This window comes from Bufo bufo, chromosome 1, assembly GCF_905171765.1.
Source record: "Bufo bufo chromosome 1, aBufBuf1.1, whole genome shotgun sequence".
Classification (NCBI taxonomy): Eukaryota; Metazoa; Chordata; class Amphibia; order Anura; family Bufonidae; genus Bufo; species Bufo bufo.
Window position 1 is genome coordinate 25,400,976 of NC_053389.1, and position 72,089 is coordinate 25,473,064.

Genomic DNA, 72,089 nt, shown 5'->3' on the forward strand with positions numbered 1-72,089 from the left:
AAATAGCTGTGACATTCCCTGCAGTTTTTTCTTAGCCGCCGGTGACAGCAGTGATATTACCTGCGCTACATCTCCTGTATAACATTTGCGCATCCTACAACTATCTGTGACATTCAGTTTAATTTATGTGTAACAAAGGGTGTATTGGAGTGCCGGTTCCTTGTAATTTTTGGCAGCCCTTTTACTTAGTGCATAGGCTTTATAAGTGTAGGAGTCCCACTACCTGAACAATTGTACCACAATGTGAATGAGGCCCTCCTTTATGTGATATACAGGTTGTATCGGAGTGCCTCTTGCTTGTAATGTTTGGCAGCACTTGCACTTTATATACAAGTAAATATACAGGAAAGAATGTTTCCTAACAATGTTTCCTCTAAAATCGGTTTTATCTTCGGTTTTGTGCGTATTATTGTCAGTCTGTAAAAGTGGCGTACTACTCGGACAACATGGTTCCAAACAACGACCTGGGAGTTCAAGATGCATCCAGACATCCTCCCCATGCTGTTCCCGAACCATTTCGGTGGTGTTTTCATCAATTTCTGACTTTTTCCTATGAACCAGACACCCTCCCCTCTTCAGAGTAGAGGGTGCCTGGTTTAATGCTCGGGTTCTCCCATTGACTTCCATTAGATAGATAACGCTATTGTCAATATTTATAAATGTTGAATATCTGTGATAGATGTGGTGATCAAATAAGACAAAAAAAAATTGCTATTGTCAATATTTATAATATTATTTTATTAAACATGATCGTATACCCGAACATCCCGATGTGTTCTACTCGAGCACCCGAGCACTTTGGTGCTCAATCAACACTAGTCATAGGTTCTTGACCTTAGTTTCAGGAAACATGATAATCAACATAACCAAGCATAGCGGACACAAACACAAACCTTACAACTATCTATTTGTGTGAATGTTACACTTCATTTGTAGTAACAGTAGATTATGGTATGTGCAGCCAGCCAGTCGCAGGGGCAACACGTGAGGTGCACGGTGGACTAATGAGGGGCCAAATCATATAACACACAGTTCATCAGTTTACTCACGGTTAGCAGATTAGCACGCTCTGTGGTAGGAAGCATCAGCCAAGATGGTGGTTGAGGTGCCCTTGATGTTAGGGGTGCTTAGGGTGCTTGTTGCGGCTGAGTCCCTTGATGGTTTTTGTTGTGACGCCAGTACCGTTAATGGTGGTACAACCATAGGTAGTAATAATGAGGTAGACAGTGGTAAGATGCAACTCACAACTTTTACTTTGGATGTCTTTTAGTTGCAGTAGTACAAATATGCAGTCTCTAGATGGTACAGAGTTAATTCTGCAAATCCACTGTTTTAGGCTTGTCAGGCTTCTTGGTTTTTGGAGCAGTGGGTTAGGTGTACCTGGTTCCCTTAGATGCTTTGGATCCTATTCCTTGTCTTTCCCTACAAGCTAAATCTTTTAGACAGGAAAACTCAACTGTCTCTTAGAAGGTTGGTGTGGCTGCCTGAAGCTATAAAACCTCCACCATGCAAAGGTGTCTGTGGCCCTCAAGTATGGCTCTTATCACCGATGAATTCCTAGGAATGCTTGTTTCTTTTCCAGGGAGGCAAACTCTTCTCCTACTGGTCAGGGATGCAAGTCTATAGTCCGGCCACAGAAGGAGAACACTCTTCTGCGCCTCACATCTGAGTATCACCTACTAGCGAAGTTGGCTCCACTCACTAATCTGTGTTGCGAAGTCTTCACTCTATCTTTCCTCCCACTAATCTGTCTCACTAGGCCGGACCTGGGTATATATAGGACCTGAACTTTATCCCCATCTAGTGTCGGGATGTATAAATTGCACCTAATAGGCCTGTTAACAGGGATTTTGCAGATACATAAATGCAAAGTTATACCATACTGTACAATTCAATTGCTAGGGTCAAAAAGTACTTTCAAGCAGTGCCCACACACACGTAGTGGGACGCTGTATATGCAGTTCACCACAAGGCATTTCATTGTGTTATTGCAGGTCCTTCTGCTGAACATTATTGTAATGACAGTTTTCCTGACTGCTTATGACATTTACTATTACACTAGCCATAGACCTAAAGGTCTGACCACAATCTTACAAAACAAGCAGGGAAAAGTTAGTTAGGGGAAAAAAAACAAAAAAAAAACTTTATCTAAATTTATTGTTTTCTAGCTTTGAGACCCTAGACCCCCCCCCTGCCACTTGCCCCCCCCCCCCAGCCCCGCACACACACTTACCCATGGCCCTCCGGATGTTCTCGGTGGAGGAGCCATACGCCCAGCTTGCCTCCGACTCCGAGAGCCCCAGTGAGGATGAGGATGACCCCACGTTCCTATTGTCATCCGCATCCTCCTCATCATCATCTGACTATGAGCCCCCAAAGCGGCGGAGACGCCGCCCGGCGGAGCCAGGGGCCCCACATACTAGGGACCCTGTGGCCCACCCTAGTACGAGCCGCCCTGGGGCTCGTACCGGTTTCCCAGCCCACCAAATAAGCCTACCGGAGCCCCCTGCCGGTGAACTTAGCTGGTGTCCCCCAGTGGATTTTGAGCCCGAGATTCCGTATTTTGTTGGCAATCCAGGAATCCAGATTCCCACAGTGGGGTTCACTGAAATGTATTTTTTTATTTTATTTTTTTCAGTGACCCATTTGTGAATCTGATGGTGGAGCAGACAAACCTGTACGCCCAACAGTTCGTTGCTCAGCACCCGGGCTCCTTTTTGGCTAGACCCGGTGGCTGGACGCCGGTCAGTACAGCCGAGATGAGGACATTTTGGGGCCTCGTGCTGCACATGGGTCTAGTGCAAAAACCCAGTGTCAGGCAATAGTAGAGTGGGGACGTCCTCTACCAGACCCCACTCTACAGTATGCCCATGACACGTACCCGGTTTGAGGCCATCTGGAAATGTCTGCATTATTCAGATAATGCAGCATGTCCCCCCCAAGGTGATCCTGCCTATGACCGTCTTTATAAGATACGGCCGGTCATCGATCACTTCGGGGCCAAATTTGCGCAGGCCTACGTACCTGGAAGGGAGGTCGCGGTTGATGAGTCTCTCGTTTCGTTCAAGGGGAGACTCAGTTTCCGCCAATACATTCCCACTAAGTGGGCGAGGTATGGCGTGAAGCTGTACAAAATTTGTGAGAGTACCTCAGGGTACACTTACAAATTTCATGTGTACGAGGGGCGAGATTCCCGTATTCAACAACCAGAATGTCCCCCCACTCTGGGTGTTAGCGTGAAACTCGTGTGGGACCTTATGTACCCACTGCTAGATAAGGGTTACCACTTGTACGTGGATAACTTTTATACTAGCATTCCCTTGTTCAGGTCACTTGCTGCCAGATCCACGTTCGCTTGTGGGACTGTGTGGATCTGCGTGGACTCCCTGCCCACCCCCTCCAGGTACCTATCCCCAGGGGTGAGACCCGTGCCCTTACCAGTGGAAACCTGTTGCTGGTCAGGTATAAGGACAAGAGGGATGTCCTTGTACTGTCCACAATCCACGGTAATGGCATCACCCCTGTCCCTGTGCAAGGTACTGCGGCAAAGGTCCTCAAGCCCGATTGTATCGTCGACTACAATCGGTATATGGGAGGAGTTGATCTCTCTGATCAAGCCCTCAAGCCATATAATGCCATGCGCAAAACCCGGGCATGGTACAAAAAAATTGCAGTCTACTTGGTACAGGTTGCTTTGTACAACTCTTTTGTACTATTCCGAAGCGCTGGCAGCACATGGACATTCCTCCAATTCTATGAGGCAGTCCTCAAGGACCTGATTTTTTCAGACCGGGAAAGAGCAGGCCGGAGTACCTCGGGAATTGGAGACGCCCGGATCGTCCCTGGCCAACATTTTCCAGGTGTGGTCCCCCATACTGGAAAGAAGGGACGAACCCAAAAAAGATGCAGAATGTGTCACAAGAGGGGGATACGGAAGGACACCACCACTCAGTGCGACACGTGCCCCGATCATCCGGGCCTCTGCGTTATCGATTGCTTCAGGGAGTATCACACTTCCATGGAGTACTACATTTTTATAATCCCCAACAGTCCCCTAGAGAACATAAAAAAACTATGGCGCTCAAACTTTGGAGACACAGAAACAATTTTTTTCCCCAAAAATATTAGTTTTAGTGCAGGCATCCTCAAACTGCGGCCCTCCAGAAGTTGTAAAACTATAGCTCCCAGCATGCCCAGACAACCTACAGCCATCAGCAGGGCATGGTGGGAATTGTAGTTTTACAACATCTGGAGGGCCGCAGTTTGAGGATGACTGCTTAGTGTTTCCAAAGTCTGAGAGCCATACATATTGGGCATCGCCGCGTCCGTAAAAATCTTCTCTATAAAAATAACATTTAACCCAACCCCCCCGGATAAACAGCGTTAAAAAAAAATAAAAAAGTGTAAAAAAAAGCCATTTTTTGTCACCTAACATTACAAAAAGTGTACTAGCGAGCGATCAAAATGTCATATGCACCCCCAATTAGTGCCAATAAAACCGCCATCTCATCCCGCAAAAAATTAGCCCCTACATTTGATAGTCGCCCAAAAAAAAAAAAAAAAAAAAACTGTAGCTCCCAGGCTATGGAGATACTAAAATAATTCTTTGGGGTTCCTAAAATGATAATATAGTATAAAATCTAAATAAATTTTAAAATGTAGACATATCAGGTATCGCCGCGTCCATAAGAATCTTACCTATAAAAATAACATTTGACCAAACCCTTTGGATGAACAGCGTTAAAAATATAGAATAAAAATGTTGCCAAAACACCAATTTTTTGGCAAAATTTCCATTTGAATCCTTTTTTTCCGGTAATAAAGCAAGGGTTAACAGCCAAAGAAAACTAAATATTTATTGCCCTGATTCTGTAGTTTGCAGAAACACCCCATATGTGGTCATAAATGGCTATATAGCCACACGGCAGGGCATAGAACGAAGGGAACGCCATATGGTTTCTGGAAGGCAGATTTTGATGGACTGGTTTATTTACACCATGTTCCTTTAGAAGCCCCCCCTGATGTAGCCTAGACTAGAAACTTCAAAAAAGTGACCCCATCTAAGAAACTACACCCTTCAAGGTATTCAAAAGTTACTTTACAAACTTTGTTAACCCTTTAGGTGTTCCACAAAACTAAATAGCAAATGTAGAAACTATTTTAGAATTTAAATTTTTTGTTACCTTGCCTCAAAAAAGTGTAATATAGAGCAACCAAAAATCATATTTACCCTAAAATAGTCCCAAAACAACAACCACCTTATCCCGTAGTTTCCTAGATGGGGTCACTTTTATGGAGTTTATACTCTAGGGGTGCATCAGGGGGCTTGAAAGGGTACATGGTGTAAATAAACCAGTCCAGCAAAATCTGCCTTCCAAAAACCATATGGCGTTCCCGTTCTATATCCTGCCATTTAGCCAAATAGTAGTTTATGACCACATATGGGGTGTTTTTGCAAACTACAGAATCGGGGTAACCCATATTGAGTTTTGTTTGGCAGTTAACCCTTACTTTATTACTGGAAAAAATGGATTAAAATGGAAAATTTTCCAAAAAATTGAAATTCCTAAATTGTTTCTCCATCTGCCATTAACTCTTGTGGAACACCTAAAGGGTTAACAAAGTTTGTAAACCCAGTTTTGAATACCTTGAGGGGTGTACTTTCTTAGATGGAGTCACTTTTTAGACATTTCTATTCTAGGGGTGCAACGGGGGGCTTGAAATTGGACATGGTATAAACAAAACCAGTCCTGTAAAATCTGCCTTGCAAAAACCATATGGCGTTCCCCTCCTTCTATGTCCTCCCGTTTGGCCAAACAGTAGTTTACGACTACATATGGGGTGTTTCTGCAAACTACAGAATCAGGGCAACCCATATTGAGTTTTGTTTGGCAGTTAACCCTTGCTTTGTTCCTGTAAAAAATGGATTATATTGAAAAATTTTCCCAAAAAAATCGAAATTCTTAAATTTTATGTCCATTTGCCATGAAGTCTTGTGGAAGACCTAAAGGGTTAACAAAGTTTGTAAAATCAGTTTTGAATACCTTGAGGGGTGTAGTTTCTAAAATGGGGTCATTTTTGGCTGGTTTCTATTACGTAAGCCTCACAAAGTGACTTCAGACCTGAACTGGTCCATAAAAAGTGGGATTTGGAAAATTTCTGAAAAATTTCAAAATTTACTTCTAAACTTCTAAGCTATGTAACATCCCCAAAAAATAAAATATAATTTCCAAAATGAAACAAACATGAAGTAGACATATGGAGAATGTAAAGTCATCACAATTTTTGGGGGTATTACTACGTATTACAGAAGTAGAAAAACTGAAACTTTGAAATTTGCAAATCTTTCACAATTTTTGGTAAATTTGGTATTTATTTATGTAAAAATTATTACCTTTTTTTGACCCAAATTTAGCAGTGTCATGAAGTAGAATATGTGAGGAGAGAGGTCCCATAACAGAGAATCTGGCCTTATGTCAGCACATAATCAGTCTTCATGTGATAGCAGAGAATCAGGCTTCACGTCACCCACCACTGGAACAGGCCACTGTCACACATTTAGGCCCCGGCACCCAGACAGAGGAGAGGTTCATTCAACTTTGGGTTGCCCCGCAATATAATGGTAAAATTAAAATAAAAATAGGATTGAATGAGGAAGTGCCCTGGAGTAGAATAATATATTGTTAAGGGGAGGTAGTTAATATCTAATCTGCACAAGGGATGGACAGGTCCTGTGGGATCCATGCTTGGTTCATTTTTATGAACGTCAGCTTGTCCACATTGGCTGTAGACAGGCGGCTGCGTTTGTCTGTAATGACGCCCCCTGCCGTGCTGAATACACGTTCAGACAAAACGCTGGCCGCCGGGTAGGCCAGCACCTCCAAGGCATAAAAGGCTAGCTCTGGCCACGTGGACAATTTGGAGACCCAGAAGTTGAATGGGGCCGAACCATCAGTCAGTACGTGGAGGGGTGTGCACAGGTACTGTTCCACCATGTTAGTGAAATGTTGCCTCCTGCTAACACGTTCCGTATCAGGTGGTGGTGCAGTTAGCTGTGGCGTGGTGACAAAACTTTTCCACATCTCTGCCATGCTAACCCTGCCCTCAGAGGAGCTGGCCGTGACACAGCTGCGTTGGCGACCTCTTGCTCCTCCTCTGCCTTCGCCTTGGGCTTCCACTGGTTCCCCTGTGACATTTGGGAATGCTCTCAGTAGTGCGTCTACCAACGTGCGCTTGTACTCGCGCATCTTCCTATCACGCTCCAGTGTAGGAAGTAAGGTGGGCACATTGTCTTTGTACCGGGGATCCAGCAGGGTGGCAACCCAGTAGTCCGCACACGTTAAAATGTGGGCAACTCTGCTGTCGTTGCGCAGGCACTGCAGCATGTAGTCGCTCATGTGTGCCAGGCTGCCCAGAGGTAAGGACAAGCTGTCCTCTGTGGGAGGCGTATCGTCATCGTCCTGTGTTTCCCCCCAGCCACGCACCAGTGATGGGCCCGAGCTGCTTTGGGTGCCACCCCGCTGTGAACATGCTTCATCCTCATCCTCCTCATCCTCGTCCTCCTCGTCCTCCAGTAGTGGGCCCTGTCTGGCCACATTTGTACCTGGCCTCTGCTGTTGCAAAAAACCTCCCTCTGAGTCACTTCGAAGAGACTGGCCTGAAAGTGCTAAAAATGACCCCTCTTCCTCCTCTTCCTCCTGGGCCACCTCCTCTTCCATCATCGCCCTAAGTGTTTTCTCAAGGAGACATAGAAGTGGTATTGTAACGCTGATAACGGCGTCATCAGACTCATCACCACTGGCCATGTTGGTGGAGTACTCGAAACAGCGCAACAGGGCACACAGGTCTCGCATGGAGGCCCAGTCATTGGTGGTGAAGTGGTGCTGTTCCGCAGTGCGACTGACCCGTGCGTGCAGCAGCTGAAACTCCACTATGGCCTGCTGCTGCTCGCACAGTCTGTCCAGCATGTGCAAGGTGGAGTTCCACCTGGTGGGCACATCGCATAGGAGGCGGTGAGCGGGAAGGCCGAAGTTACGCTGTAGCGCAGACAGGCGTGCAGCAGCAGGGTGTGAACGCCGGAAGCGCGAACAGACGGCCCGCACTTTATGCAGCAGCTCTGACATGTCGGGGTAGTTGCGAATGAACTTCTGCACCACCAAATTCAGCACATGCGCCAGGCAAGGGATGTGCGTCAAACCGGCTAGTCCCAGAGCTGCAACGAGATTTCGCCCATTATCACACACCACCAGGCCGGGCTTGAGGCTCACTGGCAGCAACCACTCGTCGGTCTGTTGTTCTATACCCCGCCACAACTCTTGTGCGGTGTGGGGCCTGTCCCCCAAACATATGAGTTTCAGAACGGCCTGCTGACGTTTACCCCGGGCTGTGCTGAAGTTGGTGGTGAAGGTGTGTGGCTGACTGGATGAGCAGGTGGAAGAAGAGGAGGAGGAAGCTGAGTAGGAGGAGGAGGAGACAGGAGGCAAAGAATGTTGCCCTGCGATCCTTGGCGGCGGAAGGACGTGCGCCAAACAGCTCTCCGCCTGGGGCCCAGCCGCCACTACATTTACCCAGTGTGCAGTTAGGGAGATATAGCGTCCCTGGCCGTGCTTACTGGTCCACGTATCTGTGGTTAGGTGGACCTTGCCACAGATGGCGTTGCGCAGTGCACACTTGATTTTATCGGACACATGGTTGTGCAGGGAAGGCACGGCTCTCTTGGAGAAGTAGTGGCGGCTGGGAACAACATACTGTGGGACAGCAAGCGACATGAGCTGTTTGAAGCTGTCTGTGTCCACCAGCCTAAATGACAGCATTTCATAGGCCAGTAGTTTAGAAATGCTGGCATTCAGGGCCAGGGATCGAGGGTGGCTAGGTGGGTATTTACGCTTTCTCTCAAATGTTTGTGAGATGGAGAGCTGAACGCTGCCGTGTGACATGGTTGAGATGCTTGGTGACGCAGGTGGTGGTGTTGGTGGTACATCCCATGTTTGCTGGGCGGCAGGTGCCAACGTTCCTCCAGAGGCAGAGGAAGAGGCCGAGGCGGCGGCAGCAGCAGAAGAGGCCGAGGCGGCAGCAGCAGGAGAGGAAGCAGGGGGAGCCTGAGTGACTTCTTTGTTTTTAAGGTGTTTACTCCACTGCAGTTCATGCTTTGCATGCAGGTGCCTGGTCATGCAGGTTGTGCTAAGGTTCAGAACGTTAATGCCTCGCTTCAGGCTCTGATGACACAGCGTGCAAACCACTCGGGTCTTGTCGTCAGCACATTGTTTAAAGAAGTGCCATGCCAGGGAACTCCTTGAAGCTGCCTTTGGGGTGCTCGGTCCCAGATGGCGGCGGTCAGTAGCAGGCGGAGTCTCTTGGCGGCGGGTGTTCTGATTTTGCCCACTGCTCCCTCTTTTGCTACGCTGTTGGCTCGGTCTCACCACTGCCTCTTCCTCCGAACTGTGAAAGTCAGTGGCACGACCTTCATTCCATGTGGGGTCTAGGACCTCATCGTCCCCTGCATCGTCTTCTACCCAGTCTTGATCCCTGACCTCCTGTTCAGTCTGCACACTGCAGAAAGACGCAGCAGTTGGCACCTGTGTTTCGTCATCATCAGAGACGTGCTGAGGTGGTATTCCCATGTCCTCATCATCAGGAAAAATAAGTGGTTGTGCGTTAGTGCATTCTATCTCTTCCACCCCTGGGGAAGGGCTAGGTGGATGCCCTTGGGAAACCCTGGCAGCAGAGTCTTCAAACAACATAAGAGACTGCTGCATAACTTGAGGCTCAGACAGTTTCCCTGATATGCATGGGGGTGATGTGACAGACTGATGGGCTTGGTTTTCATGCGCCATCTGTGCGCTTTCTGCAGAAGACTGGGTGGGAGATAATGTGAACGTGCTGGATGCACTGTCGGCCACCCAATTGACTAATGCCTGTACCTGCTCAGGCCTTACCATCCTTAGAACGGCATTGGGCCCCACCAAATATCGCTGTAAATTCTGCTGGCTACTGGGACCTGAGGTAGTTGGTTCACTAGGACGTGTGGCTGTGGCAGAACGGCCACGTCCTCTCCCAGCACCAGAGGGTCCACTAACACCACCCCGACCATGTCCACGTCCGCGTCCATTATTAGATGTTTTCCTCATTGTTCCCGTTCACCACAATTTTGAAAATGGCAAATTTGGGAATAGTTTTTCAACCCAGAACAAAAACTGTGCTTTTACCGTCACTACAAATAACTTGACCAGCTAAAACAGTACAGATTTGGTTGAATAGAAATGTGAGGCCTATTTTTTTTTGGGCTGTGTGACAGGTATACGTTTAATCACAGAATTAGACTTGTATCTGCACGGTAGCGTGTGTGTTAAGTTTTTCTGAATGACACTATCAGCACCTTGAATCTAAGATATCCTTTTTGGCATAGATTTCAAGTAGGCCTGATATAGCATAAACTACTTATTTTGAGAATGGCAAATTTGGGAATAGTTTTTCAACCCAGAACAAAAACTGTGCTTTTACCGTCACTACAAATAACTTGACCAGCTAAAACAGTACAGATTTGGTTGAATAGAAATGTGAGGCCTATTTTTTTTTGGGCTGTGTGACAGGTATACGTTTAATCACAGAATTAGACTTGTATCTGCACGGTAGCGTGTGTGTTAAGTTTTTCTGAATGACACTATCAGCACCTTAATTCTAAGATATCCTTTTTGGCATAGATTTCAAGTAGGCCTGATATAGCATAAACTACTTATTTTGAGAATGGCAAATTTGGGAATAGTTTTTCAACCCAGAACAAAAACTGTGCTTTTATGTTCACTACAAATAACTTGACCAGCTAAAACAGTACAGATTTGGTTGAATATAAATGTCAGGTCTATTTTTTAGGCGCTGGGTGACAGGCTCAACTTGCCCCTGATGTAGTATATGGCCAAAAAATAACCACACTATTGATGGTTAAATGCACTTGGGTGACACAGGCTCAGCCTGCCCCTGATGTAGTATATGGCCAAAAATTAACCACACTGTTGATGGTTAAATTCTCTTGGGTGACACAGGCTCAGCCTGCACCTGATGTAGTATATGGCCAAAAAATAACCACACTGTTGATGGTTAAATGCACTTGGGTGACACAGGCTCAGCCTGCACTTGATGTAGTATATGGCCAAAAAATAACCAGACTGTTGATGGTTAAATGCACTTCGGTGACACAGGCTCAGCCTGCAGCTGATGTAGGATATAGCAAAAAATAACCACACTATTGATGGTTAAATGCACTTGGTGATAGCTTGTGCTGGCGCACCACAAGCCACAAAATGGCCGCCGATCACCCCAGAAAAAAGTGATCTAAAAACGCTCTGGGCAGCCTAAAAAAAGTGAGCAAGTCGATATTAGCACTTCAATGATCCACAGCTGGAGATCGATCACAGAATGAAGTCTTTTGGAGGAGTTAATCTGCCTAATCTCGCCCTAACGTCGCAGCAGCAACCTCTCCCTATGCTTGAATCAGCAGAGTGACGTGCAGCGCTACGTGACCCAAGCTCATATAGAGGCTGGGTCACATGCTGCACTGGCCAATCATAGCCATGCCAATAGTAGGCAAGGCTGTGATGGCCTCTTGGGGCAAGTAGTATGACGCTTGCTGATTGGCTGCTTTGCAGCCTTTCAAAAAGCGCCAAGAAAGCGCCGAACACCGAACCCGAACCCGGACTTTTACGAAAATGTTTGGGTTCGTGTCCGTGTCACGGACACCCCAAAATTCGGTACGAACCCGAACTATACAGTTCGGGTTCGCTCATCCCTAGTAGTAATACCTACAAAAATAGTTATTACTTTACATTCCCTATATGTCTACTTCATGCTTGGATCATTTTGGGAATGATATTTTATATTATGGGGATGTTACAAGGCTTAGAAGTTTGGAAGCAAATCTTGATATTTTTCAGAAATTTTCAAAAACCCCATTTTTAGGGACCAGTTCAGGTCTAAAGTCACTTTGTGAGGCTTATATAAAAGAAACCACCCAAAAATGACCCCATTCTATAAACTACACCCCCAAGCTATTCAAAATTGATTTTACAAACGTCGTTAACCCTTTATGTGTTCCACAAGAGTTAATGGCAAATGGAGATAACATTTCAGAATTTTGATTTTTGGGCAAATTTTCCATTTTAATCTATTTTTTTACAGTAACAAAGCAAGGGTTAACAACCAAACAAGATTGTATCTTTATTGCCCTGACTCTGCCGTTTACAGAAACACCCCATATGTGGCCGTAAACTACTGTATGGGCACACAATAGGGCGTAGAAGGAAAGGTGCGCCATATGGTTTTTGGAAGGCAGATTTTGCTGGACTGGTTTATTTACACCATGTCCCATTTGAAGCCCCCCTGGTGCACCCCATGAGTAGAAACTCCATAAAAGTGACCCCCATCTAAGAAACGACACCCCTCAAGGTATTCAAAACTGATTTTACAAACTTTGTTAACCCTTCAGGTGTTGCACAAGAGTTATTGGCAAATGGGGATGAAATTTGAGAATTAAATTTTTTTGCAAAATTTTCCATTTTAACCCATTTTTTCCACTAACAAATCAAGGGTTAACAGCCCAACAAGACTGTATCTTTATTGCCCTGACTCTGCCATTTACAGAAACAACCCATATGTGGCCGTACACTACTGTACGGCCACACGGCAGGGCGTAAAGGGAAAGGAGCGCCGTGTTGTTTTTGGAGGGCTGATTTTTATGGACTGGTTTATTTACAGTGTCCTGTTTCAACCCCCCTGATGCACCCCTGGAGTAGAAACTCCCTAAAATTGACCCCATTTTGGAAACTACGGGATAAGGTGGCGGTTTTGTTGGGATTATTTTTAGGGTACATATGATTTTTGGTTGCTCAATATTAAATTTTTGTGAGGTAAGGTTACCAAAAATTGAAATTCTGAAATTTCATCTCCATTTGCCATTAACTGTTGAGGAACACCTAAAGGGATAATAAAGTTTGTAAAATCAGTTTTGAATACCTTGAGGGGTGTAGTTTCTTAGATGGGGTCACTTTTATGGAGTTTCTACTCTAGGGGTGCATCAGGGGGGCTGGCAAAAATAGCTGTTTTGGCACTGTTTTTTTTTTTTGACTGTGTTAATCTGGGGGGTTCTTTTTTTACACACTGACCCCTGCACACGTGTTGAGACACAATTATTATTCTTATTTACAAATGGTCATTAAGACCAGTGATTGTCTCTAAGTTGACACGTGTTGTGATTTTTGTATTTAATATATAACATTTATTTTACATCCCTAAAATTATACCTACCTAGAACAGGTTCTAAGTAGGAATAATTTTAGGGATGTAAAATAAATGTTATATATTAAATACAAAAATCACAACACGTGTCAACTTAGAGACAATCACTGGTCTTAATGTCCAATTGTAAATAAGAATCTGGGGGGTTAGCTCATGGCGTATTTTTATAGAGGAGATTCTTACGGATGCGGCGATACCTAATAAGTCTACTTTTTTACAATTATTTAGGTTTAAGACTATATTATCCTTTTTGATACAAAATTTTTTTTTGTATCTCTAAAGTCTGAGTCTTTTTTTTTTATTTTTTTTTTTTTAGCTGATTATCATTTTTTGCGGGATGAGAGGATGGTTTTATTGGCACTATTTTGCGGGCTATATGACTTTTTGATCGCTTGCCATTAAACTTTTTGTTATGTAAGGTGACAAAAAAAGTTCTTTTTTTGCACTTTTTTTTCTTTTTTTGGCCTATGTTAATCTGGGGGGTTAGGTCATGGGGTATTTTTATACAGGAGATTATTACAGACGCGGCGATACCTAATTTGTATACTTTTTTAAAATGATTTTAGTTTTTACAATTTATTTATTTTTTTGGTGTCTAGTCTGAAAACCATTTTTTTTTTATCCGATAGTCAGTGGCTAAATTGGGATATAAATTTAGTACTCCATGGAAGTGTGGTACTCCCTGAAGCAACCGTCAATGCAGAGGCCCGGATGATCGGGGCACGTGTCGCACTGAGTAGTGGTGTCCTTCCGTATCCCCCTCCTGCGACACACTCTGCACTTTTTCTGGGTTCGTCCCTTCTTTCCAGTATGGGGGGGTCACACCTGGAAAGTGTTGGCCAGGCACGATCCGGTCGTCTCCAGTTCCCGAGGTACTCCGGCCTGCTCTTTCCCGGTCTGAAAAGATCAGGGCCTTGAGGACTGCCTCATAGAACTGAAGGAATGTCCCTGTGTTGCCAGCGCTCCGGGACAGCACAAAAGCGTTGTACAAGGCAACCTGCACAGAGTAGACCGCAACTTTTTTGTACCATGCCCGGGTTTTGTTCATGGCGTTATATGGCTTGAGGACTTGATCAGAGAGATCAACTCCTCCCATATACCGATTGTAGTCGATGATACAATCGGGCTTGAGGACCGTTGCTGCGGTACCTCACACAGGGACAGGGGTGATCCCGTTACCATGAATTGTGGACAGTACAAGGACATCTTGTCCTTATATCTGACCAGCAACTAGTTTCACTGGTAAGGGCACGGGTCTCACCCCTGGGATAGGTACCTGGAGGGGGTGGGCAGGGAGGCCGCGTTGATCTGGCATGAGGGACTGGAACAAGGGGATACTAGTATAAAAATTATCCACGTACAGGTGATAACCTTTATCTAGCAGTGGGTGCATAAGGTCTCACACAAGTTTCCTGCTAACACCCAGAGTGGGGGGACATTCTGGGGGTTGAATACGGGAATCTCGCCCCTCGTACACACGAAACTTGGAAGTGTACCCTGAGGTACTCTCACAAAGTTTGTACAGCTTCACGCCATACCTCCTCCGCTTTGAGGGAACATACTGGCGGAAAATGAGTCTCCCCTTGAACGCAATGAGAGACTCATCAACCGTGACCTCCCTTCCAGGTACATAGGCCTGTACAAATTTGGCCCCAAAGTGATCGATGACCGGCCGTATCTTATACAGATGGTCATAAGCAGGATCACCTTGGGGGGGACATGCTGCATTATCGGAATAATGCAGGCATTTCCGGATGGCCTCAAACCGGGTACGTGTCATGGCCATACTGTAAAGTGGGGTCTGGTAGAGGACGTCCCCACTCCAGTAATGCCTGACACTAGGTTTCTTGACTAGACCCATGTGCAGCACAAGGTCCCAAAATGTCCTCATCTCGGCTGCACTGACCCGGGTCCAGCCACCAGGCCTAGCCAAAAAGGAGCCCGGGTGTTGAGCAACGAACTGTTGGGCGTACAGGTTCGTCTGCTCCACCATTAGATTTACCAGTTGGTCACTGAAAAAAAGACTAATAAAGTCATCTTCAGTGAAGCCCACTGTGGAAATCTGGATTCCTGATTGGCCTACAAACTCAGGAATCACGGGCTCAAATCGCTCTGGGGGTACACCAGACAAGTTCACCGGCAGGGGGCTCCGGTGGATTTAACTGGTGGGCCGGAAAACGAGTACGAGTTCCAGAGCTGCTCGTACTAGGGTGGGCCACAGGGTCCCTAACATGGCGGTCCCCTTGCTCCGCCTGGCGGCATTTCCGTCGCCTTAGGGGCTCATCATCATCGCTAGATGATGAGGAGGATGCGGATGACAACAAGAAAGTGGCGTCATCCTCGTCCTCACTAGGACTCTCGGACTCAGAGGCAAGCTGGGCATGTGCCTCCTCGGCCGAGAACATCCGGCGGGCCATAGGGGAGTGTGTGTGTGCGAGCGTGTAAATCTTTATTCAGTGTGCCCGTGTGTGGGGGCATGGGTGTTCACATACTTATCCCTAAAACTAACAGAAAAAAAAAAAAAGACTAACTAAAAAAAAGGGGAAAAATGTGAAAATAAAAAAGCGGCAGCACCCCTGCGGCGTCTAGGGTCACACAGCTGTACTGTGGACCCCAGACGCCCTACTTAGGGTGATGCAATAAAACTTTTTTTTCACACCTTTATCCCTGCCCAACCTTTCCCTATACTTTCCCTAATTACCTGCTGATCAGATGGGGGGTGCTGGGGCACAGATCGGGTCCTGGGGGCAAGGATGGGTGCTGGGGCAATGATGGGGTGATGCTCCACACGTGCAGGCAGCGCTCCTCTTTCCTCGGGCTCCGGACACAAAAGGAGAGGAGCGCTGCTATGATTTGAATCTCCCGCCGGCCCGCCCTCCTACCAATCAGAGACGATCCTGAGAGGTCATGTCACCATCACCACTCAGGATCTAAGGATGGTGATTGGTGGGGTAATAACACACCATCGATCACCATCCTGTCTCGGAAACGCAGCAAACCGCAGGTCTGAATTGACCTGCGGTTTGCTGCGATCGCCTACACGGGGCGGTCACAGGACCCCCCGGAGCATTTGCCCCAGGTGCCTGCTCAATGATTTGAGCAGGCACCGGGTTCTGATCACCGCCCGCCGCGCTGCGGTGATCGAAAATACAAGTACCAGGACATAAGGGTGTACCTGTACGCCCTGTGTCTGGAAGAGGTTAAAAAGGTGGTCACCGTGAAAGTCACTGTTAAAGGGGCAGGCACTAATAAAGGGGCGGGCACTGTGAAGTTCATTGTTAAAGGGGAAGGCACTGTGGAGGTCATTGTTAAAGGGGCGGGTACTGTAGAGGTCACTGTTATGGGGGAAACTGCCGATATCTTTTTACGACACATGGAAACATAAAATGAAATAGATGAAATATACCCGTGCGAAGCCGGGTCCTTCTGCTAGTCTCTTATATATATAAAAATTAGTTTCTGTCTGTCTGTCTATCTGTCTGTCTGGACGTTCTTTATGCGCGACCAAACGACTGGACGGATCTTCACCAAATTTGGCACACAGGTACATCAGGTGTCTAGGGAGGTTTTAGACCTCAGCTCTCTAGGACTTACCGTTCCTGAGATATTCCCAAAAAAATTAGCCTTCCCCTAAATACAAGCCTGCAAGTCTGCCATAAACACAGTTTTACTCCAGGTTTCCATAACAACCCAGCCATTTTTCTTTACTGCTTAAAGGGTTGGGTACTGTGGAGGTCACTGTTTTTAAAGGGGCGGGCACAGTGGATCTTCACCAAGTTTGGCACACAGGTACATCAGGTGTCCGGGCAGGATTTATACCGGGTCTCGGCTCTTTAGGACGTACCATTTCTGAGATATTCCCAAAAAATTACCTGCATTAGCCAATAGAAGCCAGCAAGCCTTTCACTTAAATCCGAACTGCCATTTAAATGGTCACATGTCCCTTATTAGCCAATAGAAGCTCGCAGGTTCTGTGAAGGTCAATGTTAAAGGGGCGGGCACTGTGAAGGTCACTGTTGTGTGTTTTCCTTTGTTTTATTCTGTTCATTACAAATTTAGACGCTTTATCGCCATGGGCAAAGTATTTAAATTGGGAATTAAGGAAAAATTTGGCTGACATTGAGTTTAAGTGATTTTTTAGTTCAGAGCGAAGTGTGTTGAGCTTAGGGAGGTATTGGTCAGAAAGAGATTTTTTATGATAGACTCGAGTTTACGTATTTCCAGTAGGAGATTATCAATTCGGGTCTTTCTTAGCTTTTTAAGATGAGAGCCTAGACTAATGAGCTGACCCCGTATGTACGCCTTATGGGTGTCCCAAAGGATATGGGGGGAGGTATCAGGGAGAGCATTCAAGGAGAAGAAGTTGTTGAGAGCTTTTTGGATTATGGTTTTGTTTTTATTTGAGGAGATCAGCTGTTCGTTAAGTCTCCAGCTGGTTGCTTTAGGTGACATTTGAGGTTTGGATATAGTGATAGATATTGGGGAGTGATCCGAAAGGTGGATAGAATCTATATGGGCTTTAGTGCATAGTTGGAGATGTTTTTTAGAGACTAGTAAGTAATCCAATCTCTGATATGAGCCATGGGCGTTTGAAAAAAGGTGTAGTCCCTTTCAGTGGGATTGAGTATTCTCCAAACGTCAACTAGGTTCAGGTTGTGAAGTTTGTCACATAGGGAATTGAGAAATCTCTGAGAGAGAGCAGATTTTTGTGTTGAAGAATCTAAAGTAGGATTCAGGGTGACATTAAAGTTACCTCCCATGATGACTGTGCCCTCTTGGAAGGACTCTATAATTGAATAAATATCATTGAGCCAAAAGGCCTGGTTGACATTGGGAGCGTATATATTGATAAAGGTATAGGTCTGATTGGCTATGGACCCGTTTATCATTATATACCTTCCATCCATATCCTGAATATGTGAACATTATTGGAATGAAGTATTTTTACTAAAGCCAATACTAACCCCTTTGGAAGAGGAGGAGTCTGAACCGCAGTGGAACCACATGGGGAAACTGGAGCGAGATAGATCTGGATAGCGATTGAATTTGAAGTGAGTTTCTTGCAGAAATAGAATGGAGGTGTCCCTCTTTTTCAAAAGTGAGAAAATTTGGCACCTTTTAGAGGGGGCATTAAAGCCCTTTACATTAAATGAGGCTATTGTTAAGTCTGCCATTCCGCTTCAGCTTGTGTGTTGGTCCACTGCGGTTCAGACTTCCAACAGTAAAAGACATGCATCATGAAGAGTATCACTGTGAATTTGTTAGTTAACAATAAAAGTGCAATTATAAGTTTCTGTGACTGGGGGGAGATGTTAGAGCGATACAAGAGGCATCTACAGAACAAATATGTAAAATATGAACTGGAACACAAAAAATAAATAACAAAACTTATATAGTAAAGCAAATGCGCAAAACTTCGAATAAGTGAGTAAGAAGGGAATATTAATGACATGTAGTTATTACCCTATGCCAGGATATGGATCCAGGTGAGGACAGATCAGATCCAGAAATATGTATAGAGGTAGGGAGGGTAGGGCGGAGGGGAAGAGTTATAGGTAAGAGGAGAGAGGGACAGGAGGATAATACATATTAGGAGGATTGGAGAGAGGATCAACGCATCACAAAGTGAAAACACAAAAGTGACAGTTAATCTCACTCTCCTAGGGGTAGACTTCTAGGCGTGGAGTTTGAGGTGTCTCTTCTATTCTTGAAAAATCTTGGGGTGCGTTGTTTGCCCCTGGGAGGATCGGAAAGGTATTAGTTGATGTCGATATGAGAAGATAGAAGCGAAAGTTCCTTTCACTCTCCCATGGGTAGTCTTCTAGGTGTTGAATATGAGGCATCTCTTCTGGCCTTGGAGGTTCTTGGGGTGCGTTGTTTTTCCCATAAGTTGGGAGCAGGTAGATCCGGAAGAGATGGTAAGTCCTGGACTGCGTACCAGTTTTGAATATCCAAAGTGCCGATGTTTAAATGATCGTAGACCTGGTCTAGATCAGCAAAATATATATTCATTCACCGGCCTTCGTAGAAAAATGACAGTCCAAAGGGAAAGGACCATCTGTATGGCGTGTTATGGAATCTGAGCCAGTCCGTCAGAGGTTTCAGAGATCTCCTTATGTTTTTAATGTGGTTTGTGCCAGATCTTGGAAAACAGATATGTTGAAGCCGTCCCATGAGATCTCTCTGGCAGAGCGAGCTTTGGATAGGATAGCTTCTTTGACCTGGAAGCTTAAGAACTTGCAGATAATGTCCCTTGGTGGGGCTGATGTCGCTGGTTTAGGCCTAAGAGCTCTATGTGCCCTTTCTAGGATTACTTCATGAGCAGAGTCCGGGCCCAATAAAGATATGCAGATTTGAGTAATGGTATGCGGGATGTCGCTTGCGGCTACTGATTCTGGTATGCCGCGGAAGCGCAGGTTGTTATGCCTCTCGCGATTTTCCTGATCTTCAACAGCGCAATATAGGGAGTTTAGATTGCTTTGAATGGAAGCTAGGTGGCTTGCAACTCCCAGTTGGTGTTTCACCAGTACCGCTTGCGAATCTTCCAGGGTCTCGACTCTTCTTCCAATTTGTCGGACGTCCTGCTTGATCGCTGATAGATCGGTGCTCAAGGGCTCTAATGCAGTGGCCAGAGAAGGTCAGGGCATCTTTAAGGTAAGATCTGGAGATAGGAAGGCTATCTGCTTCATCCTCACCCTCCGGTGTTGATTCCGGCTCTCTCTGTGTGCGGCTGGAGGTGCGTGGTGAGACCAGCGCCATCTTGTTGTCTCGAGCTACATAGGCTGCGGCGGCTTTTTTAACAAATTTATCCATGCTGCCTTTGCTCACCGATGGCTTGTGTTCTGAGGCGTCACTGGACTTGGAGCCACCGATTTTCACCATGTCTGGATCTCCAGGCGGACTATAGAAGCTGTTAGGGTGATGTTAAGTACGGAGCAGCACCTTCAGGCAGCCATCCACTTTAGGCGCTAGCTCCGCCCCCCTGTGAAGGTCACTGTTAAAGGGGCAACCACTATGAAGGCCACTTTTAAAGGAGTGGTCAATGTTAAAGGGGCGGGCATTGTGGAAGTAACTGTTAAAGGAGCGGGCACTGTTAAAGGGGTGAGCAATGTGGAGGTCACTGTTAAAGGATCGGACATTGTGGAGGTCACTTTTAAAGAGGCGAGCACTGTAGAGGTCACTGTTAAAGGGGCGGCCACTATGAAGGTCACTGTTAAAGGGGCGGGCACTGTGGAGGTCAATGTTAAAGGGGCAGGCACTGTGGAGATCACTGTTAACCACCTCAGCTCCCCTAGCTTAAAGACCCTTAATGACCAGACCACTTTTTACAATTCTGCACTACACTACTTTCACGGTTTATTGCTCGATCATACAACTTACCACCAAAATGAATTTTACCTCCTTTTCTTCTCACTAATAGAGCTTTCATTTGGTGGTATTTCATTGCTGCTGACATTTTTACTTTTTTTTTGTTATTAATCGAAATTTACAAATTTTTTTGCAAAAAAATGACATTTTTCACTTTCAGTTGTAAAATTTTTCAAATAAAACTACATTTATATATAAATTTTACTCAAAATTTATTGTTCTACATGTCTTTGATAAAAAAAAATGCAATAAGTGTATATTTATTGGTTTGCGCAAAAGTTATAGCGTTTACAAACTATGGTACAAAAATGTGAATTTCCGCATTTTGAAGCAGCTCTGACTTTCTGAGCACCTGTCATGTTTCCTGAGGTTCTACAATGGCCAGACAGTAGAAACACCCGACAAATGACCCCATTTCGGATAGTAGACACCCTAAGGTATTCGCTGATGGGCATAGTGAGTTCATAGAACTTTTTATTTTTTGTCACAAGTTAGCGGAAAATGATTTTTTATTTTATTTTTTTCTTACAAAGTTTCATATTCCACTAACTTGTGACAAAAAATAAAAACTTCAATGAACTCACTATGCCCATCACGAAATACCTTGGGGTGTCTTCTTTCCAAAATGGGGTCACTTGTTGGGTAGTTATACTGCCCTGGCATATTGCCCTGCTACAGACACGACATCTTTTTCGGGGTGGCGGTTGGGTTGAGGTACTCAGCAACGACATTGGAGAAATGTCGCTCCTGTAGACGGCTCACTACACTGGTGGATGGGGCCACGAAACCTCCTGGATACAGGAGGTTCTCGATGATCTCTTCCTGAAATTTGAGGAAGGATCTTGTTCTCCCAGCCTTACTGTAGAGAACAAAACTATTATATACAGCCAATTGAATTAAATATACAGACACCTTCTTATACCAGCGTCTGGTGCGGCGGGACACTAAATAAGGAGCCAACATCTGGTCATTGAAGTCCACCCCTCCCATGAGCAAATTATAGTCGTGGACCGAGAGGGGCTTTTCAATGACACTGGTTGCTCGTTCTATTTGTATTGTCGTGTCAGCGTGAATGGAGGAGAGCATGTAAACGTCACGCTTGTCTCTCCATTTCACCGCGAGCAGTTCTTCGTTACACAAGGCAGCCCTCTCCCCCCTTGCAAGACGGGTGGTAACGAGCCGTTGGGGGAAGCCCCGGCGACTAGGTTGCACGGTGCCACAGCAGCCAATCTGTTCTAGGAACAAATGCCTGAAGAGGGGCACACTTGTGTAAAAATTGTCCACATAAAGATGGTACCCCTTGCCACATAAGGGTGACACCAAGTCCCAGACTGTCTTCCCACTGCTCCCCAGGTAGTCAGGGCAACCGACCGGCTCCAGGCGTATAGCCTGTGGCCCTTTCACAGAGCTTATACAATTTGACCCCATACCGGGCACGCTTGCTTGGGATGTACACTACGTGCAGAATTATTAGGCAAATGAGTATTTTGACCACATCATCCTCTTTATGCATGTTGTCTTACTCCAAGCTGTATAGGCTCGAAAGCCTACTACCAATTAAGCATATTAGGTGATGTGCATCTCTGTAATGACAAGGGGTGTGGTCTAATGACATCAACACCCTATATCAGGTGTGCATAATTATTAGGCAACTTCCTTTCCTTTGGCAAAATGGGTCAAAAGAAGGACTTGACAGGCTCAGAAAAGTCAAAAATAGTGAGATATCTTGCAGAGGGATGCAGCACTCTTAAAATTGCAAAGCTTCTGAAGCGTGATCATCGAACAATCAAGCGTTTCATTCAAAATAGTCAACAGGGTCGCAAGAAGCGTGTGGAAAAACCAAGGCGCAAAATAACTGCCCATGAACTGAGAAAAGTCAAGCATGCAGCTGCCAAGATGCCACTTGCCACCAGTTTGGCCATATTTCAGAGCTGCAATATCACTGGAGTGCCCAAAAGCACAAGGTGTGCAATACTCAGAGACATGGCCAAGGTAAGAAAGGCTGAAAGACGACCACCACTGAACAAGACACACAAGCTGAAACGTCAAGACTGGGCCAAGAAATATCTCAAGACTGATTTTTCTAAGGTTTTATGGACTGATGAAATGAGAGTGAGTCTTGATGGGCCAGATGGATGGGCCAGTGGCTGGATTGGTAAAGGGCAGAGAGCTCCAGTCCGACTCAGACGCCAGCAAGGTGGAGGTGGAGTACTGGTTTGGGCTGGTATCATCAAAGATGAGCTTGTGGGGCCTTTTCGGGTTGAGGATGGAGTCAAGCTCAACTCCCAGTCCTACTGCCAGTTTCTGGAAGACACCTTCTTCAAGCAGTGGTACAGGAAGAAGTCTGCATCCTTCAAGAAAAACATGATTTTCATGCAGGACAATGCTCCATCACACGCGTCCAAGTACTCCACAGCGTGGCTGGCAAGAAAGGGTATAAAAGAAGAAAATCTAATGACATGGCCTCCTTGTTCACCTGATCTGAACCCCATTGAGAACCTGTGGTCCATCATCAAATGTGAGATTTACAAGGAGGGAAAACAGTACACCTCTCTGAACAGTGTCTGGGAGGCTGTGGTTGCTGCTGCACGCAATGTTGATGGTGAACAGATCAAAACACTGACAGAATCCATGGATGGCAGGCTTTTGAGTGTCCTTGCAAAGAAAGGTGGCTATATTGGTCACTGATTTGTTTTTGTTTTGTTTTTGAATGTCAGAAATGTATATTTGTGAATGTTGAGATGTTATATTGGTTTCACTGGTAAAAATAAATAATTGAAATGGGTATATATTAGTTTTTTGTTAAGTTGCCTAATAATTATGCACAGTAATAGTCACCTGCACACACAGATATCCCCCTAAAATAGCTAAAACTAAAAACAAACTAAAAACTACTTCCAAAAATATTCAGCTTTGATATTAATGAGTTTTTTGGGTTCATTAAGAACATGGTTGTTGTTCAATAATAAAATTAATCCTCAAAAATACAACTTGCCTAATAATTCTGCACTCCCTGTATTGTTTGAAGCCAAGGCGCCTGGTAAAATGTATAAAGGACTCGTCTATGCAAATGTTTTGCTCAGGGGTATACAAATCTGCAAATTTGGTGTTTAGGTGGTCTATGAGGGGCCAAATTTTGTGGAGCCGGTCAAAAGCTGGGTGGCCTCTGGGACGAGAGGTGATGTTGTCGCTAAAGTGCAGGAAAAGCAGGATGGCCTCAAATCGTGCCCTGGACATGGCAGCAGAGAACATGGGCATGTGATGAATTGGGTTCGTGGACCAATATGACCGCAATTCATGCTTTTTTGTTAGGCCCATGTTGAGGAGAAGGCCCAGAAAAAATTTAAATTCGGAAACTTGGACGGGTTTCCACCGGAAAGACTAGGCATAAAAGCTTCCCGGGTTGGCGGCTATAAATTGAGTGGCATACCGATTTGTTTCTGCCACGACTAAGTCCAAGAGCTCCGCAGTGAAGAACAGCTCAAAAAATCCCAGTGCCGAACCGATCTGAGCTGTCTCAACCCGAACTCGAGACTGGGCGGTGAAAGGAGGAACTATTGATGCTGCTGAAGTTGGGGGCTGCCAATCAGGGTTTGCCAGCACCTCAGTGACTCTAGGGGCTCTACGGGCCTGTCTGTGCTGTGGCTGCGACGGGGGAACTAATGCACGTGCCACCGTACCAGCTTCAACTGCCCTTCTGGTGCTCGCCACTTCACCATGTTGTACGGCAGTGCTGGTACTAGGTCCAGGATGGGCTGCGCTGCTGGTGTATGCCTCACCACGTAATCCGACAGCGCCAGCCCCACTCTGCTGCCCTTGAAGCGGATCCTGCGCAACCTGTGGTCTAGCAACACGGGGCCGAGTACGCCTGGTGGTATCAGGGACCTCAACCTCCTCGTCCGAACTTTGGGTCAGACTGCCACTGCTTTCTACAGGTTCGTATTCTGACCCGCTGGATTTGTCAGATGAGGGTTCCCATTCCTCATCCGACTGGGTCAGAATCCTGTAGGCCTCTTCAGAAGAATACCCCCTGTTTGACATTTGGTCAACTAAATTTAGGGGGTATTCCCTGAGACTACCCAAGAAAAAAAGAAAGCCTGTCTTACAAATTGGAGGCTAGCGAAGTACCGGAAGCCGCTGCGATTGATAAAAAATATCAAAACTGATTTTTTTTATGGCCGCAGCGCTTGTGAAGTGATTGTGCAGTGATAAAAAAAATTAAAAAATTTTGGCACTGCGGCGGGGCGGGCGTGGGTGAACGCACGTGTGGGCGACCGATCAGGCCTGATCGGGCAAACACTGCGTTTTGGGTGGAGGGCGAACTAAGGTGACACTAATACTATTATAGATCTGACTGTGATCAGTTCTGATCACTTACAATGCTGTACCAATGCTGATTAGCGATACGCTAATCAGCGAATCAGTGACTGCGTTGCGATTGGGGGGTGGCGCTAACCGACGCTAACTGCCTAACAAAGGGGCCTAAACTATCCTAAACCTAACCGTCAATACTAGTGGGAAAAAAAAGTGACAGTTTACACTGATCACTTTTTTCCCTTTCACTAGGTGATTGACAGGGGCGATCAAGGGGTTAATTGGGGTGATGGGTGGTGATCTGGGGCTAAGTGTACTGTTGGTGTGTACTCACTGTGATGTCTGCTCCTCTGCTGGGACCAACCGAAAAGGACCAGCAGAGGAGCACAGAAGCCATTTAACACATTATATTTATAAATATAATATGTATAACTGGCTTGTGATTCGTTTTTTTTAAAATCACCAGCCTGCCAGCGATGATCATTGGCTGGCAGGCTGATGACGAACTTCTCCTCTAACTTTTTCCAGCCCGCGATGCGCATGCGCGGGCCGGCTGTGAGCGTAATCTCGCGTCTCGCGAGATGACGCATCGGCGCGTGAAGGAGGAATGAATCAGCCGCCTCCGGAACGCGATCCTGCTTTACGACACTATGGAGGTCATTGTTAAAGGGGCGGGGACTCCAGAGGTCACTGTTATGGGAGAAACTGTTGATATCTTTTTATGACACACGGAAACAGAAAATGAAATAGATGAAATATACCCATGCGAAGCCGGGTCCCTTCTACTAGTCATATACAGTATATATATATATATATATATATATATATATACAGTACAGACCAAAAGTTTGGACACACCTTCTCATTCAAAGAGTTTTCTTTATTTTCATGACTATGAAGGCATCAAAACTATGAATTACCACATGTGGAATTATATACATAACAAACAAGTGTGAAACAACTGAAAATATGTCATATTCTAGGTTCTTCAAAGTAGCCACCTTTTGCTTTGATTACTGCTTTGCACACTCTTGGCATTCTCTTGATGAGCTTCAAGAGGTAGTCCCCTGAAATGGTTTTCACTTCACAGGTGTGCCCTGTCAGGTTTAATAAATGGGATTTCTTGCCTTATAAATGGGGTTGGGACCATCAGTTGCGTTGAGGAGAAGTCAGGTGGATACACAGCTGATAGTCCTACTGAATAGACTGTTAGAATTTGTATTATGGCAAGAAAAAAGCAGCTAAGTAAAGAAAAACGAGTGGCCATCATTACTTTAAGAAATGAAGGTCAGTCAGTCAGCCGAAAAATTGGGAAAACTTTGAAAGTAAGGGCTATTTGACCATGAAGGAGAGTGATGGGGTGCTGCGCCAGATGACCTGGCCTCCACAGTCACCGGACCTGAACCCAATCGAGATGGTTTGGGGTGAGCTGGACCGCAGAGTGAAGGCAAAAGGGCCAACAAGTGCTAAGCATCTCTGGGAACTCCTTCAAGACTGTTGGAAGACCATTTCAGGGGACTACCTCTTGAAGCTCATCAAGAGAATGCCAAGAGTGTGCAAAGCAGTAATCAAAGCAAAAGGTGGCTACTTTGAAGAACCTAGAATATTACATATTTTCAGTTGTTTCACACTTGTTTGTTATGTATATAATTCCACATGTGTTAATTCATAGTTTTGATGCCTTCATAGTCATGAAAATAAAGAAAACTCTTTGAATGAGAAGGTGTGTCCAAACTTTTGTTCTGTACTGTATATATATATATAAGAATGAGTTTCTGTCTGTCTGGACGTTCTTTATGCGCAACCAAAAGACTGTACTGATCTTCACGAAATTTGGCACATATGTACATCAGGTGTCCAGGAAGGTTTTAGAGCGGGTCTCAACTCTCTAGGACGTACCGTTCCTGAGATATTCCCACAAAATGTCCTGCATTAGCCAATAGAAGCCAGCAAGTCTTTCACTCATATCCCAACTGCCATGCACACAGTCACATGTCCCTTATCAGCCAATAGAAGCTTGCAGGTCCTACTCCAGGTTGCCATAACGACTGATCACAGGTTTTAGCAGTTCGCAGGTCCTTAAAAATTCAGTCATATGACGTATGACGGCACAAATGCACTGCTACATGCATGGGGGGCAGGGGCCACTATTAAACGGACGGGCGCTATGGAGTTCACTGTTAAAGGGGCGGGCACTGTGGAGGTCACTGTTAAAGGGGTGGGCACTATTAAAGGGACGGGCAATGTGGAGGTCACTGTTAAAGGGGAGGTCACTGTTAAAGAGGCGGGCACTGTGGAGGTCACTAGTAAAGGGGCGGGCACTATGAAGATCACTGTTAAAGGGGTGTCACTGTTAAAGGGGCAGACACTGTGGAGATCACTGTTAAAGGGGCGGGCATTGTGGAGATCACTGTTAAAGGGGTGGGCACTGTGAAGGTCAATGTTACAGGTGCGGACACTGTGGAGGTCACTGTTAAAGGGGTAGTCAATGTTACAGGTGGGGGCACTGTGGAGGTCACTGTTAAAGGGGTGGGCACAATTAAAGAGACGGGCAATGTGGAGGACACTGTTAAAGGGGCGGGTACTGTGGAGGTCACTGTTAAAGGGCTGGGCACTGTTAAAGGGGCAGTCACTGTTAAAGGGGTGGGCCCTGTGGATGTCACTGTTAAAGGGGCGGGCACTGTGGAGGTCAATGTTAAAGGGGCAGACACTGTGTAGATCACTGCTAAAGGGGCCGGCACTGTGGAGGTCATTGTTAAAGGTGCACTGTAGAGGTCACTGTTATGGGAGAAACTGTCGATATCTCTTTACGACACACAGAAATATAAAATTAAATAGATGAAATATACCCATGTAAAGCCGGGTCCTTCTGCTAGTAGTATATATTCCTCACTAGGAAAGAGACCACAGTGTGTTTAGTAATGTACACATCCACCGACTTAGATGGTCGCACATGCTCATTTCAATGTCACCAGTCATATCCACTGTTAGAAGCTGTGAAATTACATGGCTGCAACAGCAGAAAGCCCCCCCCCCCCCAGCTGTGATAGGGAGAGGGCTTCAGCAGAAAGGACACAGCCACCTGAGCTGTGATAGGAAGGGAGCTGCAGCAGAAAGGACACAGCCCGAAGACACGTCCCCTGAGCTGCTAGACTTAAAAAGATCTAGCACAGGAATTGGAGAGCAATTTGTAAGATCTCCGTTCCCATGTGAGGTACAGGGCTGTTTCTAGCTTTGATAGAAAGAGATTGTCATGTGTCTATATGGTGTCTGATTTTGATTTTTTTTTTTTTACATCAATGATAGGAGAAGCCCTTTAAGTACTAAACTCCATTATTCTGCCATGTAAATGGAAACTATACTTGTAATCAGTCTCGTGCCATAGCTATCAGTTGTGTATTATGCTGCTATGACACTCTGTTCGCCTGTTATCTAAAAGCACTCTATGGACTGTTATGGAACTTTACAGCAAAAAAATAATAAATAATGAATAACAGAAAATGATAATCTGCTGCCTATTTCCACGCCCCATTTTAAAACTATCTAGGAGTGTACACATCGCAAGATAAAACAAAGCAAGAGCAGGAAAACGTCCACCATGATGATCTTCAGAATTCTCTCCCTCCTCTCAGCACTTGCAGCAACAGGTATGTCTGTAGTCCCACCACTCAGGGGGCTAAGCATACAGATGTAGCAGAGCAGAATTTGTTATATCTTGTGCATGACGGGGGTATTGGCTACTTGACGGCCGACCCCATTCTCAACCTCACACGCCCATTGCCCCCCCCCCTAACACACAACCCCAATACCCCCTTCCCTTTAATAAAGACTCGGACACCAGGCTGGAATAAATCGACCACAGCAGCCGTTTGTATTAACAAACAACATAGAATATAAATAACCGTATAAAAATAACCATAACAATTATCAATTCCCGGTAAAGGGAGGTCCTTGAAGTCCCAAATAATTGGAATACCTCACCAGGGTGCCATCTTGCCTCCAGCCGTTGCCCGGCGGCTCGGAAGCACCACTTAAAGGCCCCTCCTTCAATTCCACCACCACTGGGAGTCCAGGCCCAACCGCGGAGCCCTCCCATCATCCTCATCAGTGAATAAACCAACTTCAAGGACCTCCCCCAGCCTCAGCTGCCGTGACAAGACCTTCCCCTCTAATTCCCCACCATGCCAACATTCCCATAAACTGCCACACCCCACCTCCTTCCCATCATAAAGGAAAAAAGGGGGGTGGGCAGGCGGGACTCTTTTTTTTTCCCTCTCCTAAAATGGCTCCCATCTTTCTGTCTCCTTTTAACCCCTCAACCCCCACCCCTAAACTCCCCTTAACCAATCCCTAACCCCCTGATCTCTTTAATCCGCCCCCTTTTACTAACTAACCTATCACTACTTCTGGGGTCTCCTTGAGCCAAACCCCCCTGCCATGCCGGCCTCCCCTAAGCTCTGCTCCCAGTCCGGCAATAACTTGACAGGAGTATTGGCTACTTGACGGCCGACCCCCTTCTCAACCTCACACGCCCCTTGGGACCCCCCCTCCCCTAACACACAGCCCCAATACCCCCTTCCCTTTAATAAAGACTCGGACACCAGGCTGGAATAAATCGGCCGCAGCAGCCATTTGTATTAACAAACAACATAGAATATAAATACCATAGCAATAATCATTTCCTTGCAAATGGAGGTCCTTGAAGCCTCAAATAACTGGAATACCTCACCAGGGTGCCATCTTGCCTTCAGCCGTTGCCCGCCGTCTTGGAAGCACCACTGAATTGCCCCTCCTTCAATTCCTCCACCACTGGGAGTCCAGCCCCAACCGCAGAGCCCTCCCATCATCCTCACCAGTGAATAAACCAACTTCAAGGACCTACCCCCACCACTAATGCACAGACTTGACTCCTTAAGTCTGCGCAGCCCGCCATACTCTCAAAGCAGTTTTAATACCATTTTGCAAGGCCAAACTCCACATATCCAAACCGACCTCATTTAAATGCACTCCATCAGACCTCCAAAAGCCCCCAACTCCCTTCTCCAGCTCTGTATGCCTCACTGCTACTGCCCCCTTCCTGGCCCTAAAACGACCCATGGCCCTGTTCATTTTTACTCTAGCCCTATTTACCCTTTCCACCGATCTAGCCCCTCTCCAGACCATCCTCAAAACTATTTCCGACCACACTGTCACTAACCGTGGAAACAAAGCCCACAGCTGTAACAAGTCAAACTTCATGTCGCGCAGCAGCTCCCGCAATGGCCGAACCGTGAAATCATTGCCGCCAACATGCAGCACAAGAACATCCAGCTCCCTATCCAACCTAACAAAACGATGGATCTCGGGTACAACCCCACTCCAGACCAGGCCTCTATACCCCAGCCACCTTACCACTACATCGGACCGTAAGAATCCCAACTGCTGACCGTCCAGCCGAACCGCTGCCCGGACAGCCCCTCCAAAAGACATAAGAATGTCCCAAGATCCACACCAGGGCTGGTACTGCACCTGTAACGAGAAAAACAAAAAACAACAAAATACAACTGCAATTAACAACTATCCCCATTATAATACTATTACCCCCCACGGGCCCCTTAAATTACAGGCGATTCAAACGGACATAGGACCTGAACCGAACCGACTCCCAATGCCCAATCCGTTTAATAATCTCGTCATCCAGACCCCATCGAGCCGCCTCCGTTGCTGCTCCAATCCTAAACGAATGGCTAGTGTACCCCGCCTGCCCTAACCCTAATCACTCCAAACATTTCCAAAAAACAGCCGCAGACTGAAAACGGGACAAAAAGGACCCATCCACATGCACTAACAATGGTCCAATCCCTTTCCTCGTATCCGCCCCAAAATCACGCAAACTTTTCATCAGACACATTTCACAGCCTGGAACACTGAACAATACTACTCTCCTCCCCCTTCCTTCCACATCCGTCTTAGACCGCCGAATAACGAATTCCACCCTATCACGAAACAATTCAACATCATCCCTAAGCAACCCCCCCACCCGAATGACCGTCGAAACCAACTCCGCTAGACGTAAAGCCCCATAGAATGCAAAAGAAAGCACCAGTCTAAACAACCGTTCTTCCTAAACCGAACTGCAAACACCCCTTAACTGTTCACCTAACCCCAACAGCAATTCAAACGATACCGGCCTCCTGCTATCCACCCTGGCCCCCAACCGACGCCAACCCTTTAATGCCATCTCTACCAAAAAGAACTTAGTAAAGTCCGTCATTTTCCTCAATTTAAAACCAAACGCCAACCCAGCTATGCAGCCATTCATTTTTGCCACTGACCACCCTTCTTTCTTACAATGTCCAACAAACAGCAACAGCTGAACTTTAAGATCCACATTTCCAACACCCAGCCTATTACACCATTCTTCCCAGTACTCCCATGCCTTAACATATGTCACCCACGTACTGGGCGCCAATGATGCCTGAACGAGCCCGGCTACGGTCCCTCCAAAAGCTCCCACAGACAGCTTGAGCATTCCCTCCCGGACTCTTCCGCCTTCGGGGCCAGTTGCCGAAAACGATCCCACTGTGAATGAGAGAGAGCGTCAGCGATACCGTTGTCTACCCCCGGCACATGCACAGCCACCACCCAAGCGTTGATCGACAAACACTCCAAATCTACCTCTGCAGCAGCCGTACCACTAAAGGCGACGAGGCCGACAACCCATTTATCACCTGAACCACCCCCAAGTTTATCACAGTGGAAACAAACCTTCTTATCCCTGAAACACTCCCCCCACAACAAAACTGCCACCACAATGGGAAACAGTTCCAACAGCGCTAAATCTTTTAACCAGCCCCTCTCCTCCCAACTCCACGGCCATTTCCAAACACACCATCGCCCCCCCCCCAGTAAACTCCAAAACCGCAACCCCCTGCTGCATCTGAAAAAAGCTCACAATCGAACGAGTTCGCCACCTCACCCATACTGTAAATAACGAGCGACCGTTATACTGCTCCAAAAAGGAACTCCAAACTTGCAAGTCCGCTCTCAATTCTCCACCCACGCGAATGTAGTGATGTGGTGAAACCACGCCCGCCGTCACCCCCGCTAACCTTCTACAAAAAACCCTCCCCATGGGAATAATCTGACACTCAAAATTGAGTTTCCCAGGAGCGACTGAAGCTCACGCAATTTAAACTTTTTTTAAACGAGCTGCCCTCCCCACCTCCCTTTTTAGATCCTCTAATTTATCTACAATCCATCGCCATAGTATCAATTACAATCCCCAGAAAACTCAATTCCGTAACTGGCCCTACCGTCTTTTCCTTTGCTAATGGGGCCCCAAACGCCGTAGTTAATGTATGCAGCAACAATGCGCACACTCTCGAATCCGGAGGACCGATACAAAGGAAATCGTCTAACCAATGAATGACCGATTCACAACCAGACAGATCCACCACCGCCCACTCTAAAAACGAACTAAACACTTCGAAGTATGCGCATGACAAGGAACAACCCATCGGCAAACACCTATCTACAAAAAATCCCTCGTCCCAAAAACACCCCAACAAATGCAAACAATCCGGATGCACTGACAGCAGCCTAAAAGCCACCTTGATGTTAGTCTTCACTAGCAGAGGCCCCCTCCCAAACTTCTTAACCCACGCAACTGCCGCGTCAAATGAGGTATAGACCACGGAACACAAGGCCGGATCAATACCTTCATTCACCGACGTACCCTTTGGAAAAGACAGGTGGTGAATAAGCCGAAACTTATTCGCCTCCTTCTTCGGAACCACCCCCAGCGGAGACACTCGAAATTCGAAAATGGCGGATCCACAAACGGGCCCGCCATTCTGACTAACGCAACTTCTTTATTAAGCTTCTGTCACTACGACCGGATGCTCCCTGGCCGACCTCAAATTCTTCTTTAACAACACCGACTCCCCGGGAACAAACATAATACGAAAACCCCACGCAAATCCACCACTCAACAATGCCACCCTTTCCTTACCTGGATATCTATCTAAGAACGGCTCCATCCTTTCCAGTCGGACTGGCACCTCCCCCTTTGCTATTGCTATCCCCCCTCTTTGTCTATTACCCCTAAGGCTGGGTTCACACCTGAGCGTATTCGATAAGCGCTGTTTACAGGCATTTTTATCGGGCGTTTTTGAGGCGTATTTTGGGGCGTTTTTGTATTTTTGAAACACGCGTTCTTGCTATTGACCACAGAGGCGTACAATAAAAAACAGGTGTTACGCGTGACAATACGCCCCAAAGAAGCTCCTGTACTTCTTGGCACGTAGGGCGTCTTACAGCGCGTACAACGCGCTGTAAAACGCTTAGGTGAGAACCATGCCCATAGGGAAACATTGGTTTTTGCCTGTTGAGCGGTTTACAGCGCGTACGAACGCGCTGTACAACGCTCAGGTGTGAACCTAGCCTTAAGCACCGCGCCGCTGCATGAGATCCCCCACATATGGAGCATTCGTGCTTAAATTTGCACTTAGCTCCGAATTTACAGTTCCCATCATTGAATGAGAAGCACAGGCCCTTTGCGGATGCAACGGCGACACTGACTTGCCCCCACTTCCCGATTCCCCCTGAAAGGACTGCCCTGACCTATCGGGCGCGGTCACCTTCAACCACAAAGCTATATCTTTGTGGTCACACCTCATCTCTGGACGTACCGCCTTTCTCTGCCTAAACTACTCATCGTATCTCAGCCATGCTATTCACCCATATAACCTATATGCTTCCCAGATCACGTCCAGATAACAAAACACCGATCAGCACTCCGGTGCCTTCTCCCCTATCACATTCGCTAATATCGCAAACACCTGCAGCCAATTCTGAAAGGTCCGCGGTATCAAACAATATCTACGCTTCTCCTCCTCCTTTTTTGCCCTCATCCTTTCGTAACCTATCCAGGTTAAACGTATCCAATGGGAGCAAGGAAAAATTCTCCACATACGCTCCCTTACCTCCTGCTTTAAATAAGCCCCCAACGGACCCTGAAAGCAGACGTATACCTCCCCCCCTTGCTTTATCATCCAACCGCACAGTTTCTTCGTTCGCTACCCCGCCCGCCTGCAGTTGCACCGACGTCACAGTGCTCCCTGACCCTGCACTACCACCTCGCCTCATGTTAGACCCCCCCAGGGCCCCCCGTCACCCCCCACGCTGGTAACGGGGACAACCCCCCCATACCCCAACCACCAGTAGTCCCGCCAAACCCCCAACAGCTTCCCTAAGGCCCTGCCCAAATCCACTTGGGGCCCACCACCATCCCCACTAACCGCCGCTACCTGCGCTAAGGGTCCCCAAGAAATCTCACCTGGCTGCCTGGGTACTGTGACCCCATCAGCTGAAAATCCTAAGTCCAGATGTCCAGTCCTCTGCGCCACTTTTCCCGCTTCTGGCTCGACTTCATCCAGATGCTGTCCCCGGGCTGCACTCCTGTCAGGGACATTAGGGCTGTTCTCCTCCATGGACAAAATAGAGGGGGCGGAGCTTCTCCCTGGCTGCAGGCTGGAAGATGGTGATGGGGGCCTACTGTACATCTCCACCGGCACCACAGCAGCCCCGTGTCTCTCGCCGCCGTGATCACACTGGGGGCACCTTCCTCACCAGGACATGAGAAGGTGCCCGCCGTTCCTGGTCCAGCATCCATGCCGCATCTGGATGAAGGAGGTGACCGGGCCCGGCCACCTCGTGGGCTCTACCTGCAGGTCGGATTCCTCCCACGCCGGCGTCCCGCCGCTGCTGGGACGCAAAGGGCTGAGGCGGTGCAGAAGCCTCAGCCGCCCCACTGAAGAGATGCTGCAGCTGCTCGTGGACCCACCCGGGACCCTGAACCTCCGCAGCCTCCCGCAGATGCCTGATGGTGTTCTCCAGTTGCTCCATCAGTAAGTTTTAGATTAAATTGCGTGGACTCCCTACACTCTCCTCACCTAAAATGGCACCCTTCTTCTCCCTGTCTCCTTCTTTTAACCCCTCAACCCCCACCCCTAAACTCCACTTAACCAATCCCTAACCCCCTGATCTCTTTAATCCGCCCCCCTTTTACTAACTAACTTATCACTACTTCTGGGGTCTCCCTGAGCCAAACCCGCCGTCATGCCGGCCTCCCCTAAGCTCTGCAACCAGTCCGGCCATAACTTTAGGGCTGATAAAGCAGTAGATTTATCTGCAGTCTGTCATTGATTTAAAGGGGTTGTCCAAGATTTTGATATTGTTGGCCTATCCTCAAGTTAGGCTTTAAATGGAATCTGTCACCACATACCTCTCCATCAAACCACATACCTTGTCAGCTGAATTAAATGCTGCTGGTCCCATCTGACCACTAAAGTAGGTGGAGAAATCAATGCTCCGCAAAGCGATTGGCGAAGGTGCAGTACAGCACTATACTATACTATTCTGCACATTTTTCGAACGCACAGGTGCAAGACTTTGGGAGACTTTGGCACTAGGTGTGATTACGTAGTCACTACATGGCCCTGTTACTCGAAGTGATGGGGGCATGGATTAGAAGAAAGTGAGCGGAGCCTATGGGTGCAATAAGATGGAACAGCACTGCCCTTGTTCCGCCAAGGTACTAATTTGCATATGATAAAAATGCTAATTTCTCCACATTAAAGCCAACGATCAAGATGGGACTAACATCTCCCAGGTCAGCTGGTTTGATGGAGGGGTATGTGGTGACTGATTCACTTTAAATATCAGATCGGTGGGGATCTGACTCCCCACACATCCTTTGTTCAGTTGTTTGAAAAGGCCGCAATGGTCTTGTGAAAACCGCAGTCTCTTACTAGGCAAGTGACATCATGTTTGTACGTCACATGGGCTGTTTACAGCTTCGTCCCATTCAAATGAATGGGCCTGGGTTGCAATACCAAGCATAGCCACTATACAATGTACGGCGCGGTGTTTAATGTGGTTACAGGAGGCCACAGCACTCTTCAAACTGCTGATCGGCGGGGGTGCTGGAGCCTGACCCACATTGATTAGATATTGATGACCTATCCTGAGTATCCTCCACAGTACAGTTTGCTGCATTTTGTTTTTGATCTATCCCATCCCCAATTTTGGTTTTCAATGAAACTTAATTTACGTATTTTCAGGTTATTCTCTTTCATGCTCACAGTGCATTGCTACTTCTCCTTCTGTATGCTCTGGCACCAGCATGACTTGTGCTCCAGGTTTTGTGTGTGGATCCATACTATCAGAAACCAGGATTGGTGAGTAAATAAATAATAAAATACAGTCTTCTTTCATGTCTTTTTATCTACTGTCATGTTTTATTTAAATAGATTTTTGTTGAAGAATAACACTGACAGTATGAATACCTGTAATACTGGACTTAACATATGACCAACTTTTATTTTTCCCATATATCGAAAAAGCATGCAAAGGTAAACTTTGTAATATAACTTTTTAACCCTTTCTACCCCGAAACACTTTTCACCTTCCTGCCCAGGCCATTTTTTGCAAATCTGACATAAATTTGGAATACTTTTATTTATCCAAGCCATTCTGAGATTGTTTTCTCATGACACATTGTACTTCATGATAGACATACATTTGAGTCAATAAATTTCACCTTTATTTATGAAAAAATCCCAAATTTACCAAAAATTTTGAAAAATTTGCAATTTTCAAAATTTCAATTTCTCTGCTTTTAAAACAGAAAGTGATACCTCATTAAATATTTATTACTTAACATTCCCCATATGTCTACTTTATGTTGGCATAATTTTGTAATTGTCATTTTATTTTTTTAGGACGTTAGAAGGCTTAGAATTTTAGAAGCAATTCTTAAAATTTTTACGAAAATTTCCAAAACCCACTTTTTAAGGTCAGGTCTGAAGTCACATAGGGAAACCCCCCCATAAATGACCCCATTGTAGAAACTACACCCCTCAAGCTACTCATAACAGATTTTACAAACTTTTTTAACCCTTTAGGTGTTCCACAAGAATGAAAGAAAAACGGAGATGAAATTTCAAAATTTCACTTTTTTGGCAGATTTTCCATTTTAATCAATTTTTTTCTTTAACATATCGAGGGTTAAGAGCCAAACAAAACTGTTTTTAGACACCATGTCCTATTTGAAACCCCCCAGGTGCACCCTACAGTAGAAACTCCCAAAAAGTGACCCCATTTTGGAAACTAGGGGATAAGGTGCCAGTTTTATTGGCACTATTTTGTCATCAGCGCCGCCTCAGAATCCTTTGCTACGCCTCCGGCTCTCCCTCACTCCCCCATCCTTCTTCTCTAACATCCCGCGCGGGCGCACAGGCCTGTGCCTGATGCGCCCGTGCGGACTTCTCCGTTCGGCTTCATGGAGCGAAGTGCGCATGCGCCAGCACTTCGCTCAACCTCCCGATGACCTGAACACTGGCGCCAGCCTGTCAGAGGCCTGTGCGCACGCGCGGGATGTTAGAGAAGAAGGAGGGGGGAGTGAGGGAGAGCCGGAGGCTTAGCAAAGGATTCTGAGGCGGCGCTGATGACAGCAAAGGAGGAGCTGGGCACGAACGGCGGTGGGTGCGGGCGGCATCTGGAAGACATGAGCATCCCCTTGGGCACCTTTGTGAGATGAATGACAGGTTAGTTATAACGTTTTTTAGACAAAATGAGCCTACAGATTTCGGTTATAAGACCACATTAGGAATCGCTAGAGCTCCATGAACATAACCATATTTTTAAATGGGGGGGTAAAAAACTGGTGACAGAATCCCTTTAACTAGGGAAGTAAGGTAAACTTAGTCAGACCAATCCAATTACATAAAAAAAAAATAATATGACAGTTACCCTTTAACCAGTAAGCTGTAACATTACCACATATAGATACATATTTTTTCTATGCTTATAAGATAACACATATTACTGATGTCTTAATAATCATATTTTCTGCTTGTGAATAAAGCAGTAATATGTAGATTAGCTTTCTGAGCAGATCTCAATGTGGTGAAGCTACAGTACATAGAGTATATTTTATCCCACTAGGGACCAACTCTGCATATGAATATTAACGCATAACTTTTATTAAACTCCAAAAATAATAAATATCAATGACTAAAGTGCCCAAAAGAAAAAGAAAAATTAATTAAAACTATCACCTTGTTTGCATGGAGCCTTTGTGTTAGATTTGAGCTATTTTTGCAGTGGGGGCTGTAGTGGTGGATTCTGCGTATGTGGTGCCAGGGGTTATTCAATTCTCATACCCTCTGGTTAATAGTTTTTAAACTTTTTGTTACGTTATGGCCTAATTCAGCATTTTCATTCAAGTCATATAATTAGACTTCGGATATTTTTTTAATGCTGGTACCCCCTTATTTTTTTAGAGGTATACCTCATTTATTTATAGATATTTGAATTCACATAAACTTGTAGCTGTACAGGTATGTCACCTGTGCAACTATTTGACTTCAATAAGTTTGCAGTCTGATCTATCTGGTGGATCTTGGTGTGTATAACACTCTATCTTGCTCCTATAGTTGCTGTGGCTGCTTCTAGCTAATTGACTAGCCTTCTATTTATCTTAGATTTATTACTGTGTGCGCTGAAGTCTATCCACCCAGGCTCGGACTGGCCCACCGGGGAGTCGGGGAAATCCTCGGTGGGCCCTGATACAGTGGTGGATTACAATGGGGACGTTCGGGTCGGCAGCCCCAGGCCCAGCACCGCTGGGGGGCCCAACACTGACTCGAACGCCCACATACTGTGGCTCGGCATGGGAGTGCATAGTTCCCTGCTCTGCCGCCAATCACCGCCATAGGCTTCAGGCCTATTAGACCTGAGGCCTATGCGGTAGGGAAATCCCAGCGCAGGCGTGCGTGATTACGTCATCACGCGCCTGTGCTGGGACGCAGCACAGTAGAGTGTGCGCGCCTCCTGTCGCGCGCCTGGACATAGGTGAGTATTTAGCTTTTAGTTCGTTTTTTTTTCTTTTATGTGCCAACTTTGGGGGGCATGGGGGGGACACACAGGAGGACATGTGAAGAGACAGTACATCGGGGGGAAAATTGCAGTATGGGGGAAAATTACTATGTGGGGCAAATTATTATAAGACAGACTACTACAGTATATGGGGCAAATTATTATTGGAGGGATTACTATGTGGGGGCAAATTACTGTATGGGGCAATGTGGGGGAAACTACTGTGTGGGGGCAGTGTGGAGGAAATTACTGTATGGGGGCAAACTACTATATGGGGCAGTGTGGAGGAAATTACTGTATGGGGGCAAACTACTATATGGGGCAGTGTGGGTTAAACTACTGTGTGAGGGCAGTGTTGGGGAAACTACTGTGTGGGGGCAGTGTTGGGGAAACTACTGTGTAGGGGCAGTGTGGGGGAAATTACTGTATGGGGCAAACTACTATATGGGGACAGTGTAGGGTAAACTACTGTGTGGGGGCAGTGTTGGGGAAACTACTGTGTGGGGGCAGTGTGGGGGAAATTACTGTATGGGGCAAACTACTATATGGGGACAGTGTAGGGTAAACTACTGTGTGGGGGCAGTATTGGGTCAACTACTGTGTGGGGGCAGTGTTGGGTAAACTACTGTGTGGGGGGAAATTACTGTATGGGGGAAAACTACTATATGGGGGCAGTGTGGGGGAAACTACTGTGTGGGGGCAGTGTGGGGGAAATTACTGTGTGTGGGGGAAATTACTATATGGGGCAGCATGGGGAGCCTTTCTATTAGGGAGGCACTGTAGGGGCAATTCTATTATTTCTGGGGACACTATACAGGGATTACTACCTGGAGCACAATATAGGGTGTTATTATTACTGGGGGCACTCTAGGGGACATTATAGCTGCTGTAGACACTATAGGGACCTTTGGGGTAATTTATCAAACTGGTGTAAAGTAGAACTGGCTTAGTTGCCCATAGCAGCAGATCAGATTCCACCTTTCATATTTGACAGCTGTTTTGACTTTACACCAGTTTGATAAATGACCCCATTATGTCTACTGGGGTCACTATTTTTTCAGCAGTACAGTACCTGGGACATTGGGGGGCACAACAGGCACAGGTATTGGGGGTGGCAGCAGGATGACATTGTTGGGACACCAGGATGGGGAGGTTGATGGAAAAATTTAGAAATCTAACGTGTCTGTGTTACAAACTCTGTAGAAACGAGATGAGGCTGAAAGAATTTGTCATGTCGGTCTAAAGGAGGAGAAGAGGAAAGAGAAGGTCTACATGACAGGAGATGTCCCTGTATGTAAGAGGTATGTGGTCAAGTGAAGGGGCACATTGCTGTTGAGGCCACTGTTAAGGGAATGGGATGCTGTGGAAATCACTGTTAAGGAGACGGGGTACTGTGGAGATCACTAATAAAGGGGCGGCCGCTGTGGAGGTCACTAATAAAGGGGCGGCCGCTGTGGAGGTCTCTGTTAAGAGGGCAGGTAAAGGTGGAGGTCACAGTTAAGGGGATGGTGAGCTATGGAGGTCAGAGTTAAGGGTCGAGGTGCTGTCGAGTTCACTGTTAAGGGAGTGGGGTGTTGTGGAGGTCACATTTTAAGGGAACGGAGCTCTGTGGAGGTCACTGTTAAGGGGCGGCTTATTGAGGAAATCACTGTTAACGAGACGAGTACTGTGGAGGTCACTAATAAAGGGGGCGACCGCTGTGGAGGTCACTGTTAAAGGGGAGGGCACTCTGGATGTAGCTGTTAAGGGGGCAGGCCACTGTGGAGGTCACTTTTAAAGGGGCGGGGTACTATAGATGTCACTGTTATAGTGGATACTGTCTATCTTTTAATGACACACACAAACTTTAAACAAAATAGATTAAATATACCCGTGCGAAGCCGGGTCCTTCTGCTAGTATTTTATTAGAATTCAGCATGAAAAATTTGTTACTCTTGTAATTTAGTTGCCATTGCAAAAAATGTTCCAGTTGTGAGATATTCTCTTTACTTCATTATAATAGCACCCCCTAGTGTTAAATCTGTATAGTAACATGCACTTCCACCTACTGAGGCGGTCACACATGCTCAGTTCTCGCTTTCAACTGCAATAAGTACTGCTAAAAGCTGTAACAGATACAGGTAAAGGTTTGCAGCAGTATTATGGGGAGAGCTATGGCTGAAAGTACTCATCCCCTAATAAAGGAAACACCTTCTAGCTGACAGCTTGACATTAGAGCAATGAATGGGCTGATCATCTCCGGATCCATGTGAGGTACAGGGCTGGTTCTAGCTTTATTGGAATGAGGTTGTATTATATGATCTCTTGATTTTCATTTTTTTTGTATCAATCATTACCACTTCAAGATTTAGCAGCCAAACTGTATAACAGAGAGAACAGACGAATAGCTTTGAATTATAATGATATGTCTAAGACAAGACTTTGGAAACCTGGTATGTGGCAACAGAAACAAGTGATAAATTATAAACCCTTAAAGGGGTCCTCCAGTTTCATAGTGATTTTTTTTATCTGCCTATAGAACCTCAAACACTGCACATTTTTGCCCCATATGTAAGCTTTTCCATGCCAGCACTTTCCTTCCCTTGTTGTTGACTTCTCTGCATCGTGGCAGGGGGTTTACATGCAGAACTTCCTGTTTCACTCAGATTCCTGCTGGGTTTGTAAACCAAACCATCATGCTTTGCTCTGTAAAGTTTCTCGGGGCTTGCTCCATCTACCACGCTGTTCTCTGCAGTAGTGACACCACCACCACCTCCCATCTCCATCTTAGTTAGGCTGACAGCAATTCCATATCTGAATACACAGTGCACTGTGGATATAAGATAGGAATATTCCTTCAAACAAGTCATCTCATAAAGGTAACCCATTTCCATATATCTTATTAAAGGGATTTTCCAAATGTTTTTTACTGATGACCTATCCGCTGGATAGGCCATTAGTATCTGATTGTGAGGGTCCGACACTGGTTACCCCAGCTGTTTGAGAACGCACCATTCTCACAGTCTCAATGTAGGACCGCGCTGCTCTCAGTTTTCAGAGGATGTCCTTCTCGGGATAGTGTCTGCAGCCGAATTCAAATATAGGCAAACATCGATAATCCACCAGAAAATCGCAATCCTCACCCCAATCGTTCTGTGGATATCAAGTAAGCGGAAAATAGTGAAGAACCACCAAAATCCGTAAAACAAATTGATATTTATAATACTCACAAAAATAGCAGAATAAAAGGCAGATCATAAAATGTGTCTGCTCTCGTAATTCAGCCCGGCCCAGGTTTCGCTTTCGCTTCGTCAGGGGCACAAACTCCATCCTCATTAGGGCGTTCTATTTATATGTCCCAAATCCAAGAGACAGCCTATACTTTTCATTTATCAAATGAAATGATTTTTTATATAAAAAACACACTAACTCCTTAAAAACTCATCGAATTACAATATAAACCTTTTTTTCTTCTTACCACACAAAAATCACTACATAAATATCCCAAACCACAATGGATACAAAAATATATAAGTTCTCATGTATAAACGCTCCTCTTTAATTTAATAAATAAAAAGTAGAGGCTGTCTCTTGGATTTGGGACATATACATAAAATGCCCTAATGAGGATGGAGTTTGTGCCCCTGACGAAGCGAAAGCGAAACCTGGGTCGGGCTGAATTACGAGAGCAGACACATTTTATGATCTGCCTTTTATTCTGCTATTTTTGTGAGTATAATAAATGTCAAATTGTTTTATAGATTTTGGTGGTTCTTCACTATTTTGTGCTTACTTGATATCCACAGAAAGATTGGGGTGAGGATTGCGATTTTCTGTTGGATTATCGAGGTTTGCCTATATTTGAATTCGGCTGCAGACACTATCCCGAGAAGGACATCCTTTGAAAACTGAGAGCAGCGCGGTCCTACATTGAGATTTTGACGCATTGTGTGAATGAAACCCACTTCACTCCTTGACCAGCAGCGCCACTGACAGGCAACGTGACTGAGAACATTTATTGTATTTAATTTGTAACCATTCTCACAGTGACGCTGCGGCCTTCTCTCAGTTTAACGCGCGCAGCGCCGTACATTGTACTTTAATCGGGCTGAGCTGCCCCTTGGCTATGTGATTAGTGAACTTGACATCATGTTGCCTAAGAAAATCTGGAGAAGGCCACAGCACTACTGTGAGCACTGGTGCCTTCTCAAACAGCTGATCAGTGGGGGTCCCGGGTGGTGGACCCCACCGATCAAATAGTGGTCATCACTCCAGAGGATAGGTCATTAGTAAAAAAACACCTGGAAAACCCCTTTAAGGTATAAGGCTGTCAAAAAGGGTGGACCCCTTCTCGGGGAAAGACAATCTATAAGAACATATCCATATCCTCTGGAAAGACTTGGGGTGCCTATGAACTTAAATGGCATGTAATGCCTGTGCATTTCTCCTGTACTGGCTACCGTAGAATATACTGATGGACAGACACGACTTCACGCATTGACATATACTGATGACTGAAGATTAAGGGAGCCAGACCTTGGGTGATCAGTAGAGCACTGCATCAACTATTAAAAAAGAGGTCATGTTAGTAGGAGCACCCTGTAATGTAGGATTGCTTGTCCTTTCAGAAAATAATCTCCTTTGCGTCCATTTGCAGATGAAGATGTCGTTCAAGTGCTCGTCAGGAGATGCGTGGCTCAATACGAATGTGACTTTCAGGGAACTAGTGCTTTGTATGTTGCAAGACTCAGGCAGGCCATTAAGTGCTGCTCCACTGATGACTGCACTCCTCCTCTTCCTACACGTAAGTGATCACTTTGTTTTGGAGGTTCCATGTGGACTATACAATATGCAAGGAAATAACTTTACTCTGTACATAATCTGAGGTGCTTCGAGTAGGTTTCCAACCCTCTCAATATAGCAAGGATACTCAGCACACTGAAATGTAATTGAAAATTTTTGTTAATTCAGGATACAGGGTAATCCAAAAATTGGTGGTTAATATTTTTGGTCATGAAAGGATTTTTAACTTGGCTACATAATGTAATGTTTGTTTGGTGTTACTATGGCATTCAAGAGTTTTTTTCAGGACCTACTTGTTGATGAAGTATTTATGGGACTGGCCCTCAATATCATATGGGCGGAGCGGGTTTGACACCACAGCTCTGTACACTTGTAATACCCCAGAGTGGTATTACTATTGCTATACCCTGCTACTGTCTCTAATGGGCTAACCATAATATCATCTGTGTATTTATTTCAGGTCCTTTGTCACTGTGCATTCATAATCTTTATATGAAACTGTTATATTTCATGTAATGTGCCTGGTTCACCAGCAGGGGGCAGCATGTATGGCAAAGAGATCTTTAAATAGAATGGAACTCACCATTCGATTCTCCCCTTTTTGGGCAGAAGTGGGCCAGTCCTGCTTCCTACCAGAAGGGAGGGGTTGATGTTCTAGATTTGACTAATATAAGCCTGGGCACTGTCAGAGCCAGACCTGCCTAAAATGTAGCAGCCAGTGCAGTCTAAGCTAAGCTTGCGATGAAGGAAGATGTGTTAAAGATGTAGCAGCAAGGGGAAAGTTCTTCGGCTGTGACAGGAGTCTCTCAAAAGGCAAGCAGCTTATAGAGCACCCTGACTTCTTGCTAATTTACTTAGTGAGGGTCAGGAGTGGGACAACAGCCAAAGGTATCCCAATCCAGGGATACCAGAAGCAACCAAAACTCCAGTAACCTGACCCAAGAAAGCAAAGTTATCAAGTTTGCCTGCCAGTTTATGCCAATGCCTGCTGCAACCAGGAGACAGCCTGAATATTGTCTGGATACAAGCTGATGCAAGTAAAGCTGTTGAACTTTATCAAGGTCTGGACTCAATATTTATTATCTCCTACCTCAACCTCAAGTACTCCCCCTTTATTGCTCAGGAGCCTTACCATGGGGATCAGCTGTATCCAGGTAGGAGCACCGTGACACACATACAGAAAACTATTGGGGCCACACCACACCACTGGACCTGGGACACGATCGGCAATGGGGGGCAGCATGTTGCACACTGTGTAGGTGCCGCTATTGGGTACTACAGATAATGTCCCATTAACTTGAATACTGCAGTACCTGAATACAGGGTACTGAGCTGTGATGTCCAGGATCCATAGACTTGTTACTTCCAGAACTATGGCTACAGGTAACAGTTGATTTCTGGTATGCCAGATGTTGGACTCCAACCAATCTGATATTGATGATCGATCCTATGTATAGGCCATCAATATGTTAATCCAGGAAAACCTCTTAAGAAAGGTTGTCTTGAAATTATTTAAAAACAGACATCACCAACCTGTCCTGTCCATAGCAGCCATCTTTTTCCAAGATCAAATGAAGGACAATCAGCATTTCTCATAATCCTCCACACCGAGCCTGAATGTGGCATCGCTGGTATGTTTAGACTATTAGCATTGCAGGATTCATGTATGTTGATATGCTGCACACAGATGATGCACATGTTTGGTATTGCATAGCTTTGTACTGTGATTGCCACATACTCATTCACATCAGTAAGCACATTTTCCCTCTACCCTTGCAATGAAAGTTGAACTGGATATTACTCTGGATTCAATCAGTTAGGAGGGAGTTTAGCTGCTTGTCAACTCATACCTCACTTACACGTAACAACACAAGTATTTCACAATATATTTCCCCCAAGAATCTGTAGGATAAGTTGACAGTTTGATGAAAGTCTCATAACTGAAATGTTAACCCTTTCATGACCAAGGGTCATTGATGCCCCAGTGTCCAGGTCAAAATTTACAAATCTGACATGCGTCACTTTATGTGGTAATTGCTTTGGAACACTTTTATAAATTTGAGTCAATATATTTCACCTTCATTTATGAAAAAATACCAAATTTATAAAAATGTTAGAAAAATTCTCAATTTTCAAAATTTCAATTTCTCTGCTTCTAAAACAGAAAGTCATACCTAATAAAATATTTACTACTTAACATTTCCCATATGTCTACTTTATGTTGGCATCGTTTTGGAAATGTCATTTTATTTTTTTAGGACGTTACAAGGCTTAGAAGTTTAGAAGCAATTCTTAAAATTTTTAAGAGAATTTCAAAAACCCACTTTTTAAGGACCAGGTTCAGGTCTGAAGTCACTTTGTGGGGCTTACATAGTGGAAACCCCCCATAAATGACCCCATTGTAGAAACTACACCCCTCAAGTTACTCAAAACTGATTTTACAATCTTTGTTAACCCTTTAGGTGTTCCACAAGAATTAAAGGAAAATGGCAGATTTTCCATTTTATTACATTTTTTTCTTTAACACATTGAGGGTTAACAGCCAAAAAAAATTTATTACCCTGATTCTGCGGTTTACAGAAACACCCCACATGTGGTCGTAAACTGATGTAAGGGCGCACGGCAGGGCGCAGAAGGAAAGGAACGCCGTATGGTTTTTGGAAGGCAGACTTTGCTAAACTGGTTTTAGATGCCATGTCCCATTTAAAGCCCCCCTGATGCACCCATACAGTAGAAACTCCCAAAAAGTGACCCTATTTTGGAAACTAGAAGATAAGGTGCCAGTTTTATTGGTACTATTTTGGGGTACATATGATTTTTTAATTGCTCTATATTAAGTTTTTTGTGAGGCAAGGTAACAGAAAAATGGCTGTTTTGGCACCGTTTTTTTTTTTACAAGATTCATCTGACAGGGTAGATTATGTGCTATTTTTATAGAGCAGGTTGTTACGGACGCAATGATATCAAATATGTCTACTTTGTTTGTTTGTTTGTTTCAGTTTTACATAAAGCAATTTTGAAAAAGAAATTATGTTTTTGCGTGTCCATTTTCTGAACGCTGTGAGAGATAGAACTCCATCTTGTATATCCTATACCTATCTGAACCAGAGTTCAATTAGAGGTTATTAAAATGTTAGACAAGTGTCAGCTCTTTGCAGGCACGCGGGGGGGGGGGGGGGAATTCAGCTGACAACCTCCCCCCCTCCTGTTCTATTTGTATAAATGCTAGTTTCTGCTATTCTAAGTTTAAGATCCTCTTTCTGCTAAAGGTTTCGATTCTTCTGTCTCCTTGTGGTTTATGTGACGCACGGCTGTTGGGCGTCTACCAATAAGTATGGTATAAGATTATGTGCTAATGTTAAAATAAAGCAGATTACTAATTACAACCATTGCGTGTATCAGCCTTCTCTGTGCACATTACACTATTTGAATTTGGAACCCATAATCATAGACGCAGGGGTAATTGCCCTCACAACGCCATATGTTTTTTATTTTTCTGCCGATTGTCTTGTGCAGGGGCTCGTTTTTTGCAGAAAGAGTTGAGGTTTTTATTGGTACCATTTTTGGGTACATAGGATTTTTTGATCATTCATTATTACACTTTATGGGGCAAGGTGACCAAAAAATTGGCTGTTTTGGAACAGTTTTTACTTATTTATTTTTACAGCGTTTATCTGATGGGTTAGGTCATGTGACACTTTTATAGAGCAGATCGTTATGGACGTGGCAATACCTAATATGTATACTTTTTCTTATTTATTTAAGTTTTACACAATAATAGCATTTCTGAAACCAAAAAAATTATGTTTTAGTGTCTCCATAATCTGAGAGCCATAGCTTTTTTATTTTTTGGGCGATTGTCTTAAATAGGGTATCATTTTTTGCGGGATGGGGTAACGGTTTGATTAGTACTATTTTGGGGGTCATAAGCCTTTTTGATCGCTTGCTGTTGCACTTTTTGTGATGTAAGGTGACAAAAATGGCTTTTTTTTACACCTTTTTTTTATGGTGTTTATCGGATGGGGTCTATCATGTGATACATTTATAGAGACGGTTGTTACGGACGCGGTGATACCTAATATGTGTAGTTTTTATTTTATTTTTTTATAGGAAAAAGCAATTTATTTTTTAAATTTTACATTTTTATTTATTTATTTATTTTTACTTTTATTATTTTCACTTTTTTTTTTTATCAAGTCCCTCTTGGATCTTGAAGATCCAGTGGGGCTGATGGCTGTACTATACTTTGCAATGCTCTTGCATTCCAAAGTATAATTCAATCAGATGCCCTGTAGGTGGCAACAGCGGACGCTTTTGCAAAGCGTCCAGTTGCCATGGTAACCATCGGGTCGCAGCGCAGCAGCCCCGATGGTGGAGAGAGGGAGCCCCCTCCCTCTATTAACCCCATGGATGCCGCTGCCGAGCTGACACTCTCTGCTGATGGCGGCGGCTCAGGAATGGAGCCGCCGCCATCACACACAGCAGGTGGACCGCACGGCATGGGGGCATGGGGGCAGCGCTGGAAAGGCAGGGGGGCAGCATTGAGGGGCCAGCATTGAGTGTGTCACGGCCAGCATTGAGGGGGCAGGAGGAATGTATGGGGCGGGGAGGGCGCGGACGGCAGGAGGCAGGAGATAAGCGCTTCAGCGGCAGGGGGACACAAGGGGGGCTTGGAGGGGCACAGATGGGGGGCACAGATGGGGTGCACAGATCGGGGGGGGGCACGAGGACACATTACCTGATTTCAGGCTCTGATCTGCAGAGCGCAGATCAGAGCCTGGAACAGGCATTTTTTCACTGCCGCGATCCGATTGGTTAGTCTGCACAGACTAACCAATCAGATCGATTGTCTGCAAGGGGCCACTCTGATTGGTCCCTTGCCGACATTACTAGACTGTATGCTGTCCGTGACAGCAGCAGGACAGGGGCAGAAGCTTTAATCCAAGCGCTTTGCAGCACATACCCCGTGCAGCTATCACGTATATATACAGATTGCGGTCGTGAAGGGGATAATTACCAATTTTAAGATTAACCTATGCATTGATTTAAAATTTCCTCTTAAAGGAAATGTGTCACCAAAAATTGTATCTGCCAGTAAAACCAGATGGTAACACATGTTCCTTTTTTCTAATCTGATTTTATTTTCTGATTACAGATTTTTTTAATTCTATTTCTTGAATATAATTATGGAGTGACCATCTTACCTGAGCCCTTCTTAACAGCATTTACACGGCAGTGAAAAAAATTGCTTTGCGGCAGCCCCATAGACACAATGGTCAGAAGGGGACCTCATTGACTTGTATGGGAGACTTTTCTAGACCTTCTCTTTGACCTGTGCAGAGGTCATTGTACAAAGAAGGAAGAGATAAGCTTTGACAATCACCTATTGTGAATGGTGGATCCTGTCTTATCTATACACAGAGTGATATCTTCTAATCATTGCAGGCAGGTTTAAAATGGTATATAACTGCAGTAAAGTGATCTGTAAAGACCAAAAATTAACGTCAATTATTAGGCTTAGTGGTCAGTCCGAAAACTGCAGGAATTTATGTTTTTTTGTTTAACCCCTTCAGGACCCTGCCATATTTTACCTTATTGTCCAGGCTGTTTTTTGGAAATCTGACATGTGTTACTTTATGTGGTAATAACTAGTGTTGAGCGATCATGCTCTGCCGAACAACAGTTTGGATCGAGCATCGCGATGCTCGGCACATTGCGGTGCTTGGCCAAATACCTTGTGTGCTCGAGCGCGATGCTCGAGTCTCCTCCCCGCAGGTAACTACTGCCACTAACTGTAATGCCGTAGCCATGTTGGTTACTGGCATTACAGTAATTGGCTGGCCGCAACGTGTCATCGGGTGCTATAAAGCACCCAATGACGCGTGGTTCGGCTCAGTCTTAGTCAGGGAGAGCTGTGCTGTAGAAGGGACAGACAGTGTAGGGAATTGAATATTTTTTTTGTTAGGTAGGGTTGGTGTTAGAGACCCAAAAGTCCTTTTAACCCCTTAGGGACGCATGATGTACCGGTATGTCATGAGTTTAAAACGAGATTGCGACGCTACGGGGGTTAATCGGAACAGGATGCCCGCTGAAATCATTCAGCGGGCATCCTGTCACAACGCCGGGGGGGGGGTCATATGACCCCCCGTATCGGCGATCGCAGCAAACCGCAGGTCAATTCAGACCTGCGGTTTGCAGCGCTTTCTGCAGTTTCTGATCCCTGCGGTCCCTGACCGCGGGGATCAAACTTTAAAATGGCCAAAATAAAGTTCTTTTTCACCACCCTGCACCCCTGAATGATTTTATGCCGGCGGGTGGTGCAGGGGGGGTGTTGCGGGCGGTGCGGGAGGCGGGCGGTGTGGCAGGCGGGATCGCGATCCCCCGCCCCCCTCCTCTTGAATATTCATTGGGGTCCAGTGGGTATACCAGCGTGTCAGCACATTGCTGACACTCTGGTATAAACGGCTGACATCTGTGCTGTGATGTCAGCCATTTAACCCTTTCCATACCGCGGTCCGTACAGATCGCTGTATGGAAAGGGTTAACAATCGGGGAGCTCCCTCTCTCTACCATCGGGGGGCTGCTGTGCCTTTGCAGCCCCCAGACAGGATGGGGTCACAGAGGGAGGGAGCCCCCCTCCTTCCCCTTCCCCGTCTGCTCAGTTGTGGCAGATGGGGAAGGTTCCCATGGCAACAGGACGCCTTCTCAGGCATCCTGCTGTCCATGGTGCTGAACAGATCTGTGCTAAAGGCATAGATCTGTTCAGACAAAGTGTAAGTAAAATACAGTACAATACACTATATAGTGTACTGTACTGTATTATACAGACATCAGACCCACTGGATCTTCAAAAACCAAGTGGGTCTGGGTCAAATTATTTTTTTTTAAAAAGTGAAAAAAGTAAAGATAAAAAAAACACATTTATCACTGAATAAAAATTTATAAAATAAAATACACTACACATATTAGGAATCGCCGCGTCCGTAACGACCTGATCTATAAAACGGTCACGTTACTTTCCCCGCAAGGTGAACGCCATAAAAATAAAAAAATAAAAACTAAGAGGAAATTGAAATTTTGCCCACCTTACTTCCCAAAAAAGGTAATAAAAGTGATCAAAAAAGTCGCATGTACCCCAATATTGTACCAATCAAACCGTTATCTCATCCCGCAAAAATCATACCCTACCCAAGATGATCGCCCAAAAATTGAAAAAACTATGGCTCTTAGACTATGGAAAATGAAATCCTTGTGTAAAACTTACATAAATAAAAAAAGTATACATATTAGGTATCGCCGCATCCGAATCTACCAGCTCTATAAAAATATCACATGACCTAACCCCTCAGGTGAACAAATAAAAAAATAAAAATAAAAACTATGTAAAAAAAAAGCCATTTTTTTGGCATCTTACGTCACAAAAAGTGTAATAGCAAGCGATCAAAAAGTCATATGCACCCCAAAATAGTGCCAATCAAACCGTCATCTCATCCCACAAAAAATGAGACCCTACCTAAGATTATCGCCCAAAAACTGAAAAAACTATTGCTCTCAGACTATGGAGACACTAAAACATGTTTTTTTTTGTTTCAAAAATGAAATCATTGTGTAAAACTTACATAAATAAAAAAATTGTATACATATTAGGTATCGCCGCGTCCGTGACAACCTGCTTTATAAAAATACCACTTGATCTAACCTGTCAGATGAATGTTGTAAATAACAAAGAAAAAAACGGTGCCAAAAAAGCTATTTCTTGTTACCTTGCCTCATAAAAAGTGTAATATAGAGCAACCAAAAATCATATGTACCCTAAACTAGTACCAACAAAACTTCCACCCTATCCCATAGTTTCTAAAATGGGGTCACTTTTTTGGAGTTTCTACTCTAGGGGTGCATCAGGGGTGCTTCAAATGGGACATGGTGTCCAAAAACAGTCTAGCAAAATCTGCCTTCCAAAAACCGTATGGCATTCCTTTCCTTCTGCGCCCTGCCGTATGCCCGTACAGCTGTTTACGACCACATATGGAGTGTTTCTGTAAACTACAGAATCAGGGCCATAAATAATGAGTTTTGTTTGGCTATCAACCCTTGCTTTGTAACTGGAAAAAAAATATTAAAATGGAAAATCTGCCAAAAAAGTGAAATTTTTTCATTAAATCTTGGGTGAGTAAAAGTGCTCCAACACCTAAAGGGTTAACAAAGTTTGTAAAATCAGTTTTGAATACCTTGAGGGGTGTAGTTTCTTAGGTGGGGTCACTTTTATGGAGTTTCTACTCTAGGGGTGCAACATGGTGTCAAAAAGATCCAGTCCAGCAAAATCTGCCTTCCGAAAACCATACGGCGCACCTTTCCCTCTACGCTCTACTGTGTACCCGTAAAGTAGTTTAAGACCACATATGGGGTGTTTCTGCAAACTACAGAATCGGGGCGATAAATATAGCATTTTGTTTGGCTATTAACCCTTGCTTTGTTACTGGAAAAAATTGATTAAAATGGAAAATTTGCCAAAAAATTTAAATTCTCACATTTCATCTCCATTTGCCAATAACTCTTGTGCAACACCTAAAATGTTAACAAAGTTTGTAAAATCAGTTTTAAATACCTTGAGGGGTGTAGTTTCTAGAATGTGGTCATTTTTGGGTGGTTTCTATTATGTAAACCTCACAAAGTGACTTCAGACCTGAACTGGTCCCTAAAAAGTGGGTTTTTGAAAATTTCTGAAAAATTTCAAGATTTTCTTCTAAACTTCTAAGGCCCCTTTCAAATGGGTGAGCATTCCGCGCAGATGCGATGCGTGAGTTGAACGTATTGCACCCGCACTGATACTCGACCCATTCATTTCTATGGGGCTGTTCACATGAGCGGTGATTTTCACGCATCACTTGTGCGTTGCGTGAAAATCGCGTTTTTCACGCAACGCAGGCCCCATAGAAGTGAATGGGGTTGCGTGAAAATCGCAAGCATCCGCAAGCAAGTGTGGATGCGGTGCGATTTTCACGCACGGTTGCTAGGAGACGATCGGGATGGAGACCCGATCATTATTATTTCCCCTTATAACATGGTTATAAGGGAAAATAATAGCATTCTGAATACAGAATGCATAGTAAAATAGCGCTGGAAGGGTTAAAAAAAAAAAATAATAATTTAACTCCCCTTAATCCACTTGATAGCGCAGCCCGGCATCTCCTTCTGTCTCCTTCTTTGCTGATTGTAGGAACAGGACCTGTGGTGACGTCACTCCGGTCATCACATGATCCATCACATGATCTTTTTCCATGGTGATGGATCATGTGATGGACCATGTGATGACCGGAGTGACGTCACCACAGGTCCTGTTCCTACAATCAGCAAAGAAGGAGATAGAATGAGATGCCGGGCTGCGCGAGCAAGTGGATTAAGGTGAGTTAAAAATAATAATTTTAACCCCTCCAGCCCTATTTTACTATGTATTCTGTATTCAGAATGCTATTATTTTCCCTTATAACCATGTTATAAGGGAAAATAATACAATCTACAGAACACCGATCCCAAGCCCGAACTTCTGTAAAGAAGTTCGGGTTTGGGTACCAAACATGCGTGATTTCTTTCACACGTTTTGCACTCGCGCGGAAAAATCGCGTGTGTTCCCGCAACGCACCTGCACATTTTCCCGCATCGCCCGAGTGAAACCAGCCTAAGCCTTGTAACATCCCCCAAAAATAAAATATCATTCCCAAATTGATCCAAACATGAAGTAGACATATGGGGAATGTAAAGTAATAACTATTTTTGGAGGTATTACTATGTATTATAGAAGTAGAGAAATTGAAACTTGGAAATTTGCAATTTTTTACAAATTTTTGGTAAATTTGGTATTTTTTTATAAATAAAAATGATTTCTTTTTTACTTTATTTTACCAGTGTCATGAAGTACAATATGTGACGAAAAAACTCTCTCAGAATGGCCTGGATAAGTCAAAGCGTTTTAAAGTTATCAGCACTTAAAATGACACTGGTCAGATTTGCAAAAAATGGCCAAGTCATTAAGGTGAAATAGTGCTGAGTCCTTAAGGGGTTAAGAACTATTGTTGTGTCTGGCAGCAATATATATTTTTAGCGCAAACTGTGCTAAATGGCTTGCAATTGTTTGGCCGCTGCGGACAGTGATATTATCTGCGCTACATCTGTTTAACACGTGCGCATAAAAAAATATCTGTGACATCCAGTGTACTTTTTCCGTAGATGGTGTCCGCTGCGGACAGTTACATTCCCTGCGCTACATCTCCTGTATAACATTTGCGCATCCTAAATATCTGTGACATTCAGTGTAACTTATTTGCGCATACACTTGCAAAACCTGCGCTACTGTACGTGTGACAAACTTGCAAGCATATATACCGTTTAATATGCTATTACTGTCAGTCTGTAAAAGTGGCGTACTACTCGGACAACATCGTTCCCAGCAGCGACCTCCAAACATCCTCCCCATGTTCCCGAACCATTTCGGTGGTGTTTCCATCAATTTCTGACCTTTTCCTGTGAACCAGACGCCCTCCCCTCTTCAGAGCAGGGGGTGCCTGGTTTAATGCTCGGGTTCTCCCATTGTCTTCCATTGGGCATCCCGAGGTGTTCTACTCGAGCACCCGAGCACTTTGGTGCTCGATCAACACTAGTAATAACTCTTGGAGCACTTTTACTCACCCAAGACATTCTGAGACTGTTTTCTCGTGACAAATTGTACTTCATGATAGTGATAAATTTGAATCAATGTATTTCATCTTTATTAATAATTTTATTTTTTTATATTCACAATTTTACAAATTTCTGTTTCTCTGCTTTTAAAAAAGATAGTGATACCTCATAAAATAGTTATTACTTTACATTTCCCATATGTCTACTTTATGTTTGCATAATTTTGTAAATGCTATTTTATTTTTTGGGATGTTGGAAGGCTTAGAATTTTAGAAGCAATTTCCAAAACCCACTTTTTTAAAGACCAGTTCAGTTATGAAATCATTGTGGTCCTTACATAGTAGAAACCACTCATAAATGACCCCATATAAGAAACTACACCAGTCCAGTTTAAAAAAATATATATATATTTTACAAACTGTTAACCCTTTAGGTGTTCCACAAGAATTAAAGGAAAATGGAGATGACATTTAAAAATTTCACTTGTTTGACAGATTTTCTATTTTAATCATCTTTTCCTGTACTACAGCAAGGGTTACCAGCCAAGCAAAAATATCCATTACCCTGATTTGTTAGTTTACAGGAACACCCCATATGTGGTCATAAACTGCTGTATGGGCACAGGACAGGGCGCTAAAGAAAAGGAGCGCCGTATGGTTTTTGTAGGGCAGATTTTGCTGGACAGGTTTTTAGGCACCATGTCACGTTTGAAGACCACCTTATGCACCCTTACAGTAGAAACTCCCAAAATGCGACCGCATGTTGGAATCTATGGGATAGGGTGACAGTTTTGTTGGCACTATTTTGGAGTACATATGATTTTTTATTGCTCTCTAAATTTTTCTTTTTGTGAGGCAAGGTAACCAAATAATGACAGTTTTATTTATTTGTTTTTACAACGTTCATCTGACAGGTTAGATCATGTGCTATTTTTATAGAGCAAGTTGTTACCGACACGACAATATCAAAAATGTCAACTTTTTTTATTTTTTTCAGTTTTAAATAAAAAAGCATTTTTGAAAAAAATATGTTTTTGTGTCTCCATTTTCTGAAAGCAATATATGTATTTTTTGGGGCGATTGTCTTATATAGGGGCTCATTTTTTTCAGGATGAGGTGACAGTTTGATTGGTGTTATTCTGGAGTACATATGACTTGTTAATCACTTGGTATAGCACTTTTATTTGATGTAAGGTAACAAAAAAATGTTTTTTGTTTTAAAGTTTTTATTTATTTTATACAGGGTTCTCCTGACAGGGCAGTTCTTTATGGAAGCAGTGATACCAAATATGTATATTTTTTTAATTTTATTTCTGTTTTACATAATAATAGCATTTTTGAAAGAAAAAAACTCATGTTTGAGTCTCCATTTTATAAAAGTTTTTTTTCAAAATTTTTCTAAATAGTTAATTTTTTATTTTTTGGGCGATTGTCTTATGTTGGGGCTCATTTTTTGTGAAAGGTGACGTTTAAGTGGTACTATTTTGGGGTGCATGCGACTTTTTGATTGCTTGGTATAAGACTTTTTGTGATGTAAGGTGACAAAAAATGGCTTTTTTGGCACTGTTTTTATTTATAATTTTTTTATGGCACTCACCTGACGGGGTGGATTATGTGATATTTTTATAGAGCCAGTTGTTACGGATGTGGCAATACCTAATACGCCTGCTTTTTTTTTTTTTCTAATTTTCACAACCCTATATGTTTTTATTATGGGAAATAGGCTTTGTTGTTTTTTACTTGAAATGTAATTTTTTCCTATTTATTTTTGTCCCACTCTGGGACAACTTTTGGGGGTCTGATTCCCTCTACAATGCATCCTGTATTGTAATGCACTGTCCATCAGCATTAGGTCATTTTCTGATGACACATTTTTGAGCTAAGTATCCTTGCTGCACTGACTATACATCCACATACAAGGCAGCCATCAGTTATATGAGGGGTGAGGCGTGATGGAGAACTCCGGTGCATTCCTTCTTGAGCACTATTTGTAGGCCGGTGCAGTTGTTCCCCTGCCTCATTTAACTGACTGTTACCCTTTTTGTGTCCCTGAATCCCTCCTTTAGTTTTGTTTTCCAGTCCCCATGTCCGTTTTTGGTCTGTATATACCTGTCCTGTGTCCTCCATTGTCTACCACCCTTTGTCCCCATTCAGGGGTCAAGGATTCATATTGCTGTAAGGGGGCAATGTGAAATCAGCACGGAATAGGCAGGTAGAGGTGGAGTGGGGGCACGATATCTACATTTGACATACTCTGCAAGTGGAGTGGGAAGAAAGCGCTTCTGGACTGTTAGCAACAATAGTATGCTGGATCTGTTCTATGATGGACATTGGACAACAATGACTATGCCTTGTCATCATAGTATCCATCAGAAATGTAAACAGACCCAGCTTTAGAGGCTAGTGCTTCATTACAGACCACATTACGGCCCACAGTCCCAATCCCCGAACAATGTGCAGGCTGCACTGTAGCCTGTATCATTCCAGGAAAGGGATTGCTTGTCTGTTATGTCCTTCTTCCCTAGAGTTGGGTATCTCTTTGCACTATGCCCTTTATGGTTTAATATGTGATTACTATAATAGACCTTTACACTCCTGGACCTAATTATAGATATGTTGAGATTTCTGTACTATTACCTCATGTCTGCTCCACCTCTTAATACATACTTTACCTGGGATTGAGTATATTTAATAATGTTTGAGTCTTATTAATTAGAGTTGAGCGAACACCTGGATGTTCGGGTTCGAGAAGTTCGGCCGAACTTCCCGGAAATGTTCGGGTTCGGGATCCGAACCCGATCCGAACTTCGTCCCGAAACCGAACCCCATTGAAGTCAATGGGGACCCGAACTTTTGGGCACTAAAAAGGCTGTAAAACTGCCCAGGAAAGAGCTAGAGGGCTGCAAAAGGCAGCAACATGTAGGTAAATCCCCTGCAAACAAATGTAGATAGGGAAATGAATTAAAATAAAAATTAAAAAAATAAAAATGAACCAATATCAATTGGACAGAGGTCCCATAGCAGAGAATCTGGCTTCACGTCAGCAGAGAATCAGTCTCTTCATGCCATAGCAAAGAATCTGGCTTCATGTCAGCAGAGAATCAGTCTCTTCATGCCATAGCAGAGAATCTGGCTTCATGTCAGCGCAGAATCAGTCTTCATGTCATAGCAGAGAATCAGGCTTCACGTCACCCACCACTGGAACAGGCCACTGTCACACATTTAGGCCCCGGCACCCAGACAGAGGAGAGCGGTCCCTTAACAGAGAATCTGGCCTTATGTCAGAGCAGAATCTGTCTTCATGTCATAGCAGAGAATCAGGCTTCACGTCAGCCACCACTGGAACAGGCCACTGTCACACATTTAGGCCCAGGCACCCAGGCAGAGGAGAGAGGTCCCGTAACAGAGAATCTGGCCTTATGTCAGCGCAGAATCTGTATTCATGTCATAGCAGAGAATCAGGCTTCACGTCACCCACCACTGGAACAGGCCACTGTCACACATTTAGGCCCCGGCACCCAGACAGAGGAGAGCGGTCCCGTAACAGAGAATCTGGCCTTATGTCAGCGCAGAATCTGTCTTCATGTCATAGCAGAGAATCAAGCTTCACGTCACCCACCACTGGAACAGGCCACTGTCACACATTTAGGCCCCGGCACCCAGGCAGAGGAGAGAGGTCCCGTAACAGAGAATCTGGCCTTATGTCAGCGCAGAATCGGTATTCATGTCATAGCAGAGAATCAGGCTTCACGTCACCCACCACTGGAACAGGCCACTGTCACACATTTAGGCCCAGGCACCCAGGCAGAGGAGAGAGGTCCCGTAACAGAGAATCTGACCTTATGTCAGCGCAGAATCTGTATTCATGTCATAGCAGAGAATCAGGCTTCACGTCACCCACCACTGGAACAGGCCACTGTCACACATTTAGGCCCCGGCACCCAGACAGAGGAGAGGTTCATTCAACTTTGGGTTGCCCCACAATATAATGGTAAAATGAAATTAAAAATAGTATTGAATGAGGAAGTGCCCTGGAGTAGAATAATATATTGTTATGGGGAGGTAGTTAATATCTAATCTGCACAAGGGATGGACAGGTCCTGTGGGATCCATGCCTGGTTCATTTTTATGAACGTCAGCTTGTCAACATTGGCTGTAGACAGGCGGCTGCGTTTGTCTGTAATGACGCCCCCTGCCGTGCTGAATACACGTTCAGACAAAACTCTGGCCGCCGGGCAGGCCAGCACCTCCAAGGCATAAAAGGCTAGCTCTGGCCACGTGGACAATTTGGAGACCCAGAAGTTGAATGGGGCCGAACCATCAGTCAGTACGTGGAGGGGTGTGCACAGGTACTGTTCCACCATGTTAGTGAAATGTTGCCTCCTGCTAACACGTTCCGTATCAGGAGGTGGTGCAGTTAGCTGTGGCGTGGTGACAAAACTTTTCCACATCTCTGCCATGCTAACCCTGCCCTCAGAGGAGCTGGCCATGACGCAGCTGCATTGGCGACCTCTTGCTCCTCCTCTGCCTTCGCCTTGGGCTTCCACTGGTTCCCCTGTGACATTTGGGAATGCTCTCAGTAGTGCGTCTACCAACGTGCGCTTGTACTCGCGCATCTTCCTATCACGCTCCAGTGTAGGAAGTAAGGTGGGCACATTGTCTTTGTACCGGGGATACAGCAGGGTGGCAACCCAGTAGTCTGCACACGTTAAAATGTGGGCAACTCTGCTGTCGTTGCGCAGGCACTGCAGCATGTAGTCGCTCATGTGTGCCAGGCTGCCCAGAGGTAAGGACAAGTTGTCCTCTGTGGGAGGCGTATCGTCATCGTCCTGTGTTTCCCCCCAGCCACGCACCAGTGATGGGCCCGAGCTGCTTTGGGTGCCACCCCGCTGTGAACATGCTTCATCCTCATCCTCCTCCACCTCCTCCTCATCCTCGTCCTCCTCGTCCTCCAGTAGTGGGCCCTGTCTGGCCACATTTGTACCTGGCCTCTAGTGTTGCAAAAAACCTCCCTCTGAGTCACTTTGAAGAGACTGGCCTGAAAGTGCTAAAAATGACCCCTCTTCCTCCTCTTCCTCCTGGGCCACCTCCTCTTCCATCATCGCCCTAAGTGTTTTCTCAAGGAGACATAGAAGTGGTATTGTAACGCTAATAACGGCGTCATCGCCACTGGCCATGTTGGTGGAGTACTCGAAACAGCGCAACAGGGCACACAGGTCTCGCATGGAGGCCCAGTCATTGGTGGTGAAGTGGGTCTGATCCGCAGTGCGACTGACCCGTGCGTGCTGCAGCTGAAACTCCACTATGGCCTGCTGCTGCTCGCACAGTCTGTCCAGCATATGCAAGGTGGAGTTCCACCTGGTGGGCACGTCGCATATGAGACGGTGAGCGGGAAGGCCGAAGTTACGCTGTAGCGCAGACAGGCGAGCAGCGGCAGGGTGTGAACGCCGGAAGCGCGAACAGACGGCCCGCACTTTATGCAGCAGCTCTGACATGTCGGGGTAGTTGCGAATGAACTTCTGCACCACCAAATTCAGCACATGCGCCAGGCAAGGGATGTGCGTCAAACCGGCTAGTCCCAGAGCTGCAACGAGATTTCGCCCATTATCGCACACCACCAGGCCGGGCTTGAGGCTCACCGGCAGCAACCACTCATCGGTCTGTTGTTCTATACCCCGCCACAACTCCTGCGCGGTGTGGGGCCTGTCCCCCAAACATATGAGTTTAAGAACGGCCTGCTGACGTTTACCCCGTGCTGTGCTGAAGTTGGTGGTGAAGGTGTGTGGCTGACTGGATGAGCAGGTGGAAGAAGAGGAGGAGGAAGCTGAGTAGGAGGAGGAGGAGACAGGAGGCAAAGAATGTTGCCCTGCGATCCTTGGCGGCGGAAGGACGTGCGCCAAATAGCTCTCCGCCTGGGGCCCAGCCGCCACTACATTTACCCAGTGTGCAGTTAGGGAGATATAGCGTCCCTGGCCGTGCTTACTGGTCCACGTATCTGTGGTTAGGTGGACCTTGCCACAGATGGCGTTGCGCAGTGCACACTTGATTTTATCGGACACTTGTTTGTGCAGGGAAGGCACGGCTCTCTTAGAGAAGTAGTGGCGGCTGGGAACAACATACTGTGGGACAGCAAGTGACATGAGCTGTTTGAAGCTGTGTGTGTCCACCAGCCTAAATGACAGCATTTCATAGGCCAGTAGTTTAGAAATGCTGGCATTCAGGGCCAGGGATCGAGGGTGGCTAGGTGGGAATTTACGCTTTCTGTCAAATGTTTGTGAGATGGAGAGCTGAACGCTGCCGTGTGACATGGTTGAGTTGCTTGGTGATGCAGGTGGTGGTGTTGGTGGTACATCCCATGTTTGCTGGGCGGCAGGTGCCAACGTTCCTCCAGAGGCAGAGGAAGAGGCCGAGGCGGTGGCAGCAGCAGCAGAAGAGGCCGAGGCGGCGGCAGCAGCAGAAGAGGCCGAGGCGGCAGCAGCAGAAGAGGTAGCAGGGGGAGCCTGAGTGACTTCCTTGTTTTTAAGGTGTTTACTCCACAGCAGTTCATGCTTTGCATGCAGGTGCTTGGTCATGCAGGTTGTGCTAAGGTTCAGAACGTTAATGCCTCGCTTCAGGCTCTGATGGCACAGCGTGCAAACCACTCGGGTCTTGTCGTCAGAACATTGTTTGAAGAAGTGCCATGCCAGGGAACTCCTTGAAGCTGCCTTTGGGGTGCTCGGTCCCAGATGGCGGCGGTCAGTAGCAGGCGGAGTCTCTTGGTGGCGGGTGTTCTGATTTTGCCCACTGCTCCCTCTTTTGCTACGCTGTTGGCTCAGTCTCACCACTGCCTCTTCCTCCGAACTCTGAAAGTCAGTGGCACGACCTTCATTCCATGTGGGGTCTAGGACCTCATCGTCCCCTGCATCGTCTTCCACCCAGTCTTGACCCCTGACCTCCTGTTCAGTCTGCACACTGCAGAAAGACGCAGCAGTTGGCACCTGTGTTTCGTCATCATCAGAGACGTGCTGAGGTGGTATTCCCATGTCCTCATCATCAGGAAAAATAAGTGGTTGTGCGTTAGTGCATTCTATCTCTTCCACCCCTGGGGAAGGGCTAGGTGGATGCCCTTGGGAAACCCTGGCAGCAGAGTCTTCAAACAGCATAAGAGACTGCTGCATAACTTGAGGCTCAGACAGTTTCCCTGATATGCATGGGGGTGATGTGACAGACCGATGGGCTTGGTTTTCATGTGCCATCTGTGCGCTTTCTGCAGAAGACTGGGTGGGAGATAATGTGAACGTGCTGGATCCACTGTCGGCCACCCAATTGACTAATGCCTGTACCTGCTCAGGCCATACCATCCTTAGAACGGCATTGGGCCCCACCAAATATCGCTGTAAATTCTGCTGGCTACTGGGACCTGAGGTAGTTGGTTCACTAGGACGTGTGGCTGTGGCAGAACGGCCACGTCCTCTCCCAGCACCAGAGGGTCCACTAACACCACCACGACCATGTCCGCGTCCGCGTCCCTTATTAGATGTTTTCCTCATTGTTCCCGTTCACCACAATTTTGAGAATGGCAAATTTGGGAATGCTTTTTCAACCCAGAACAAAAAGTCTGCTTTGACGGTCACTACAAATAACTTGACCAGCTAAAACTGTGCAGATTTGGTTGAATAGAGATGTGAGACCTGTTTTTTTTTGCGCTGTGTGACAGTTATAGGTTTAATCACAGAATGACACTTCTATCAGCACGCTAGCGTGTGTCTTAGGTTTTTCTGAATGATACTATCAATAACTTCAATGGAAGATTTTCTTTTTGGAATAGATTTCAAGTAGGCCTGAAATACCACAAACTAGTTATTTTCAGAATGGCAAATTTGGGAATGCTTTTTCAACCCAGAACAAAAAGTCTGCTTTGACGGTCACTACAAATAACTTGACCAGCTAAAACTGTGCAGATTTGGTTGAATAGAGATGTGAGACCTGTTTTTTTTTGCGCTGTGTGACAGTTATAGGTTTAATCACAGAATGACACTTCTATCAGCACGCTAGCGTGTGTCTTAGGTTTTTCTGAATGATACTATCAATAACTTTAATGTAAGATTTTCTTTTTGGGATAGATTTCAAGTAGGCCTGAAATACCACAAACTAGTTATTTTCAGAATGGCAAATTTGGGAATGCTTTTTCAACCCAGAACAAAAAGTCTGCTTTGACGGTCACTACAAATAACTTGACCAGCTAAAACTGTGCAGATTTGGTTGAATAGAGATGTGAGACCTGTTTTTTTTTGCGCTGTGTGACAGTTATAGGTTTAATCACAGAATGACACTTCTATCAGCACGCTAGCGTGTGTCTTAGGTTTTTCTGAATGATACTATCAATAACTTCAATGAAAGATTTTCTTTTTGGGATAGATTTCAAGTAGGCCTGAAATACCACAAACTAGTTATTTTCAGAATGGCAAATTTGGGAATGCTTTTTCAACCCAGAACAAAAAGTCTGCTTTGACGGTCACTACAAATAACTTGACCAGCTAAAACTGTGCAGATTTGGTTGAATAGAGATGTGAGACCTGTTTTTTTTTTGCGCTGTGTGACAGTTATAGGTTTAATCACAGAATGACACTTCTATCAGCACGCTAGCGTGTGTCTTAGGTTTTTCTGAATGATACTATCAATACCTTCAATGTAAGATTTTCTTTTTGGGATAGATTTCAAGTAGGCCTGAAATACCACAAACTAGTTATTTTCAGAATGGCAAATTTGGGAATGCTTTTTCAACCCAGAACAAAAAGTCTGCTTTGACGGTCACTACAAATAACTTGACCAGCTAAAACTGTGCAGATTTGGTTGAATAGAAATGTCAGGTCTATTTTTTAGGCGCTGGGTGACAGGCTCAACTTGCCCCTGATGTAATATATGGCCAAAAAATAACCAGACTGTTGATGGTTAAATGCACTTCGGTGACACAGGCTCAGCCTGCAGCTGATGTAGTATATGGCCAAAAAATAACCAGACTGTTGATGGTTAAATGCACTTTGGTGACACAGGCTCAGCCTGCAGCTGATGTAGGATATAGCACAAAATAACCACACTATCGATGGTTAAATACACTTGGTGATAGCTCGTGCTGGCGCACCACAAGTCACAAAATGGCCGCCGATCACCCCAGAAAAAAAGTGATCTAAAAACGCTCTGTGCAGCCTCAAAAAAGTGAGCAAGTCGATATTAGCACTTCAATGATCCACAGCTGCAGATCGATCACAGAATGAAGTCTTTTGGAGGAGTCAATCTGCCTAATCTCGCCCTAACGTCGCAGCTGCAACCTCTCCCTATACTGATCATAGCAGAGTGACGTGCAGCGCTACGTGACTCCAGCTTAAATAGAGGCTGGGTCACATGGTGCACTGGCCAATCACAGCCATGCCAATAGTAGGCAAGGCTGTGATGGCCTCTTGGGGCAAGTAGTATGACGCTTGTTGATTGGCTGCTTTGCAGCCTTTCAAAAAGCGCCAAGAAAGCGCCGAACACCGAACCCGGACTTTTACGAAAATGTTCGGGTTCGGGTCCGTGTCACGGACACCCCAAAATTCGGTACGAACCCGAACTATACAGTTCGGGTTCGCTCATCCCTATTATTAATGTATTTGTGTCTTGTGTTGTTTTAGGTTGTGATACGATGACTTCATAAACTTTAGGGTACTATGGGTATTTGTAAGTTACTATATCACACTGTATATAATCCGGCCATTGTACAGTATTGTTCATTGCTCTCTTCCATGATAGTATTACCCAGAAGCAATGAGCCCAATGGTCTGATGTGTCAATCCTGCGCGTCTTATGACACCATCTCGTGTGACTCTTCAGAAACTATGAATTGCACAGGAAATGAAAAACGATGTCTTCTCATGACCGAACAAACCACATCTGAGTCAGGTTAGTCTTCTTTAATTAAAGTATTTCTGTTACTTAATCTTCAACCAGAACAGGTTCTTCTTCAGGGAATGTACATTATTCTTTGCATGGATTCAAGCTTGTTTGCGGATTAATTTTATTATATATAATCTAGACTTCTTATTCTAATTCAGAAGTTCCAATCCCCAGTAAAGCCATAGGGGGGGGATTTATTATGACTGGCCTTTCCACTAGTATTAAAGAGCATCTGTCACCGTATTACACAGTACCAGGTAGGGTTGATCAGCAATAGCTCGCTTGCTGTGATTGGATGTTCCATTTTTTAGAAATCCTTACTTTTATTAATATGCTAGTGAGGTGTTTGGAGCACTGAGGAGAAGGCCTAGCCCCTCGGAGCACCACTTTACCACCTCCTCTCCTCCGTTTTCATCCCTTACTTCCGCTCATTAAGACTGACTTGGGGGCTGGACAACCTCTTTAAGTTGAATAATAAGCTGTTTACATTTGTATGCAGTGTGGAAAACACCACGACACTCAGTATAATTGAAGAGTTATTAGGTGTTTATTTACAGCCGGTTACAAAATAAAAGCGAGGCCAACATTTCGGTCCACCAGGACCTTGTTCATGGGACCGGATATATTTTGCATACTTGTAAGCCAAAGAAGGAAAGTGGGATTGCTGAATGTCGGTGTTCCTTGCTAGGGAGGGCATATGTTCATATTTAAGTCAGTATGCGCATGACTGCTGGCATGATGACATCACACCATACTAGCATGATGACATAGCGCTACTGGCAATAGGTAACACCATAGTGCGGCACGAACGTGATGACGTGCGGTCTAGAGTGGTCTCACCACATTGTGATTGTCCATATTGCCGTGTATCACATTATACGCTGCTCATATCTATGGTTATGACCACCCAATAATCAAACATCGGTGGTCATGCTTGCATGGTATAGGAATAAGTGCCAAATCTCTGGTGGTGGCTGTGGGAGTGTGCTTAGGCTGGTGCTTTTTCCTATAGTGTGCTAGCACGACCACCACGGCTGGATTAAAGGGTGGTCATAAACCTTGGAAACGAGTAGTATTATTAACGCCACAGCGCATAGCGAAGGCATTTTTGACTGCAGAGACAGAGATTGGGAGCCCGAGGGGTTAATCTCCATGTCTTCTGCCTGGTTGATTTAGTTTGTCCCGCAAGGGGGTGTTTGTCCTTTTCTACCACCTCCCCTGGCTAAGTTATGCTGCCTCCCTGTTATGGAAAAATGAATCAAGCCAGCAAAGGAGGCAATATGGCCGATCAGTAAGTGCCTTGTATTAACTCTATCTATATGATAAATGCCCAAGCCCTTTAAGTAATTTTGCCAGAACTTTGGAAGCATGATTAGGGCCACTTTCAATTTATAAAAAAACATTTCCTTTCAAACGTGAACTTCCTGAGTTCCTGGCTGATGCAGTGAGATTTTGCTTCAATATCTTCACATTATTTTCATTCCTTGTAATATATCATCTATTTTGTGAAGTGCATAAAATATTCCTTAAAGGTGTTGTCTCATAACAGATAATGGGCGCAAATCGCTAGGATATGTCCCCATTGTCTTATAGGTAAACCTATATTGGGAATGGAGCCCCGGAAAGTGGTGGCTGGAGGACTCTTGTACGGCCACCACCAAGCGTGCTCCCCATAGAAGTGAATAGGAGCGCTCTGCATATGACTGGCCACCACTCCCGTTCACTTCTATGGGCTCGACATAAATAGCCGAGCCAGCGCTCGGCTATTTTTGGTGGCCCCATAGAAAATGAATCGAGGGTGGCTGCACATCCACAGTGCACCCTCCACCACTTTCGGGGCTTCGTTCTCAATATAGGTGTGGGTACCAGCAGTGAGACCCACACCTATAAGACAATGGGGGGCATATCCTAGCTATATTCCCCCATTGTCTGTGATGAGAAAACCCCTTTAAGCAAAGCACCTACACAACACCTACACTACCACCCTGGTGCTTCATGTTGGCATGTTGTTTTTTTGCATGCATGCATATCTCCAATTTTTCTCCAAATAGAACAATTGTCAGTTCGACCAAACAGTTCCATTTTTGCTTCATCAAAGCAGAGGACATTTTTTTTTTCAAAAATGTAAGATCTTTGTTGACATGTGCAGTTGTAAACTGTAACCTGGCTTTTTTATGGCAGTTTTGGAGCAGCGGCTTGTTCCTTTCAGGTCCTGTTCATATAGGACATGTTTAATTGTTGATATACTGTAGATACCTTTCTACCTATTTTCTCTAGCATCTTCACAAGGTCATTCACAGTTTTAATTAGATTGATTTTGTAATTTTTTGCACCAAAATACATTCATCTCTAGGAGACAGAACATGTCTTCTTCCTGAACGGCCTGATGCTTTTGTGGTTCTATGGTTTTTAAACTTGCAGATTACCAGTTTAACAGATCAACATTCAACCTTCAGGTGTTTGGAAATTGCTTCAAGCATAGGTGGTCCATAGTTCTTTTTCTGATGTCTTGGTTGATTTTTTTCACGATTTCCAGCAAAGAGGCAAGGAGACCTAGAAGGTAGGACAGTGACCCAGTGGATCGCTTCAAGGGTAATTTCATGCTACAGGAGTTAAACGTTGCGATTTATTGTTAAAGTTCTCTTTTCTGTGAAGTTTAAATCCGACTGGTTATGTGTGGGCAACACATAGTAACTGAAGCTTCTTTATCCTAGGGTGACAGGGTGGTGGGCTGGTCCCTTCCCCTGATTAGATAGTTGAGCAGTTAGTCAAATAGGCCCAAAGTGAAGCCTCGTTCATCAGGTGATCTTCGGTGCGGAAACCTCAATCATCCTTCCCGATCAGCAGATCGTGCTGTTCTAAACAAGATTCTGCTGCCCCAAAACAATGCAGCTGTATGTGGACAAGCAATAGCAGTAGTCATCTCTTGTCCTCATACTGTAGAGGTAAATGGAGCATAAATTTACCCCATCTACAGGATTAGTAAATCTGGGCCATTCTCTGTCTCGTGATTCCGTTGACATGTGGTTGTGGAAATATTAACCATTTCTGTGTGTAGATGTGGTGTGGAGACGGTGGCAAGCAGAAAGGTATTTACTCACGTAACCATGATCTCTCTGCAGGAGATTTTTCATCTGTATATGCCTTTCGGGGTTGCGCAACACAAAGCTACTGTGATTTTGGCATTGTGTCCAACAACGATACAGGAATGATAACCAAAACAAATTATCTCTGCACCAGTGATGGCATCAGCGTCCAGAAAGTCGTCCTGACTCCAGCCGGCGTGTGCCTTCTACTGCTGAAATGGCTCATCTAATGGAACGGATACATCAGAGGACGGATTAAAATGGAAAGGTTTACGTTCGGTTTCTGGTGTATCAACTCCGTTATTTTCCGTTACAAGAATGTTAGAATGGAAAGCTATAACAGAATTGAAAATAGCGGTGAACCCACCCCCCCCCCCCCCAAAAAAAATAAAATAAATAAAATGGTGAATTTTCCAGTAGAAATTCAGTTGACCAGCAGGTGAATTTTGGCACACAAAAATACTCAAGGTTTATTCACTTTCCTGGTATATTAGGCCTCATGCAAACGACCGTATGTGCGGATGTGCAAAACACAGATACCAGCAGTGTGCATTGCACATTTTGCAGAGTGGAACTGCCCGATCCTTATCCGTAATGCGAAGAATAATGAGACATATTCTATTTTTTTCAGCACGGCCTTGCGGACATACTGACGTGGAGTCATTTCAGTTTTTTTGCGCCCCCGTTGAAGAGAATGGTTGTGCACATGGGCCTAAAAAAAAAAATGGAAAGGACATGGAAAAAATATGTTTGTGTGTGTGAGTACGAAGTATGATTACCACTAGGGTCTGGCCATGATGTGGGCTCTAAAGAAAAGGTCGTTGAAGGTGAACAAACTCCTTAAAGGTGGACTGAGGACTCAAGAAGAGGGGCAACATGAATTTGGCACGGGGGACCAATAGCTGTGGTTTGTTCCATATACAGCAGTTCTTGGATTAAGCAAAGTACAAGAGAGCTTGGCCGAGAGCCCCCCATTCCCCCCTGTGATGGAGTCTGTCCGTGTGATTGTAATACAGATTTTCTGCAATATATTACTGTAGATTTGCAATCGGTATACTGTGATAAACAAATCCCTTATTTGGCCTAAAAAATAAAAAATAAAAAAGAGCATTTCAAAATATTGTTTTTAACCCCTTCCGACACATGATGTACTATTACGTCATTGAAGTCAGTGCGTTCCCGCATTTTGACGTAATAGTACGTCATGGTTAATAAGATGGCTGCACTAATCAGCGAGAGCGACCAGGAGTTCCCGCCCCCCCCCCCCCTCAGCCCCGATTGCTGCGATTGGGCCGGTTAGTGAAGACTGGCCCATCGCAGCACCGGTATGGTGCTGTAGGGGGGCTTGGCTACAGGTGGCAGGGGATGATTACATCAGCCCATGTCATCTCCTAGGTCAGGGAGGGGACACCAGACACAGCAACGCTCCAGCCAATAGCAGTGCTATTCTACAATTAGCCAATCTGTGGTGCTGCAGGGGGGCTTGGCTGGAGGTGATTGGGGCTGATGATGTCACATCAGACACTGGTGTCCCCTCCCAGCGCTGCTATGGGCTGCAACAACGCTCCAGCCAATGGCAGCGCTAAGTAGCTAAAAGAACAGTTGGTGCCTCTCTGCAGGCAGCCATTCTAGCTTGGTGACTGCTTGCAGAGAGGGCCTGTTCCCCACTGTGCTGCTGGTTGTCGGTTGGGACTTGTGGTACTACTGTAACACCCCAGAGTGGTGTTACCACTTCTGCACCTTGATACTGTCTTTATTGATCTAACCTTATGTCATCTTATGCATTTATTCCAGGTCCTATACACTGTGCATGTCTAATGTTATGTAACTGTTCATATGTAATGTGCCTGGTTCACCAGTAGGTGGCAGCAAATATGGCAGAGCTACAGTTAGATAGAATGGAACCTTCCATTCCATTCTAACCCCCCAATTCTAGTCAGTCTAGTTTACCCCCTGCTAGTGGAAAGGTATGCAGGGGCATGCCCACGCCATCCGGAGCACCCTAAGCTCTGCTGCCCATGGAGGCCAATGCTTGAAGCCTCAGGAGTCAGGAGGAAAGTTCCCTGGCATAACCTAGAGTCAGATTACAAAGTGAAGTGCAGCATACAGAAGAAGCTGAGTTATACAGCCAGCCTGTCAGTACAGCAGAGTCAGAGAGAAACAGATATACTGTAGCCTGCTAAAGCCTGCTGGAACCAAGACAAAGCCTGTAAACCGTTTTGGAGAACGTTTATGCAAAGTAAAGCTGCCATTGAACTTCATCTGAAGGTCTGGACTCCAGTTATTCTTTTATCCCTCAATTATTACGCCTATTTATTGCTTCGATGCCAAAGCCTGGGGTCCAGCCGTATCCAGGTAGGAGCACCGTGACACACATAAAGAGACATTTTAGGCTGCACTATACCACTCTGCATTTCCTACACCTATAGAGGGCCCTGGGGTGTGGGCACCCATTCAACTACCACATAAATCAGTGCTTTTCACTGCTTTCACAAGAAGAAGAACAACATCTGGAACAGCTGCAGTGATCTTTGGCTCATCTGCAGCAGTTTCAGATCCCTATTCCCTGTCCCCCCTCCACCCCCTCCCCTCCCCGGCAGACTCCAGTCTGTTTTTTTTTTTTTTTTTTTTCTCTGAAACACAGTCTGCAAGTGAGAGAGAAGAGGATGCCACATTCCTCTACTCCATCATCATCATCATCGTCGTCATCAGGTGATGAGGGACCCTCAAGGACATGCCGCAGGAGAGATGAAGTAGCCCCCCCAGTGATCCCCTATGGACCACACTGCCTGAGGATTATGAGCCCCAAATTCCAGAGTTTGTGAGAAACTCTGGAATCCAGATTGACTGCACGGGCTTCACAGAAATAGATTTTTTCAAAATCTTTTTCTCTGATGATTTCATAAATTTAATGGTGACCCAAACAAATGTATACGCCCAGCAGTTTATTGCTCAAAACCCAACATCCTCATATGCTAGACCCCTTGGTTGGGCCCCAATAAATGCAGCCAACATTAAGATGTTTTGGGGGCTCTTCTGCATATGGGCCTGGTAAAAATAAAACAGAAATGAGACAATATTGGAGTTCAGATGTCTTGTACCACACTCAAATTTACAATATGGCCGTGTCCCGCTCAAGATTTGAATCCATTTTGAAATTCCTACATTATAATAACGCACACTGCCCCCCCAAAAATTACCCACAATTTGACTGTCTATTCAAAATAATTCACACTACAACAGTTCTCCTGCCCGAGTACGAGGTACCACTACCACTGTTAGGCCCCTTTCACACGGTGAGTATTCCAAGCGGGTGCAATGCGTGAGGTGAACGCATTGCACCCGCACTGAATCCGGACCCATTCACTTCAATGGGGTTGTTCAGATGAGCGGTGATTTTTTACGCATCACTTGTGCATTGCGTGAAAATCGCAGCATGTTCTATCTTCAGGGTTTTTTACGCAACGCAGGCCCCATAGAATTGAATGGCATGACGTCAGCGCAGGTCCTGCTGAATGAAGATAGAAGGTTCTTCTATCTTTATTCAGCAGGACCTGCGCTGACGTCACCACGCTTACCACGCTCACCGAAGGTCCTTTTCCAGCCAGGTCCTGCAAGAAGAAGAAGAAAGAAGACCAGCCCGGCTGCGCGATCAAGTGGATGAGGTGAGTTACATTATATATTTTTTTTTAACCTCACAATGAACCTTTTACTTAGCATTCTGAATTAAATAATGCTACTATTTTCCATTATAACAATTGTTTAAACACTAATATTTATGCAAATATCAATAATTAATATTCATAAATAGGAGGAGCCGTCTATTGATGGCTCCGCCAATTTATACCTTTATATATCAATAATACAATACTTTGACTATACTTTGCCTTACGCTAATCACTAAGCTAGCTGCATGCGCCTTACTAAACTAACTATCGCTAATAACCACACATTACACAGATAGTTATAAATAGAACAAGATATTTATTAATACCAAACAATACACTAGGCACGCAATACACTAACAATACAGCACTAAATATACAGGACTAAACTACACTACACAATCTCATATTCCACCCACAAACTAACTATACAATACACTCACACATACAGTACAGACCAAAAGTTTGGACACACCTTCTCATTCAAAGAGTTTTCTTTATTTTCATGACTATGAAGGCATCAAAACAATAAATTAACACATGTGAAATTATATACATAACAATCAAGTGTGAAACAACTGAAAATAGGTCATATTCTAGGTTCTTCAAAGTAGCCACCTTTTGCTTTGATTACTGCTTTGCACACTCTTGGCATTCTCTTGATGAGCTTCAAGAGGTAGTCCCCTGAAATGGTCTTCCAACAGTCTTGAAGGAGTTCCCAGAGATGCTTAGCACTTGTTGGCTCTTTTGCCTTCACTCTGCGGTCCAGCTCACCCCAAACCATCTCGATTGGGTTCAGGTCCGGTGACTGTGGAGGCCAGGTCATCTGGTGCAGCACCCCATCACTCTCTTTCATGGTCAAATAGCCCTTACTTTCAAAGTTTTCCCAATTTTTCGGCTGACTGACTGACCTTCATTTCTTAAAGTAATGATGGCCACTCGTTTTTCTTTAATTAGTTGCTTTTTTCTTGCCATAATGCAAATTCTAACAGTCTATTCAGTAGGACTATCAGCTGTGTATCCACCTGACTTCTCCTCAACGCAACTGATGGTCCCAACCCCATTTATAAGGCAAGAAA